General features: G+C 34.4%; 5 protein-coding genes and 1 non-coding gene across 8 annotated transcripts; 3 read left to right on the top strand and 3 right to left on the bottom strand.

Annotated features, from left to right (window-relative positions):
• Window positions 1-2681: 2681 nt before the first annotated feature.
• TRNAV-AAC lies at window positions 2682-2755 on the top strand. The gene has a single exon. It is a non-coding gene; the product is annotated as a tRNA-Val (tRNA).
• Window positions 2731-6378, bottom strand: LOC114417876 (growth-regulating factor 9-like). 3 transcript variants are annotated; one of them, XM_028382940.1, is made up of 5 exons: window positions 6075-6378; window positions 5666-5971; window positions 4954-5250; window positions 4606-4842; window positions 2731-3295 (listed from the first exon to the last, which is right to left on the bottom strand). In XM_028382940.1, the coding sequence occupies exons 1-5, from the start codon at window positions 6121-6123 to the stop codon at window positions 2913-2915; spliced, it is 1272 nt and encodes a 423-aa protein (XP_028238741.1). In that variant the 5' UTR covers window positions 6124-6378; the 3' UTR covers window positions 2731-2912. The 3 variants fall into 3 exon arrangements, with proteins under 3 accessions (XP_028238741.1, XP_028238726.1, XP_028238734.1); XM_028382925.1 differs by having other exon boundaries at window positions 4606-5250; window positions 6075-6374; XM_028382933.1 differs by having other exon boundaries at window positions 4606-5250; window positions 5666-5965; window positions 6075-6373.
• Window positions 6379-19119: 12741 nt separating this feature from the next.
• On the top strand, window positions 19120-28323 carry LOC114417871 (peptidyl-prolyl cis-trans isomerase CYP18-1-like). The gene is made up of 5 exons (XM_028382911.1): window positions 19120-19317; window positions 19427-19501; window positions 20321-20482; window positions 27553-27711; window positions 27936-28323. The coding sequence occupies exons 1-5, from the start codon at window positions 19315-19317 to the stop codon at window positions 28017-28019; spliced, it is 483 nt and encodes a 160-aa protein (XP_028238712.1). The 5' UTR covers window positions 19120-19314; the 3' UTR covers window positions 28020-28323.
• A 14065-nt stretch (window positions 28324-42388) lies between these two features.
• On the top strand, window positions 42389-43752 carry LOC114417865 (protein LITTLE ZIPPER 2-like). Its single transcript, XM_028382897.1, has 2 exons — window positions 42389-42721; window positions 43296-43752. The coding sequence occupies exons 1-2, from the start codon at window positions 42609-42611 to the stop codon at window positions 43519-43521; spliced, it is 339 nt and encodes a 112-aa protein (XP_028238698.1). The 5' UTR covers window positions 42389-42608; the 3' UTR covers window positions 43522-43752.
• A 7147-nt stretch (window positions 43753-50899) lies between these two features.
• LOC114390624 (protein MAIN-LIKE 2-like) lies at window positions 50900-52069 on the bottom strand. The gene is made up of 3 exons (XM_028351467.1): window positions 52049-52069; window positions 51591-51947; window positions 50900-51205 (listed from the first exon to the last, which is right to left on the bottom strand). Exons 1-3 carry the CDS (start codon window positions 52067-52069, stop codon window positions 50900-50902), a joined length of 684 nt encoding a protein of 227 aa, XP_028207268.1.
• Window positions 52070-57062: 4993 nt separating this feature from the next.
• Window positions 57063-57374, bottom strand: LOC114390549. The gene has a single exon (XM_028351345.1). The coding sequence runs from the start codon at window positions 57372-57374 to the stop codon at window positions 57063-57065; it is 312 nt and encodes a 103-aa protein (XP_028207146.1).
• Between the last annotated feature and the right edge of the window lie 14715 nt (window positions 57375-72089).

Below are 72089 nucleotides of genomic sequence, written 5' to 3'. Positions count from 1 at the left end.
ACTTAAGTATTTTGGAATTATATTGAATAAATACATACCTTTTAAGAGAATTTATAATGCATAATTACTTAAATGAGTTTTTTTATCTTAAATTTTGAATCCTATAATATCATAGACTGAAAATTTTTACACAAATATTAAAGTTGGTAGAATAAAAGTGTTTAACTTAAGACACATTAAATTATGTTATTGAAAAATGATTCTCTAACTGAAAAAGGAATTAAGTAATAATTATTTATAGAAAAAATTACTTAACTAACACACTGTCAAATTATATGTTCCAATGATAAAAACTTATAAAACACCTGTACATAAAATGCTCTTTGGGCGTTTAATTCTTATATTTGTCGCGTTCTCCTATGATTATCCATAAAAATTGATAGAGTTGATTCCAGAATTAAGGGACCTATGATTGTCAATTGTCACTGATTTTGTATGGATGCTCATGGAAATAAAAACTAGTGTATTCTAAAAGAGTTTGATGGTTAACGTAAAATATTTCTATTACGGTATACTTCTCGCTTATCGTTGCTGCTATGTTGTACAGTACCTATTTTATTTATCCAAGAAAATGCTAGCATATTATATTAGTCAAAATATTTAAACTACAAAAAGCATATGGTGCTTTTACATCAAATGGTTTTGTGGTGTAGTTGGTTCTATGGTTCGAGTCTGGGCGAAGCCAATATTGAAAGTACTGCAAATCTCTCATTGTGTCTTTTGCATAACTCTACTCAAGAACTAATGTTTAGTTTGCATCTTCTCCCAATCAAACCAGAGAAATTGGCATCAATGGAATTGAATTTTAAAATAATCAAAACAGATGTTCTCAAATAGTATAGGAAAATGCCAAGGGTGCACGCAAAAAACAAGGGTGCATTCTTGTGCAACACTTGGAAGAGTTTTTAAAAGCTTCGTACTAGAAACATGAAGCTTTTTCAAGTAGAGAAGCTCTCAAGAACTCTTTTAGCCTTGTTTTGAAACAGACTTTTAGAAAAATACAATTTTGGTCCCTAGCCAAAAATTTTGTTTCAAGTTGAGTCTTTAGTTTGTTTGAGTAAGTCGGTTGTTCCATCATTTTTCTACACTAATTTGGTTACCATGATAGCTAACTTGATGAGAGCATCATTTTAGTCTCTTTAAAGGACATAAGAGATCAAGCTAAAACAAAACATTCAAATGAGCGACTAAAATTATATTTATCCCTTGATTATTGCAAAAAGACCTGCACCTATGACAATGTGTTATGTGCATGTAAAGTTAGGAGTGAGATTTGGAGAAGTCCATCCAGACTAATTGAGCACACAAATATTAGAGTGCACTTAAAGACCATATCAATGACATATGAGATTCTGAAATTTGAAGTAGGCTCCCACAGAATAAGCATGGCAGCAAACAAGACAGACCATACTTGCTATGATGCTAGTGATTGGCCTTTGTGCTTGTAGGAATTGAAAGGACCATTGGAGACTATGAAAACTCATTTGAGCAACATGAGGCTTCATGATCAAGTGAAACATGACATGACATGCCAGAGTCATGTCTCTGACCCCACTAGGCTGAAGAGTGGATACGAGCTCAACACCAAAAAGAAAGTGAAATAACATAGCAGAGATCATCAGTAATGGTCTTCAAAAGCAAGAATTGTATTCTGTACATTCTGTTAAGGAAAAATAGATTCAAAAAGGAACATGTCAAGGTTCTTTGGAGTGAGAAAAATTGGATGCTTATGAAAGTGTACTTGTTTATTCATACTTCTTGAACTCGTTATGGAAGCGTGGGTCTCTAGACTGTCTATTTAACACACATACTAGTATCTATTTAACTCATAAGTTATATACATGAGATTCTCAGTTATTGGACAGTCTTGCTAAATAATTTTTTTTAAAAAAGAATCATAGTTTATTGTTTAATTTTTTTTATACATGAATAGTTATTAAATGTTTAATGTTATATTCATTAGTCTTAATCATTTTTCAATTTTTAATACTTTTTTTTTATAATTTTTCAGATATTCCAATCATTTTTTTTCATTCGGTATGTGGACTAACTCGCTAACCTATGCATTAAGTGAACATAACACAAACTATATATATTGAAAAAAAGACCCAATTAATTTAATTAGTCAGTCCTTTCTATTTCATTTTTTAAAAAAAAGACCCAATTAATTTAATTAGTCAGCCCTTTCTATTTCATTTTTTTATCCATAAGAATTAAACTTACATATTAAATTTATAACAACTCATGGATACTATTTAATCCATTGAGTTCAACTCCCTTAATGTTTCACTTCATTTAAATACAAGTAATTGCAACTGATCTATTGATTCATACTAAAAATATAGAAGAAAAATATTTCAATATCTAGATATTTGGTTTTGAACCATGCAACCTTACTTGGAAGCTGCAAACTACAACGGGTCTTCGATGGAAAAAGAAGAATGATGGCTAAGGCTTCTACTAAAGGGAAAATTTGATTTTTACCCTAAGTACCCACATGGATGACACAGGACTGGAGCACATAACATATCACGTGACTGACATTTATTAATTTTAGGGACATTTTAATCAATTATTTACTTTTGGAAACCAATTTGCCAATACAATATAATTTCAAAAGCTAAAATTTTTTATTCACTCTATTCAAAACTGCAAAAAGAAATGTAGCAGCAACACCATGTGGTGGCGTGGTGTAGTTGGTTATCATGTCAGTCTAACACACTGAAGGTCTCTGGTTCAAGTCCGGGTGACCCCAATTTGTTATATTTTTTTCCACTTTACTTCACATTGTGAGGATGACATGATTAAAAACAAACACATGGTTAATCTTTTCTTCATGGAGATCATTGTTCAGTCCACACATAACTGAGACCTCAAATGTTACAAGTTAAAACAAAACACATAAGTGCTTCTCAGAAAGAAGCATAGCTACACTCATTCAAGGTGTCACTGATGGTGGTATCAGTGTCACTGGTACTTTGACTTTTCTCATTACATTGTATGAATGGTTCACTTGCTGGGACTGACATGGAAAGATTTGTGTTTGGAATTGCACAATGCGCTTTCTGCATTTTGGTTGTGACTGAAGAGTTAGGCAACCGCGCAATGGTAACTGCCGGTTCATGGCTTGTGAGCCGCTTTTTAGCACCTCTGTGCATGTGTGTGGCACAGTACTTCTGACCCGGAAGAACAGCACTCTTGCATTGCCACTTCTTACCATCTGTTCTCCGGCACCTACCGGATGCAGATTCTATGTTGGTTCTGTCATTCAGGTATGAAGGGTTGCAACCAGAAACTGAAATTGCAGCAAAAAAAAAAAAACAAGAATGTTCTATCAACTTTCTGTTAAAAAGTTTTCCCTTTATAGTTATTAATAACATCAGCACACAAGAGTTGCACAAGCTTAGCATTTTTTTTTCTGAAATGAGAGATGTAATTTCTGAAATAGTCACAGAAAGTACAAGTCCAGGGAAGTACTGAATTATAACATGTATAGGGAGGAAGTTACTAATGATTAATATGAGAAATAAGAACAATAATTATTTACTATTAAATCATATTTGAATGTTTGAGATTGAAAGATAAATGCACAATACCTTTTTAAGTAGTCATGTGACTACTAACTAACTTTTAATCTTGATATGATCGAAATTTATAATGCTCACATTCTTAAAATGAGATTGTTCTAGTTATATATATCCCTCGGATTGGGATGGGAAGGAGTAAAAGCATTTTTCACCACAATCAAGTCTTTTAGCAGGGATAACCTGTCTTTTTCTTTAATATCAATTTAATAATATATGTAAATGCAATCATTCACATGCTTTCTATATTTATGCTGCTGATGAAGTTTCTGACAGAAAATAGTACTCATCCTTATTACTCTAAAAATGGAATGTTAACATCCACAAATCACTTGATGTATCTTTTGCATAACTCTACTCAAGAACTAATGTTTGGTTTGCATCTTCTCCCAACAAGTGATTGAAACTAGAGAAGATAGCTTCTTTGAACTTGTATCTTAACATGATCAAAAGACTAATATTCTCAAACAATATAACAAAATGTCACAGGGGCATGAAAAAAAAATAAGTGTATTCTGAGGAACACTTAATTCTATGCAAAAAGACCAGTATCTATGGGGGTGTGCTATGTGCAGGTAAAGTTAGGAGTGGGATTTGGAGAAGTCCATCTAGACTAATTGAGCACACAACTATTAGAGTGCACTTAAAGACCATAACCATGACATGAGATTCTGAAATTTGAATTAGACCCCACAGAACAAGCAAGATAACAAACAAGACAGAACATACTTGCTATGATGCTATTGATTCTCCTTCGTATTTGTAGGGATTGGTAGGACCATGTGAGACTATTAAGAAACATTTGAGCAACATGAGGCTCCATGATCAAGTGAAATATTATATGACATTGTCATGTCACTGACCCCACTAAAGGAAAAAAAGGTTTGATTGGATTTGGGTTTGTTGTTCTGGCGGTGTGGGGGAAGAAATGGTATCTGTCCGTATTCTGTAATCCTCTAGTCCTACAAAATATATTGAAAAATACAGAAATTGTTGCAAGTTGCAACCCCACCAAAATTACCTTGAAGAACACTCGTTGGGGAGAAGCCTATTCCAGTAGAAATGCCATTAGTGTCACCAACAATTCTTCCTTTCCCACCACTTTTAACACTGATGTTGTTGCTGATACAGCTCTTGGACTTGTTATCTTTCTGGCATATATTTAGGCAACTTCCTCTATCTGAAGCAATGGATGTCACACTGCTGAAGGTGGCCATCTTAGGAGCAACTGGAGTGGCAAGAGTGGATCCAGGGGACACTGCAGACGCAGAAGAAAACGATGTGAGGTAGTCAGCATAACTTGCACTATTTTTCCACCTATTATTAGCAGAAGAGCAATTGGCAACACTGAGACTCCTTGATGGGGTACTTGATGTGTCACTATGTCGAATGGCCATAAGGTTTGGATTTGAAATTTCAAATTGTGTCCTTGAGGCGGGTTTGTTGTGTGACTTGCTAGATGGCTTTGTTGCCAGATGAGAGTTAATTTGAGATGTTTCCACAGGCTTTCTTGAACGATTTCGACCTCTATGCATGTGTCTTTCACAGTACTTCTGGTTAGGCACCACATTCTTACCACACCTCCATTTCTTTCCATCAGTTCTTCTACACCTATGAGGCTCTGGATCCACCATACTCCCATGATCAAAACCCAGGAAACTGTATTCTGTAACCAAAAGAAATGAACAAAAATTAAAAACAAGCTCATCATTACCTCACAATTACATAAACAAACACAACCTTTTAGCATAAAAAAGATTTGAATATAGGCTTACCTTTGAACATTTCAAAATCACAAAATGAATCCTTACACTAAATTAAATCCACTAGCAAGCATTTGCCCAAATCTTGGAAGTTCGAACCAAACAAAACAAAACTTATCCAACAATTAACTCCAAAAGAAACAAGTACTAATTCATTCCAAGATAGAATCAAACATGACACTGACTCATCCTATAATAAAAATTAAACAACACCACAACTTAGTTTTAAACAAAAAAAAAAAAGTAAAACTTTATTATACATAAAAATAAACATAGAAAAGGGTATGATCAGTTGATCAAAGGTTATTTATTACAAACCTGACATGTTGCTCGGGAATTGCACAAGGTGATAAGGAGGAGGAAGATTATATGCCAAATGGTTGAAGATGAAAACTTGATGGTGAAGCTCACGCCTCTGAGCTTCCGTGATCACATGGTTTATTTCTTGTGGAGCAGAATGAGAAGCATCAACCCCGAGATGAAGTTCAACACTGTAGGAAGAAGTGTTCTCTTTCTCTTCCTTGACCACAACAACCCTCTTTCTTTCATCAACAACAACAACACCAACATCACCTACCATCTTGTGTCCCATGTCAATCTTCTTCTGGGGTCCACCTCCTACCCCTCAAAAAAGACACAAACATAAGAACAAGAAAAAAAATAATAAAAAGGTGCTAATGAAGAAGAATGTGATGATGGGCAAAAGGGGAGAGAGTGGAAGAGAAACCAGAAGTGTTGTGTGAAGAGGGAACAGTTCGAAGAGGCTTAGCTTCCATTGTCACATTCACATGAAGGCTTTTTTTTCCTTTTTCTCTAGAGGGTCTGTATCTGATAGTGATGATCAAGGGGGAAAAAAGCTTCTTTTCTTACTTTTTTTCCGTGTGAATAATAAAAAACTGTTAAAAGGGGATTCAGAAAGGGTAAGCTCGGCACGGAAGTGCTTCTGCTGCTGCCTCCATTTACTTCTATTGTAAGATGCAAAATGTGGAGAGAGAGAGAGAGAGAGAGAGAGAGTGGTGTCAGAAGTTTCTGACAAACAGCTTATTACGTTGCAAGACTGTGCAGCAGTCACGTTCAGACAAACAAAATGAACCTTACGTTGTTTGTACACTAGACTGTTCAACATTGTTAGGCGCGTGACCACTCCACTATCCATTCTTTTACCAACAATATATTTATTTTGGTAGAGAACAACGTTTTCTCTAAGAGGTAATCTTATTCTAATAGAGTAAGATGATTATACTCATTATAGATGTAGACAAAGGAATTGTTCTTTTTAGTCAACAAGATCTAACGTATTTGGCCATCATCTCATTTTTTTTTTTGCAAAAAGAATTTACATTTCAAGGAGAGATATCTTATCACTCTTTCTGAATAGTCGCATTTAACCCTTGATAAAAATAGTAACATACTTTAATTTTGGAAATCTCTTATAATTTTTTACCATTTTCAAAATATATTCAAATTTCATCGTTATTTTAAAAATCACGTATAAAAAGTATTTCACAACTTGAACATTTATTTAGTAAGTTATGGGTTTGACTCATCCAAAATTTTTTTTAATCAAATAATCATTAGAACTAACTATTATAACTTACACATACCATTTTGATGTAATTGAATGAATTATAAAAATGACAATTTAATAAGTCTTTGTCAAGTATTCTTTTCATTCACTTTCATATAGGTGGACTTTATAAGTGTCTCATAATAAACACTTCAGCACATATATGTTATAGCCTATAAGTCCATTAAAAACAAATTATTCAACCTTCCACTTTTATTTCCTTTATGGTCCAACTACTTTTAATCCCTAGGGATGTCAAGTACTTGCAACCCTGCTTTTATCATAGAACTCAAAGACTTAATGGTTTTCATTGTTGGTGATTAATTAAGTATATGTTTAAGTCTCATCTCTAATGATGTTTTACACACAATATTACTTGTCAATTCTACATTAAAGGATATGCAAGATTTTTCTATGTTCTTATAAATACTAAGAATATTACTCCATTTGTAATTAGAACTTTTTCACATAGTTATGTGTAAGTTCAATATGTCTAGTGTAACACCTCATTTTTCGTAAAATAAATAATAAGAGTTTTATTTAAAAATTAATAAAGTTTTTAGAAATTAAATAAATGAGAGAGAATGATTTTTGTTAATTAAAATAATATTTTCATAGTATTAAAAAATAAATAAAGTAAATGATGTTTTAGAAAATAAAAGGATGTTTTAATTGATTATTCATTTAATGAAATAGTAAAATAAAGTTAATTTTTATAAAATAATAAAATAAAATAAAAATAGAGTAAATAACAGATTCAGAGTACCCTAGTTATAAATAGAGACATTATGTGAGTTTTCATATCAAATTTGTTTTTCATTCTTCATTTCCCAAAACTCTATCTTTTTCCGCATACACCCAAACCTATCTTAGTAAAATTATGATCCCAAACTTTTTAACCGTTGGATCATCCTGAAATTTTTGCATCACCTTCGGAACTCAATTTTTCATATTCTCACCGTTGGGATTTACGAAATAATTATTGTAGAGATAGAAGTTCCCCTCGCACAGAGATAGTGAAATTGAAACTTCAATCCCTTCTCCTTCTCTTTAACACTTGGAAAACCTAGCAAAACAACTAGAGAAAAAGCTTTAGGAATCTTAAGGAATCACTAGAGATGCCTTTATTTTTTTTGGACTACACATGTGAGCCCACTTATAGATAAATGATGAGTTTATCGCAATTGGGGTTAGAGTAAACATGTGTAGATATCCTTAGAGGATCAAATTATGGTTAATTTTGGGGTGTTTTGTGCGTTTTAATTTTTTATGTACAATGCCTTTATTATGGTTAATTTTTTATCACAAAGCACATTTTGGGGTGTGTTGTGAAGAAGTGTGGGATTAATACGTTCGTTAATGTGATTATACATGTTATTGTGAAGTGTCAAGTAATGACATTAAGTTGTGAGCTATTAATTGTACAATCACACAACTGTAATACTCTTTAAAGATTATGAGTTTTTATGCGACGAGTATTGTAATGGGATCCATTGTGACAAAGCATGAAAAATATTTTGCAGGGGATAAGATAATTAAGGTTATAATATCTATAAATTAAACATAATAATTATGATAATTAATCTCACTTTTTATAGGTAATTTTAAACTTTTGATAATATTTTTCAAACATTAACTATTTTATTAATTAATTATGTTTTCGTTTTGTATCAAGGAAGAGAGAGCACAAAAAATGTGCTTTGTGATATTAAAATATTTTTCATAATTTATTAATATCACTCTTCAATTTTTAGTTTTTTTATGAAATTTATACTTCCATCTATTATTTAATCAAAAAGTTGAAAATTTTATTTGTAATTTTTTTAAAAATATTTACAAGAAACATTAAATTTCTTGTACTTTATTTGTCATCCTCCCTCTTCTCTCCTCCTTCCCTACTCATTATTTTCCAAATCTTTGTTTTATTTTCTCATATCTATAAACCCATATTTGGTTTTGATTTCTTTGTAACATTTTTCCCCATCTTTATCCAATCTACCATGATCTATTGATTTCGTTGGCGGGGGTTTGCATTTCGAAAAAATTAGACTATAACTTAGGCGAGGAAGAGGAAAGGAGCACCTCCATGATATCCCTGACGACAAGAAGGAAGCGGGGTTTTGGTTGTTGGTGAAGAAGGGAAGAAGAAAAAAGAGGGTTATGGTGGTGATGGGTTGGAACTCCGGCTCTGACCGATGGTGCATGGTTGTGATGAAGTGCCTGCATGGTGGTTGTCCTCCACGACATTGTGAAGAAGATGAAGAAATGGCAAATTGTTGTATTTTTTAAAATATAAAAATTGTCATTATTCGTAATCTTAATAGCATCAGCTTAATTGAACAGAAAGGAACACATTGACGTAATTTTTTTTTTAAAAATGAACCAAATTGAACCTTTTAAAATAATTTGGGAACCAAATTAATAATTAAGCTAATAAAAAATATAAGAATTAGGCATAATACCTTAACCACCATCACCATCGCACCTTAAGCAAACAACCACCACCTCTAACCCCTAAATTTGAAGAACAATTAAAACTATAACTATTGAAGTTATGAGTTTTGAGCAATCAACTTTTAATATGAACAATTAAAACTATAACTAAATTCAAATCAAATCTGTCATTCCTTTTGAAACCCTCCACCCACATCTTTTCTTCTTCACAAATGGAACAAAAGAGTATGCTCGTGTTGTACTTGTAGGCCATGTTGATTTGCAAACAAATCTTATTTCAACATCACAAATCTGAGAATGGTCATGCTACTGATAGCACAACCCATGTTGATCCAAGGCAAAACTAGAATCAACATCAATATTCCTCAAAGATGGCCATGTTTCTCTCAACACAACTCGTGCTAACCTCCACGTTGTTGTTTTAATTTTCATTATTATAAATAGAAAAATGGAGGCATTTTAGGTTAACTTTTTATTAATTTTGAACAACAAGGATTTTTTGAGTTTTAGAGCTGCACTAAGAACAATTAGGGTCATAATTTGCAAGTGTATTGTATCTCAACCTTAACCAGACCCAACTGGTTCGGGCATAGTGGGGACCACTATGACTCGTTATTCTCGCCTATAGTCATGTTTCAACTATTATTCGAACTTGGCTCCAAATTCTTCCACGCACTCAAACATGAACACCACCTGTTCAACCTTATTCCCTACACAAACGCTGCCTCAGTTAACTGTTCCATGCTTAACCGTTTGTACCGCAGCCTTTCTAGCTCTTGCCACATTCAAGAACCATTTCCAGTTGCATTCTCTTGAAAATGTCGACGAGGTTACCATTGCAGGCATGTCAGGGAGAGTCAAAACCTAGGGGTCAAATCCACAGATTCGCGGTGTGTAGTGGGTTTGTCTCATTTGTCACGGTGTCGAATTCTCTCATGAAAATATATTGCAAGTCTGGGAATTTTGGGAAGGCTTTGATTGTGTTTGAGAATTTGAGTCATCCCGACATAGTTTCTTGGAATACTATGATTTTGGGGTTTGAGAAGAGTGTGGAAGATAGCAATTAGAACATACCAGATGACTACATACCAGCCCCACCCGAGATTGCTATAGAAGAAGCCAACACACACGAGAATAAGGTCTCAGCGAGCCTTCGAGCATCTAAAAAGGGCCATGACTGAAGCTCCAGTCCTAGCCCTTTCAGAATTTTTCGTCCCATTTGTGTTAGAGACTGCTCTTCTGGGAGTGCCATGGGTGCCGTTTTGATGCTAAAGGGCCATCCTATCGCTTTTTCCAATAAGAAGCTCAGCCCTTGCATGCAATGTGCCTCAACTTATATACAAGAGTTACATGCCATGACCATAGCCATTCGAAAATGGCGGCAATACCTTCTAGGCCACCAGTTCACCACACTTACAAATCACTGGAGTTTAATGGAGTTTATGTCTCAGAATATTCAAACTCTAGAGTAACAATATTACCTCTCGAAGTTGTTGGACTATGATTATTGGATTCAATACAAAAGTGGTCCTTCCAATGTGGCTGTCGACGTTCTCTCCTACCTAAATGCGGACCCTCGAGCCCAATTCTTCATTTTGTCTCTGCCCAACTTCGAATTTATGGACCAATTCAGGCAGGCCCTCCAAGCTAGACCTAATTTTTAGGAGAAGTTGGAGTCTATCCAATCTAATCTGTCAGCTCACTCGAATTTCCAAATTCACCAGGGTCTGATTCTATGCAATGGAAGTATTTGGCTAAATTTCGATAATCCTTTCATTACCCCATTGTTGATGGAATTTCACACCACCCCCATTGGTGGACATCTGGGCATTGCTAAGATGTTGCATCGGGTTCCGTCCCATTTCACTTGGGACCATGTTTGCCGCGACATTTGACTTTTCGTTCGTTAGTGCCGCACCTGTCAACAGATTAAACATGTTAACAAACATCCCATTGGACTTCTCCAACCTTTACCCATTCCTTCTAGGATATAGGAAGACATTTCGCTCGATTTCATCACCCACCTCCCATACTCCCAAGGATTTTCGGTTATCATGGTGCTCGTTGACCGTTTTTCAAAGGGGGTGCATTTTGGGGCCATTCCCTCCTATTACACAACATTTAGGGTCGCAACTCTATTTCTTGATGTTGTCTGCAAACTACATGGCTTTCCTCGGATCATTATATTTGACCGGGATCCTATCTTCCTCAGCTCCTTCTAGAGGGAATTGTTCCAGCTAAGTGGTACCTCTTTGCAGATGAGTATTGCTTACAATTCCTAAATCGATGGTCAGATGTAGATAATGAATTATGTTGTCAAACAGTATTTGGACTCCTTCACCCGTTCTCGACCTTCAAACTAGCACAAGTTCCTGGCCCTAGTTGAATGGTCCTATAATACTTCAATGCATTCGAGCACCAGAGTAACTCCTTATGAGGTCATTTACGGAAAACCTCCCCCATCCATCCCACACTACATTTTTGGCCCCACCACTAATGAGGCTATGGATTCCCTGTTACTCATGTGTGATATAATTCACGCCTTACTCCATCGTCATTTTCTCAAGGCGCAAGAACACATGAAGTTCTACGCGGATGCCAAACGACAAGGTTGGAGAATGGGTATATGTTAAACTCTGCCCCTATCGACAAGTTTCTATCACTGGAATTGCACATAACAAGCTTACCAAGCGCTTCTTTGGCCCATTTGAAATTTTTGAGTGTATTGGCAAGGTTGCCTATCGCTTGCAGTTGTCGGATAACGCCAGAATTCACCCAGTATTCCATTCTTCCTTCTTGCATCCTCATTATGGTCCGATAGTCCCTAATGTAGAACCTTTTCCCCCTCACGTAATTGAAAATAAACCTGTAGTCGAACCTATGGCTATTCTCTACCAAGTGGGATGATACTGTGGTACCCCCTAAGCGAATGGTGTTAGTGCAATGGCATGGTCTTCCTCCTGAAGACACTACTTGGGAAGACTAAATTAAGCTCTGCCAAATTTACCACCTTGAGGACAAGGTGGATTTGTTAGCAGGGGGTATTGATAGCAATTAGAACATACTAGATGACAACATACCAATCCCGCCCGAGATTGCTATAGAAGAAGCCAACACACACAAGAATGAGGCCCATGCAGGACGACCGAAGAGAAATGTCAAGAGGTCGGCATACTTGGAGCACTACGTCTAGCTGATACAGAATTACAAATATAGATAAATAAAAGGAAGATATTTGTAGTAACTAAAATCCAAAAGTTTTTAGAAGTTTTTTAGTTGTTTAGGGAACATTTTTCCTTTTGTCAGTGGTCTCAAATTGGAGGATTCTGTTAGAATTCACTCTACAATTTGTATTTAAACAAACTTGCATCAATGAAAATGGCAGAGAAGAACTTTTAGTAATTACCCTTTAGTGTAATTAGGAGGTTCCTTGTCCTCAAAACAAGGCCCACTAGTCCTTTGTTCCTATCAGTGGATGCTTTGAATTTCACATGTTCTATGCATTTTTGTGGGATAACTTTTGCTTCGGTGACATATACTACTACTCTTGCATTTTGTTAGGGTGATCATGGGTTTTTATTTGGATAGAAATTGCATTCTCTTGTGGTTAAATGTGGATTTGGTTGTGAAGTTTTATAGGGAATGCACTTGTAACTATGTATTCAAGGTGGGGTATGTTAGATGAGGCTAGGAGAGTGTTTGATGAAATGCCTGAAAGAGATTTGGTTTTGTGGAATGCGATGATTTCAGGTTATGCTCAAATGGGGGAATGTTATAGGTTGGAAGCAGTTCTATTGTTTGTCAACATCGTAAGACAATGTATGTTAATTGACCATGTTTTGCTTACAAGTGCAATTTCAGCTTGTGGTCATATGAAAAACTTAGAGCTAGGGAGGCAGATACATGGCTTGACCCAGAAAGTGGGATATGGAACACATGTTTCAATTTGCAATGTTTTGATGTCAACTTATTCAAAATGTGAGGTCCCTAAAGATGCAAAAGTTGTTTTTGACTGCATTAGTAATCGGAACGTAGTGTCTTAGATGACAATGATTTCTATTGACGAAGATGTAGTGTCTCTCTTTAATGCAATGAGAATTGATGGCGTGTATCCAAATGATGTTACATTTATAGGATTAATACATGTTGTAACACTCATGAATTTGGTGACAGAAGGTCTAAAGATTGATGGGTTATGCATAGTTGCTTTTTGTCAGAACAAACTGTCTCTAATAGCTTGATTACCATGTATGCCAAGTTTGAGTGCATTCAAGAATCAAACAAGATTTTTTAGGAGCTTAACTGTCGAGAAACAGTATCATGGAATGCATTAATTTTAGGGTATGCTCAAAATGGCTTGTACAAAGAAGCTTTGCTTGCATTTTTCCTTTGCAGTTAAGGAAATAAAGCCCAATCAATACACATTTGGTAGTGTGTTAAATGTTATTGCTGCTGCTGAGGATATATCATTGAACCATGGGCAACGTTGCCATTCTTACTTGCAAACTTGGTTTAAGCACTAATCCAATTGTTTCAGGGGCTCTGCTTGACATGTATGGCAAGCGGGGAGACATAATTGAATCTCAAAGAGTGTTCAACAAGACACTTGAACGAACCCAGTTTGCTTGGACAACCATAATATTTTCCTATGCCCACCATGGAGACTTTGAGTCAGTGATGAGTTTGCATACAGAAATGGAAAGGTAAGGAATCAATCTAGACTCCATCACTTTCCTTTTTATTTTGGTTGCAAGATGTAGAAAAGGCATGGTTGATGTCTTTGACTCTATGGTAAAAAAACATTCAATTAAGCCAACCTCTGAGCATTATTCTATTATGGTGGACATGTTGGGCTGTGTTGGACAACTAAATGAGGTAGAAGAGTTGGTGCACTAGATTCTAGGAGGCCTTGGATTGTCAGTGTTGCAAAGTTTGCTTGGGTCTTATAGATTACATGAGAATATGGAAATGGCTGAGAAGGTTGTTGGTAGGTTGATAGAAATGGATCCTGCAAGTTCAAGTCCATATGTGCTAATGGCAAACTTGTATGCTGAGAAATGGAACTGGGAGATAGAAATGGATCCTGCAAGTTCTTGTCCATATGTGCTAATGGCAAACTTGTATGCTGAGAAAGGGAAGTGGGAGATAAAAATGGCTAAGAAGGTTGTTGGTAGGTTGATAGAAATGGATCCTGCAAGTTCAGGTCCATATGTGCTAATGGCAAACTTGTATGCTGAGAAAAGGAAGTGGGAGAAAGTTGCTGATGTGCAAAGAGGGATGAGAAGGAGGGGGGAGTAAAGAAGGAAGTAGGATTTAGTTGGGTGGATGTTTCTAATGTTGTTTCCTTATAGTTGCATGGTTTCTCCTCTGGGGAAAGGTCACATCCAGAGTTTGAGAATATTTGTAAAATGACAAAGTTTTTGGGATTGCAAATGAAATTTTTGAAAGAGAGCAGAGAGAGGGAAGGAGAGTGGTATCATGTGTAACAAATCTTAAGATAATTGAGGAATTTGTATTGATGAGCTATGGATTTCTAACTTGATCTTATTCATTAAAGAAAGAAATTTTTTTCATTTATATATTGAATTGTACTCAATTTTCAAGTTAAAAATTTGTGCCCTGGGACTTTAAGTTCGACTTTGATGGTTTGCTATAACTTTTTTTCCTTGTAAGAGAAAAACACAAAGAAAAATGTGTTAAACCTTTTTGTTTAAAAAAACATCATTGGTTGTGTTTTGATCTGGATCATTGTTATTGTGTGAATTCAGGAAAATTAGGGATTTATATTATTGCTTTGCATATGTTTGTTCAAACGTGTCTTAGAAAAATCAGGAATTTTCATTATTGACTTTTAATATGAAGAAGAATGGTGACAATATGAGTAAATAATAGCTGAAGTTGTACAAGTAAATTATTGGATGAAGTTCTTATATGTATTTTTTGTGAGCCATAACATAGCCTTGTTTACACTTTACAGTAACAATTTTGTTTTTGAACAACTTAATATGTTTTTGTGTTCTTACCAAAATCCGGATCCGTGACACATTAGGGTGGACATGGCTGAGTGGGGTCCCGAACTTCACATGCTGGCTTGGAGAAGTGCCTTTGACAGGAGGGGAGCCAACAAAACAAATGACTCAAACGCTCAAGTAAGGATGTGTGTTAGGAAAATAAAGCAAGTATATGCTTGATAAAGCTCGTGTGAGCGAAAGAGAGAAAGGGGGATACCGACTTGTTGCCGTGTGCTAAGTGTGTAAGCAAGTCGTATATGACTGTCGTGTAGAGGTATTCGATGAAACCTGTATTTATAGTAGTTTGAACGTGATTGTTGGTCTTTGTTTGTAAGGGCTGTTATAGCCTTATAGATAATAGCCGAGAGATAATGTGACATTATAAATAATTTAATATCTACCAATAGATAAGATATTTAAATATATTTTAATATTAGTTAGGTTAGAGATAACCTGTTTATTAGGAAGTTTGACTGCTAAAGACCAAGCGTCCGCGTTCCTGTAACAAGGCTGACGTAGAGGATTGACACGTGTCTCTGAGTGCCGCATAAATTTTGTGAGTCTTTGACAGTACAACTTTTAAAAATGAAAGTAATAATTGTGTTTCCCCGTGAATACAGTGTCTCATGAAAACCATGCAGGCAATGCCAATTTTTAGACAGACAGAAAGTACTATTGAAGAATTGAGGATGCAATAAATTTTATCAATAACAGGTTTTCAGTGGGTGATCCTGCGGCTTAAGCAACACCTTTTCTCCCAGCAGCTTCTTTTACTCTGGCTTCTCATGATCTATTGACTGCCAGCACATTGAATCCGTTGGCAAGCACAAGTTGCTGAACGTAACAGTTCAATCTGACCAAAAGTTTGGCGATGCATTTTGGGAAGGCAAGTCAGAGACATCCAGAAGGCATTAATAATGCAAATAGCATTGGTAATGGTTTCTTTTTAAACATAGCTGGTGCAATCATTTTAGATGCAGTGAGCTGTTGTTCGCTGCAAAAAGAAATCTGATAATTGCTCAACTGGTCAAGACAGAGACACTGTCCGCTGTTATTTTGGCTCTAATTACCTCTGGGATTATTCTCTCCTCTTGTCAAATTTTCTTCTGATCTTTCAGCTTATCCTCCCCCACCTTATAATCCTCTAAACTTCAGCTGAATTTTATGCTTATCTATGATAACTTTTTCCATAAAATGCTTAGCATTCCATGTTTCAAACTCTTCCTGAAATTATTTAGAGCCATATTATATGGAGCTATTTAGCCCTCACTATTGACTTGATTGTTTTTCTACTTGTTGCAGAGAACTGGTGTCAAAAGCATGGTAACTATGCACCACACAACATCCTTGTTGAAGCAGCGAAACTTTTAATGCAACGCGATAGAGGCATGCATATTTGCATGGTGTTTCTAGAAAAGTTCCCATTCCCAGCACTACTCTTCAAGGTAGCAACTAAAACCCCATCAGAACATAAAGAAAAAGTATACAGAAAATTAAGTGTAGCACCCACATGCCATTTCATTGATGTTCAATCAATGCCAATAAGGATGAGAATAGATTAGGCAACTTATGGAAGTAACAAGATAGGCAAAAGTTATTTTAAAATCTTATCTACTTCAAAAGAATAAGTTTTGCATCATTTTGAAAAGGTTGATGAATTATTATTATTATTTTACTGTAGTTGACCAAAAACAAAAATTTACTGTCATGTTTTAAATTATATACATGTTGGTTTATTTAAAAAGTTTAAGCCTTTTGCCTTGCATAAAGGTTTAAATCTATTACTCTATTTAGCAATAACTTTATTGACTTATTAGCAAGTATTATGCGCATTAGTGAGTATTTTTATAATTAGCTTAAATAAGTAAAAATATAAATAGCTTAGAGAGAGAAGGGTAAATTTAAAGATCAGTTTAAAAATATTAATTTGAGAGTACAGGTAATTGAGATTTCAGAAGAAAAATGAAATTTTGATTTAAAAAATTAAAAACGGGATTTGTGGGGAAAAAGACGGAAATCTTAACACACTAGAATTTTAAACAATTAAATAAGAGTAAAATAAGAGTAAAATTTATATATAAATTGTTAAATAAGAGTAAAATGATTCGTTATAAGGAAAATAATGTAAAATAGGAGATTTTCTCTCATTTGAAAATAAAATCTCATATTTATAATATAGAAGTCGAATTAAAAATTCGTATTATAAAATAAGTTCTTAAAAAATATTATAGCTAATTCATATTTAAAAAAGTCAAATTAATTCTTAAAAAAATTGTATCAAGTAAAGAAAATCAAAGTAATTTTTTTATTCACTATCACTGAGTCATTTAATAGATAATGAGTTTTTAATTTACTTTTTATAACATATTTTATTTTTCAGTTTTGTTCATTCTTACATATTAGAAAGAGGGATAATTGACATTAATAACTTTAATATTTGTTTATATATATGAATTCTTGCTTTCATTTATTAGTTATTATGCGTTTATTTATTATATTTATAAATTTTATTTTTTGGAAAAGAGATATCATATACAAAGATAAAATAAATGAAATATTTTATTTTTAATTTTTTTATCTTAATCCCAGTCCATTAAAGAAAAAAAAATCTGACTAATTTGGAGTTCAATTTTGAGGTAAGTAAAATATGTCAAAAAATTATTTCTAACAAATATCAAACTTGAGTACTATCCAAATGATTTAATTCTAACTTTAACATATTAATTATCTATGGTTAATCACTTAGTTGTTTTGTTTTCAATTTAATAGATTATGTTAATTAGCAAGGCATTTAACATATAGTGAGTTTTTAATAGTATCACAGACTTAAAAAAAATACTTTACTTTTCAAATTCTAATTATTATAAATTGAGAAAAAGATATTATATTTTAATTATTGATTATTAATTACTATTTGAATTCGTGCATTTATTTGTTTTCTATTCTGAATTTATTTATTATATTTATGAATCATATTTTTTAATAAATATCATATGTAAAATGTAAATAAAAAAACATTTTTTTTACTTTTTTTGGTTTTTAGTTTTGAAAATAATTAAATTTAAAATAAAATAGTGTTTTATATTAAAGAGTTTTAATTCGTGAATAATTTATTATATTTATGACATTTACCATTTTAAAATATCATATTAAAAATAAAAATTATTTTATTTTTAATTTAAAAAATAATTAAAGTTAAAATAAAATCATATTTTTATAATTAAACATTCATTAATTGATTATTATACATTTATTTATTATATTTTTTTAGAATAAAAATATTATATTCAAAAAATAAAACAAATAGAATATTTTAATTTTAAAAAAAGAATACTTTTACAATTAAAAATGTTTGAATACATGCATTATTGTATTTACGATTTTTAATTTTTTAAAATAGCAGTAACATAAAAAGGAATAATTTTATTATTTAAAATGAAATAAATTAAAATATTGTCTGAAGACATTTTTCCAGTTCAAATGTTATTGTTTAATTAGTGATTGAAATGCCTTCTTCTTTTATAATTAATATATTTTACTTTAAGGAAATTTCAACAATTATTTAATATATTTTTCAAATAATTGATATAATTATAGCTGTTTGTGCCCTTAACCTTGTAGTCTAACTTCAAATCATGTTAACCTTTGATTATGAAGTAAATTATGTGGTGTTAGAAGGATAATACTTCTCTATGTACTCGGTTATAAATTATAATCTCCAAACGAAGATATAGCTTTCGGTGGGAGACAGTGTTTTCATTCGTCTATATTTATTGGTTAGCACTGCAAAAGTGCATATTCAAAAGCCGAACCCAAATAACACAACACAAAACGATCTTTTATTTCTCTGTCTAGAGAAGAATCTAGCAAGCCTTGCTCGTCACAAAATCAAAGGTTGCAACTGAGAACTCACTCCTTCGAATCAAAATCAAAAAATGGTTAGTGGCATATCACCGATTCAATCTCATTCACTCACACACTTTGTGTGTGTATGCGTTAATTCTATTAATTTCTTGTAACTGACTCTGCTCTGGTTTTCGTTTTCAGTCGGTGACTCTGCACACAAACCTAGGCGACATCAAGTGTGAAATCTTCTGCGACGAGGTCCCTAAAACCTCCGAGGTACTTCATTTCAATTTTACCGTCTTTATTAATTTTGGCAGAATAATTGCTCTCTTTTTTATTTTTCAAAATTATGAAATATGAATTGCTTTGAGGAAAAAAAAAAAAAAGACTCAAAAGTCTAAGCCGAGTGATGTTTGTGAGAACAAACCACAAAACTTAGACGCGAAATTTCGGAATTTTAATCCTAATTTTATTAGCTGTCTGTAATTTCAATTTTGATGGGAGAAGAAAACTACGGGTGTGTTTGGACGAGCAGTTGCAAAATTGATTTTGGAGTGATATGATTTATGTTATTTTAAAAATGAGTTAATAGAAAAAATCATTATAATTTTTTTTATTCAACTCAAAAGCTACCTGAAGTTAACTCAAAATCAATTCCTAGTACTAAACATGTGATTATTTACCTGAAATTATGTTAGCTACTATTTCAACATGGTTTGGATGTTTTAACTTGAATCCAAACATGCACTGAAAGTACCTAGTAAACTGTTTCTATGTTTTATCCGTGAACAAAGCCATTGCATCAGTTGCCCAATTTTATTGGTGGAAATAGATTGTTTGCATTCATACAGTTATGAATCGAAACCGTGAGATGAAGATTGTAGAGTTTGTATTTTAAGTTGAATTTACCTTAATATCTGATTTTCATCCAATGTTTCTGATTGGCTGATAACATGAATATCTGGTTTAGCTTAATAATGGTTAAACGTTGTCATTCTTGTCCTTTATCTGAGGTTTTACATTTGGTTTTTCTGTATTGAAGGGGGGTGTAACTAACAGTTAAATTATCTTGTGTGTGAATGTGTTTCAATCCAGAATTTTTTAGCGCTATGTGCAAGTGGTTACTATGATGGGACTATATTTCACCGCAACATTAAGGGTTTTATGATTCAAGGTGGAGATCCAACTGGAACTGGCAAAGGGGGAACCAGTATATGGGGCAAGAAATTTAACGATGAGATAAGAGAATCTCTGAAGGTGAGTTCATCCACAATGAATCCATGTCTTTGAGGTCATGTGTTCTGTTAGGCAGCATTCCATAGATATGTTGGAAGAGGCAGAACATAGCATATGATTTCTATTTCATGCTTGATGTATATTAAAAATAAAATATTACAGGACATAGTATAAAAAGTAGTATATTTTGGTTCTTCTGAAAAGGGGCTAATATGATTGTTTTGCTTCTCTATGCCAATATCAGAATTTGAGCATAGAAATGGCACATGGTTTCAATGTGATGAATACCACTTTTGTTAGCATGCCTTAAAATGAAGAGCACAATTGGGATATACTGTTATCAAGATGATGCATTTGAAAAACATATTTGTGTGCTGAAAAATGGCTTTTAAAGTTACTCCAAGATTGTTTTTTGCTCAGCAAATATAATTATATTCATATATATGAGAAAAGTACCAGAGGTAGTTGAGATACAATTAGTTGGATGGCCATAATCTGGTTCCAGATCAGACTAAAATAGAGTCTGATTAGGAACCAAAAAGGCTACACCCTGCCATAATTAAAATGAATTGCTAGTACAAAAAGCCTTTCTCCAGATTAAGATACTAGTACAAAAAGCCCTGTCTGATAATAGTAGACCATTGATTGAAGTGTTCTGCAAAGCCTTTCTCCAGATTTGATAACCATGTCCACAAAAGAAAAGACGCATCATCAATCAGTTTGTTGCTGTCCAAGGACTCATTGTTGAAGATGATCTTATTTCTTTTCTGCCATATTGTCCAAGTTACAGCAAGCCACCAGCACTTCCATCTATTAATCCTTGTGCCACCAACCATTATGGAACCATGTTGGAGAAAATGTTGCTTTGGGTCAATCGGTAGAGCTGCTGAAATATTCAGCCAAGATAGTGTTTCCCACCACAAGGGGAGGATTTTGCTACATTGAAAAAATAAATGCCCTGCATCCTCTTCCATATTTCCACAAAATGGACAGCTCCTATCCGCAACCTCTACTTGTCTCCTGTACAAATTAACTTTAGTAGGCAGTCTATCTCTAAGAAGCCTCCAAGCAAAAACTGCAACTTTGCTTGGCACCTTTAAATTCCACAGCTCCTCATATGCTCGATCCCTTTCCCCCTCAACTGCTTCCCTTGTCAATAATTTATAAGCTGACTGCACTGTGAATTTTCCGCTTTGATCCTCCTTCCACACCCACTCATCCTTTCTGTTTCTCTGAATTGTATCCGTCCCAATGTTCGTTAGGAAATTTGAAGCCATCGTTATCTCATTATCAAACAACGGCCTCCTCCATGACAAGTTCCATTCCCATACATTATCCTTGAATTCTCCCAACTGCTGTATTGTCTGATTCTGTTGTTGGGAGACTACATACAGTCTTGGATACTTTGTGATTAATGAGGCCTCACCTTGTATCCATTCGTCTTCCCAAAATTTAACCCTATCCTCTCTCCCTACCTTCCACATGGTTCCTTTTTGGAGCTGCTCGCCCTGATGTGAGGCTTGAAAGATTAGCTTTAGGTCCCTCCACCACAATGAATCTTTATTGCTGCCAGGTTCTTCTTCTAGACCCCTCCACCCTCCATATTTGGATTGCAAGACTCTTGCCCACAGCTGCCCTTAATGCTGGAATAAGTTCCACCTCCACTTACCAAGTAGGGCAATGTTGAAAGTATTTATGTCCTTGATGCCCAAGCCTCCTTTGTCTTTTGATCTGCATACTATCTCCCATTTAATCCATGATATTTTGTTTTTTGTCTGGGCCTCCCCCCCACAAAAATCTGCGGTGCAAGCTACGTAGCTTATCCTGTACCTTCTTGGGAATCCTGAAAAAAGATAAAAAGTAAATAGGAATAGAATTTAGGACTGATTGGATAAGGGTGACTCTCCCCCCAAAGGATAGGTGTCTTTGTTTCCACTTAGATAATGCCCTTTCACACTTTTTGATGATAGGATCCCACATCTGAACCCGCCTCGGATTTGCCCCAATAGGTATACCTAAATAGACAAAAGGGAAGGACAACAAGCTACAATTCAACCAGCTGGCTGCATCAGACTTCCATCTTTCCGACATTCCAAATGCACCAAAACCACTTTTTGCAAAATTAATCTTGAGACCCGATGCAAGTTCAAATATCCGCAAGATTGATTTAATCGCCCTGACATTCCCCTGAGACGCTTCCCCAAAGAAAATTGTGTCGTCTGCGTATTGGAGGATGCTAACCTCCACTCTGTTTGATCCCACTGAAAAGCCTCGGTACAGATTTCTCTTGACAGCCTCTCTCACGAGTCCATTAAGTGCCTCTGCCACTATATTAAATAGGAAAGGTGCTAGTGGGTCACCTTGCCTTAGGCCTCTCTGTGGAGAGAATTCCGCCGAGGGGCTACCATTTATCAGTATTGATACGGTAGCAGATTTTAAACATCCTTCTATCCACTTGATCCATTTAGCACAGAAACCCAACCTCCTTAACATATAGATCAAGAAATCCCATGAGACCGAATCATAGGCCTTCTCATAGTCTATTTTGAAGACTAAACACGGTTACTGATTTCTCCTTGCCTCATCCACCACTTCGTTAGCTATCATTGCACTTTGTATCAAATGCCTCCCTTCTATAAATGCAGATTGGGTCTCATGTATTATAAATGGCATGACCTTCTTCAATCTGTTGGCTAGCACTTTGGCCACTATCTTGTACATGCAGCCAATTAGGGAGATCGGCCTATACTCATCCAGCGACTGCGGATTAGACATCTTGGGAATTAAAACAATGAAAGATGCGTTACTTCCCCTTGGGAAGGTGCCATTAACGTAAAATTCATCCATGAATCGAAGCACATCTGATTTCACCAAGTTCCAGAATGCCTTGATGAATTTGAAATTTATTCCATCTGGGCCCGGACTCTTCTCACCCCCACAGCCCCATACTGCCTCCCTAATCTCTTCCTCCGTAAATCTCCCACTCAGCAAGTTATTGTGGTACTGATCTAATGACTGAAATTCTACCCCATCTAGGAGGGGTCTATTGTGAACCACTTTTTGGAATCTGCAGATGAAAAATTGTCTTCCTGTCTCCTTTACCCTTGGCGGATCTTCAACCCAAGCTCCATCAATCCATAAACCTTGCAGAGAATTATCTCTTCTTCTTGCATTTACTAGCAAATGAAAATAATGGGAATTAGAATCTCCCTCCTTGACCCATCTTGCTCTCGACTTCTGACGAAGCAAAGATTCATGATGTTGTGCAGCTACCCACAAGTCTTCTTGGAGCTGTCTCCGGAGTGACATCTCCCGGTCACTTAGCTGTCTATGGGATAAGCTTGCTTCCAAACTATTCAATTCGTCCTCAACCTCTTTGTATCTCTTAAAGGTATCCCTAAACTGCTCTCTATTCCACCTTTTTAACCTTGTCTTCAATCTCTTTAATTTTTCTTTTAGCACAAATCCGCCCCATCCAATTTGCTGGTGTGACTGCCAACAATCCTTCACTGTTGACTTAAAAGATTTATCCGACAACCAACAATCAAGGATTCGAAATGGCTTAGGGCCCCAATCAGCGAACTTAGATCGGAGTAACACAGGACAGTGATCCTCTCTTCAGGGGTTGCTGTAAGCTTGCTGGCCATCTTGTGAGCCAATCAGGAGACACAAGGAAACGATCTAACTTGCTCTTTGCTGATCCATTGGCTCAATACCACGTATAATTACTGCCAGTCCAAGGCGCTTCCACCGCCTCCAAGTCATCTATCCACTCATTAAACTCTTTTATGCTACTCTCTCCTATCGACCTTTGGCCAACTCCTATCCTTTCCGAAGGGTCTCTGATATTGTTGAAGTCCCCCGTAATACACCATAAGCCCCCATTGATTGCTGATTTCACTTGTTTAATAGCATTCTAAAGTATTCTTTTGTTTTGTATATCACATGGTGAATATACAACAACAATGTGGATCTGCACTGCTTCCTTAGCCCATTGCCCTGTCAACCTTATGAACCCATTACCACTGACTTTGCTTTCTAACTTGAACTTTTCGTCTGACCACATACATAGTATTCCTCCCGCTGAATTGGCTGCTGGCAGCACCTCCCTCGACACCATTGGATCTCCCCATAATGCTTGACATGCTGTTTTCTCTATAATCTCCTTCTTGGTCTCCTGGATGCAAATCATATCTGCCTTCTCCTTTACAATTAACCTTCTTATAGCTGCCCCTTTTACCCCCTTCCCTAGACCCCTCACATTGTATGTGATGATGTTCATGAGGGGTAATTTATGCACCCCACTCTCTCTGCCTCCTTCTTGTCTCTTTCTTCCATTGACATGAGCCTTTCTACCATCTGCCCGTTTCCTTCCTCTTCATTCACCCCCATTTTTTTTGCTAATTCCCATATGATTTCTGCTTCCTGCCTCTCCTTTTCTCCTATTTCTGTGTACCCCCCATTATTTTGTTTCTCATAACTACCTCTAAAGTCATTCGTGTCTTTGTTCTGTGGTATCATTTGAGTTCTGCCTGTGCTTTGCTGTTCTTTAATCTGATTGCTCTTTTGCTGTCACCTACAGGTATTATTTTCTGGTGATTTCTTTTTAGTTGTGTCTATTGTATTCTCCTTATCTTGCCTTTTGCACCTCCTATTTCGAGAATAAACCAGCCAAGGGGTATTCATGTCTATGTGCTGTTTATGTGTGTTGGCAGATTGTGTTGTTGGGCTTGTGGGGGGGGGGGGGGGGTGTATGTGTTAGGGCCCATTTCATTTGAGATTAAATTAACCCCATGCTGCTCCCGAGACTCACTCTGCCCCCAGCTGTCCTTGATATCCTTATTTCTCTTGCTTCCTTCTTTTTCACCTTCCTTTTCGATGCTTCTGCTGTGGTCCGCTGTTTGCCTCCCTGTCCCGACAACCTCTGATTTGTCTGTGTGCCTTACCTCGTATGGCAATGGCAGTTCACGCTCCTTTGGTATTCCCGCCTCCCGTTTTGCGGCACTGGTCCCAATTCCTTCTGAAGTGCTACTTTTCAGACTCACCCCCTTGATCCTCCATGTATTGTCTTTATCCGTTGGTTCTCTCGATTCGCTGTGACCTTTGGGTAAAGGCGATTTACATCCGGCGTTCTCAACGGCAAGTGCATGCAAGTCCTTCCGATGAGCTTCAAGTCCGTCAACTTCGTCGCCATGTCTGTGCATGTCCACTCGGGGCTTTGCTCGACCTTTGGTACCATCGTCGTGCGCGAATGACGCCGTGGGGTTTGGCTGCTCCTCTTCCTCCCTCGTACCATCCGCGGATGTTGCCGTCGGTCTCTGGATCATGGCATTTGGCTGCTCCTCATCCTCCCTTGTGCCATCCGCCAATGCCAATGGCCGTGCTTTCTCCGGTATCGGGGATTCCATAAAGCTGCACTCCGAAAATATTTCCTCCGACGACATCAGGCCACTCCTCCTCATTCTGTTCCACAGGTCATCAGTTGGGCCACTTTCTTCTAAGATTGAGACTTCATATACTTCGGAGCCTACATGCACTTTGACAGTATGGTGAATAAATGGCTTCCATGGTGTTTTGAGAAGCACCCTAGCCCTGTCCATCCTTCTTCGTTCCTCCACTTCGCCGTCAAACTCCAGTACATCCCCCATTATCCCCAAAATCTTTTTGATTGCCTCCTCATCCCAGATTATGGCCGGGATTCCCCAACATTGAACCTAGGCTAATCTGTTTCCAGGGCGCAGATTCGGTGACCATTTCTACAGGGAATACAACAAAGGGGGCTTTCTTTGGTTTAGTTCCTTCATCAATTGATCAGCTCTTTCATCATTCATTCCAATTATTATTATCATGTCGTCCCCCAGATACGTGATTGAAGTATCCAGTCCATAGTCCCACCTCAACTCGTCTTCCGCCTTATCGAACATAGTTGGGTTCGATAACCTGCCAACCCACGCATCCTTCAACCATTTCAGAGTTCTTTCTGTTGGCTTGATGTGGATCGCTGTTGATCCATCCATATTGCTTCTTCCAGTCACCGCTTCTGCATACGACAATTTCTTTGTCGTGTCCCCTCTGTGCATGAGGTTAAGGTTTATTGGGCGCTTCCCGTGCCATTGTTCCTGTCTTCTCCCTCTTGGTTTCAGTTGTCCACCCCTCAGTCTTTCGTAACGTGGGAGGTTCACATATAGCTTCAGGCCCCCTACGATGATGCTATCCAGTTGTTTCTGAAGCATACGTTCGTCTTCTACCCCCTTGAATCTGGCGAAACCAAATCTCCTGCCATTCCTGTTCCTTTGTTTGGAGATGAATATCTCCCTAACATCTCCTTACTTCTTGAAATATTTCCACAATTCCTGCTCTGTTACTTCGTCAGAGAATCTTGTGAAGTAGTAGGAGGTGATTTCAGTCCGATCCCTCCAGTTGGTTATGGTGTAGTGTTGTCCACATGTGTTCCGTTGCTGGCTCCGATGGGGATCTCCTATCACTCTCTCTATGTTGCGCTCTTTCCTTTCCTTGCTACTCCTAACTCTCTCCCACCCCCTCTCAGGCTCTCTCTCTCTGTTTAGGTCTCTCTCTCTCTCACTCATTCTCTCTCAAAGTTACTCCAAGATATTTCATTATGTTTGAGAGTTATTCGTATATCTGAAAAGAAGAATGCACTAAGCAATCTCTATAACTGAAAGAAGAGTTATTTCTTGCATCTAACGTTTTAATTTTATGGAAATTTTACAATATTTAACTAAGTATCATTTTAATCATAACCTAACTGATTGTCCTTAGCATGCTAAAAACTTCATTTTATTTATTTATGTATGTCTTGATTGGTCAATTCTTTCTCTGGTTGATTAAAGTCAATTTTATTGTTTTGAAATATAATTATCTTTAAGCTGTTACATTTTTGTATCTGATCAAATGTGATTAATTTATCATTTGGTTTATGATGGTAGTGGTGAGCTGTGGGCTGTCATGACATAAGAATAGTGGGAGTTTTCATTTTGATGTGCTTTATGGAGCAATAATTATTGTCATTTTTTATTTTTCTTCATCCGATGATTGTGGTAGTTAATAGGTTTCCCTTTTGTATGTTTCAGCACAATGCAAGAGGAATATTAGCAATGGCCAATAGTGGTCCAAATACTAATGGAAGCCAATTTTTCTTGACTTATGCAAAGCAGCCTCATTTAAATGGGCTATACACCGTGTTTGGCAAAGTAATTCATGGATTTGAAGTTCTTGATCTCATGGAGAAGGTATTTTATTCTTCTGTAATTATCAAAATTGTTTTGTCTCTTTTAAAAAAATTGGGTTGCAGCGCAAGGTGAGCCTCAACTTTTATGGTTCTAGGCTTGGTTTGGCAACTCAACTATGATATGCATTTGATTTTGGTGTCATATTCATGCGGCCCCTTTGGAGAATGTGTGTGTGTGTGTCTAACCATAGAAAATAATAAATAATATAGTACTTTGTTGTGCAGACACAAACAGGGGCAGGGGACCGACCGCTTGCAGAGATAAGGCTCAATCGTGTAACAATACATGCTAATCCACTTGCTGGTTAGCCTTTTGTCTCAACAGTTTTTTATGTAAAATTTAACTTTTTGTTTTCCAAGTGATCTAGCTTAAAGGGGAGGAGAAAGTGAGTTCTTATGTACTAATTTGAGTACTTGTTCGTACCTACTGATTCAAAGAAGCATTTTGATTGATCAAGTAGTAAAGTGTATATTGATTTGTGAGATATGCATGGAATACGATAAACACATCTTTATGGATTAGTTCAAGTGGCTAAATTTTATGGTGTGAGAGATCTTGGTGTTGGCATTGTGAAATTTTTTAATGCCAAGCGTATACCTTTAATTGGTGTCATATGTTGCCATTTACTATATACAATTTTAATTGGTGGTTTGTTATCTTCTTAACCTTTAAGCTTGATAAGGCTGAAAAGCTTTCATGTCAAAAGGTACATGATCGATGGCCTGAAACGAATTGTACCTGGCTTTCTTCATTATTATTTTTTGACTGCTGGTTTTCTTTATATTTATAGCTTTATATGTCCTCTAGATATTCTCCATTATATCCAATTTTCACTATCCGATATTGAATTGTTGATCTCCTTCTATTTTCCGTCTGCTGCAGTAGATCCTCTTATCTCCTTGATGAATGATTATTGTTTCCTTTGTCTTTCCTCTTAATCACTCCCAATTTTTGTGTCAACCTTTTTTGCCACTTGAATGGTGCTATTCTTCTGTCTGTGCCTTATGCTTCAGCCCTTCTTATTTTTTATTGACTGAATTAGCTCTGAACTAGGTAAACATCCTCTTTCTCTTTGACCTTTTTCTATTACACCTTGACCCATTATCTCTCCATCCATGCATCTAGTCATGCCATTCTAGAACTGACATTTTTTACTGGTCCTTTGGTTGGTTTTATCCTCTTAATTTTTGCTCCATCCTTCATCAATTCTTGGATGAGTGTGCCTTTGTTACTGTCATTCCTATGAGTTAGGCCTATACCCACCAGCTCCCTCTTGCCCGGGAAGTGTTCTCTCCCTGTCACTGTTATTGTTAAATATGTTTTATTTTATTTTATAAAAATATGTTTTTTTCTCAGTCAAATGTTAGTAACTAGTATGTTATGTTAGTGGAAAGATTTGAATTCATGATATCTTTATCACTCCAACCCTTATGTCTCTCACCCCAACTACTAGATCATCCTATGACACCCTTATAAAAATATCCTTGATTTGAATATGTTTTCGTTGTGTATTTTGACAAAGAATTTAAGATACACAATGGTAATATCTTTGATAAAAGAAAATTAAAAAAAAAAGGTGAACTTAGTGGTATCGGTTGAGAATAACAGCTCTCCTCTCGCACCAAGGGGTCTAGCTCGGTTGAACGAGGCGTGAGTGTTATAAATCTTCTGGTACCTGTCTTTGATTCCTATGGATAAAAAAAAATCAGCTTCCCCCTTGCCTCTCTTGCCTTTCTTATTGGGTTGCTTGATATGATTGCTGCTTGGTACAAGCTCATTCTTTATTGGGCTTATTCTCCTAGGGCTTAGGTTGTTGTTTACACCTCAAGTTACTTCCTGCACCTTTTTCGGAATGTTTTTCTTACTTTCCAGATTGACCACTCTGGAAGTCAAAATCTGTAATCAATTTGGAATGTAATTTTATATTTTGGATTGGTCATTCTGGTAGCTAAAAAAGGAGTGCAGGAAGCAACTTGGAGGTGCAAGAAACAATAGCCTAATTCTTATTGTTGCTTGATGGGCTATCTCCTTACATGCAAGAAACAATAGCCTAATTTGGAATGTAATCATTATTAGTGAGAAGTTTTTTTCCTTTTGGAGTGTGTTGATCTTAATCCGTTATCTTTCTTGTCTGCCTGACAATCTTGCCCTCTTATGAATAACATTTATTTATATTATCAGCTGTTCCTATGGTTATGCTCACAAGTCACAAAAAATGGATCTATAGCTTTTTGTCTGTTCGTATGGTTAACACTTATCAATATTCTATCTTATCTTTATCATATTCTCTTATACTATATTATATTGTGTGCTAATGGATTTTAAACTTTATCCTCGTCTTACTAAAATAAAATTACTATAATAAAGAGATCAGACTATATAGTACTGAAATAAAGAAAATATGAAATTAACATTATTGTAAATGGAATTACATATCTATAAATTATTGTAAAAATATATGTAATACTCAACTTGTGTGCGACCTTTTTTTAAAATTGTCATGATGATCATGCTGAGATTAATCTTTTCCCTGTACTGCATGAGATTCCTGTCCCAGTATCTTTTGGTAAAAATTCATGCAGAGCTATAATTGCACTTGCTTAAAAATTGTCATGATTATCACGCTGAGATGGAAGGAGATGAAAATATATAGTGAATTACATCAAGGTTCGAATAAAATTTCTACAAATACTCATTTAAAAGATTCACCGTCTTGTTCCTCTAATGTGAACAATCTATATTAAAAAAATAAAGTAAATAATCTTAGTAGTTGATGAAAAAATTAACAATCAATATTACATATCATTAACGCGTTAAAATATCAACTATTGTTAACTTAAATGGTTTTCTTATTAATAACTTAAATGGTTTACTTTGCCTTCAATAAAGTGAATTACTCACTTTAGAGAAATCAAATCTCTTACCTACATGATTTATTATAAGCATACATCAATTTTCTTATTCATTTCATTTTCACCCATTTTCTTATCTTTCTCTTGTTCTCTCAATATATAATACTTATTACATATATTACTATCTTTTCCCCCCTCTCTCCATCCCAATTCACTTTTAAACGGAGTGTAAGTTTAGATTTATCTATCCTACATTGTATGAGGAGTCCACCAAGAGTTTCACTGAAAGTTCTTTTCCCCAAATCGATAGTGTGGATACCAAGTCTTGCTCCAAAATAAAATAAAATCATATCAAATATCATGTGGTCATGTTAATAGACAAAGAAAGTTAAGTCATGATGATGAGGATGATGTGTACCAATTTCGAAAACAATCAATGGCAGTGGATAATTGAGTGGCATAGACAAAGATCATAAATTTCTTATTTGAAATGAAGGGAAAATTGTGTTGTTGAGGTGGACCACAAGATTGATGGTGAGATCGAGGTGCATGAGCTAGCAGTCGATACTTCGATAGTGCATGTGAAACCACTGCAACAATTTAGCTTCAGTCAGATAATAGTTGATTAACATGCATGCATCCCGATCCATGCATGTAATACAATAATTCAAGAAAAAGATTTTAGTGAAGAAAGTTTATCCCTAAAATGAGTGACCACAAATGTATTAATTTTTTTCTTTTGGTGGGTTAAACTCAATATAATACTTTAAATTATATAAAAGAAAAATTAAACTTTCTTACATAAGTTAAAATAAACTTGTACACTTCATTTAATTTCTACAAAGCTAATTGTAACTTATTGGATAAACTTAATTAACTTTAATTACTTATTTTTGGTCCTTATAGTTATATATTACTTTTAGTTTTTAGTTCCTATACTCAAAAATCATCTCTTTTAATGTTTATACATATTTTTATAATCTTTTTTGTCCCAATAATTTAGATGATAGAGACTACAAAAATTAAAAAAAGTATATGTAAAGACTAAAATAGATTAAATATAATATGTGTATGAATTAAAATGAATGATTTTTAAGTATAGAATTAAAAAGTAAAGTTTGTATAACTATATATATAAACTAAATGAGTCATTAAACCATCTTACTTTCTTATTGTCTTATCTTTTAAGGTCTTATTGAGATATTTATCGACACAAGATTTTGTTCAATATATACTTAATTACATAATTAAATTGTTTAATCAAAACACACGTTAAATCTGTACATCTTGTTCACTTCATGCTCAATTTTGTTATGACAGCCAATATAGATGGTTGCTAAGGATGGGCTTAAATATGGTGGACAGTTAAAAAAAAAATCAGTGCTTCATTAATAATTTTAACTTTTTTGTGTACTCAATCTAACATTTTATTTGCAACTCACTTGAACCGTAGTTACTAATTATATGCATGCACACTAGCTAACTAAGAGTATTTCACTAGTGTATAAGATTAGCCACAAATATTAGGGACTTCGGATATAATTTGCAGTGAAAAATTAAACTAATTAAATTAATTAGATTGATTTAATTTGGCTTTTAAAAATATTTTTAACCAACTAAAAGCAAATCAATCCAAAACAAATTAAGTCGAATTAATTCTGGGAGATAAATTAATCATCATCTTTTTTGTTGGTGGAATTCGCTGCCTCCATTTTGTAGAGTTTCATCTCCCTCGGTATATGTTCTGTTAATCATCTTTTTGGGTTTTTGGTTTGGTTACCTCATGTTATAGTTTGTTTTTGTTTTCTCTTTTATTGAAATAGTATTCTGGTATGTTGCATATGATTGGTAAGAGGTAAGATGTCAACATAGTTGAGATTTCTCTCCTTGTTGTACGTGGTGCCTTTGCATATATACATTTCCAACAAAAAAAAAATATTGCAAAATAAAATGTTGGTTCTTATTCATTATTTGAGATTGGACCATCTGGTTGTGGGATCGAGCCTTAATAACTAAATGAATCTCAAACTATGAGTTGTTGTGCCACAACAATTGAGACTAGTAGGTTGTGGATCCTTCGCTAGGACTGGTGTTGTTGTGCCACAACAATTGAGACTAGTAGGTTGTGGATCCTTCGCTAGGACTGGTGTTCAGGATGATATATTAAATAAGACTCTCTTATATTTAAGTATTTAAAAATAGATAGGTAATTTCTTTAAAAAATATATTTTATTTGAAAAAGATATATCATCCTTTGGCTAATGCTTAGAAAATAAATTCCTATTATCAAAAAATGGTTCTACCTGGATTATTCACTACTAAAATAAAGACTTTTTACAACACCTAATCTACGACGGTTGTAGAAGGAATCGTTTTAAAAAGCTGTGCGGTGGCATTTTTGTAATTATTCTGCTGAAAATTCATTTTACAACACACCTTCTAAGGCGGTTATTGAAAACCGCCTTAGAATGTTATATGAAAAAAAATTAACGACGGGTATTAGTAAAAACCCGTCGTAATTGGAGGAAAAAAAGGACAAAAGCGAGAACCCGCGTGTAGGTCGCTCACTTCTGATTTCGCATTGAAGCCCTAGCTATTTGTTATTCGTCTTGTTCGAGCCCTACCCCTGTTCAAGCCCTACCCTGTTCAAGCAACACACTTCTGATTTCACGTAAAAAATTCTGATTTCTCATTTCTAATTTCGCATTGAACCCGTTGTTGAAGCCCTAGCCTTTTCAACCTCTTCTTCCATTGATGTGGACGAAGTCCCAACTCGAACTTCCTAGTTGGAACTGCCAGTTCATGAAGAAAGCAAGTTAGTGAGTTACTTACTTAGTGTTTTTAAGCTTCTTTTAGGCTCATTACTTGGAAGAAAGCAGTTAGTCAACAGAGGTTGTTCATCCTTTTAAGCTTCTTTTAAGGTTCTTTTAATGCTGATGTTTGGTGCTTTAAGCTCTTTATTTAGGCTGTTCATCCTTAAGTTGTAAAATGTCTAATGAGTCTTCTTTAGATCTGATGGTTTTTTCTTTAAGCTTTTACCTTAAACACCTATATATGCAGAAAGCCATACATTGTTGAGTTGGAAATTTTAGTCTAATTGATTTCGAAGGAAACACCATCATGCCAGTACACAAAGGTAGCTATATTCCTTAAAAACTGTCTTAGAAATAATGCGTTTAAAGACTGTTAGTAACAAATAACCGTCCTTAAAAGCTTTGTAGACATGACATTTAAAGACGGTTAATAGCAAATAACCGTCTTTGAAAGTTTGTCAGACATCACATTCAAAGACGGTTAATAACAAATAATCGTCTTTGAAAGTTTGTCAGACATCACATTTAAAGACAGTTAATAGTAAATAACCATCCTTAAAAGCTTTGTTGACATGACATTTAAAGATGATTAATAGTAAATAATCGTCTTTGAAAGTTTGTTAAACATTACATTTAAAGACGGTTAATAGCAAATAACCGTTCTTAAAAATTTTGTAGATATCACATTCAAAAATGGTTAATAGAAAAGAATCGTCCTGAAAAGCCTTATCGAACATCACATTCAAAGACGGTTAATAGAAAAGAATCGTCTTTAAAAGCTTTGTCAGACATGACATTCAAATACTGCTGTTTGTTAACAACCGTCTTTGAATCTACCAACTTTTAAAGATGGTTATTATAATAACCGTCGTAAAAAATAATATCGTTTTAACAACGTTATCTACAAAACGACAGTTAATAATCGTCGTTAAAGACCCTTTTTAACCGTCGTAAAAAACCCTTTTTTTTGTAGTGATTGGAAATGACAACACATAAACTTTTGGAGAGACACTCCATTGCTGATATATTGGACCTGCACTTGCCATATAGACCTTCCTTCAAGCCAAAGTCTTTGATTGTATTCATAATTTTTTTTGGCAAATCCCAAAACTTATAGCCTCTCATTTCTCTCAACTTGTGAATGAGATTCAAGACATTATTATCCCTGTTGAGCCATCTCATGATAGGTTGGTGTGGAGCAACTCTAGCAATGAAACGCTCACTCTGAAGGAAGCTTACACTTATCTATCTCCCTTATTAAGTAACAATCCCACTGGTTTTCTAAAATTTGGAGTAAGGACATTCCTCCCTCAAAGACCTTCCTTCTCTAGTGCCTCCTACATAACAAAGTTCCAACAAATGACAACTTATTAAGAGAGGTTGCACTATTGTTTTTGTCTATAGCCTTTCCCAATCTACAACAGAAACATCTGCTCACTTGTGTTTACAATGCCCTTTTTTCATTTTTCTTGGAACTGGTTATAAAAAATTTTCAATTTCAGCATTGATCTTACGTTAGTTCACTCATTGCTTTCTTCTTGCACTGCTGCCAAAACCCACAGTCAAGAAAGGAAGATTGAAAGGGGTTGGTTTGTGGGTAGTGGTGGTGGTGGTGAACCAAAAGAGTGAAGGAAGAAAAGAAGGAGAGTCATTTTGTCATTCAATGTAAAGTGTGATCTGTTAGTTAACGTTGTTACACTAGGGGAGGCCCAAGTAATGCAAAAATAAAGAGGAATGTCGAGTGTAATAAGTGTTAAACTCAAGGAGGCTAGTGTTATTTGCTCAATAAAACAATATCTTCAATTTATTTATAAAAACAATATAGAATAGTATAAATTTTTTAATTACAAAACTATAATTTTTTTTTAAAAAAAATTGGGTCCCTTATAGTTGTGGATCTAGTGTCGTTGCACCTCCAAACAACGCTCAAGGCCAGTCCTACCCTCCAATTATTATTAGGCCAAGCCCCAATGACTTTGCCAATGGGACTATACTTGTGGAGCCTCTAGTTTAGGGTTTGAGTCGTTGGGTCAAGCATAGTGTAGCGATTAACTTCATCATATTATAAGTCCTTCATGCCACAATGCTTGACTTGGGGATTGTGGAGTGTCTGATCATCTTTGGGTCGAACTCAATGACTTTTTTCGTGGGTTGAATAACGATCTATCCAATCCAAATAGCATGATATGTGTTTTAATGTCTTGATGATCCTATCGATAGTTTGAGGAACTGATTTAATCACATCTTATGTAGATAAGATATGATTAGATCATATTTTATTAAGGTTACTATAAAAACTAGTGTTTGATCTAGAGATAGGATAGAAAATACACACTTGATGCTTTAGAGTCTGGATAGGTAGCCTCCAATCCTATCTTGGGAAGTCCATACCAAAAAAGAGATGATAATCAATTCAATTCTAATTGAAGATATTATATTTCATCAACATTTAGTTTTTTTATTTACCGTTTTACCCATCTAGTTCTTTAATTGCCTAGTATTGTATGACAAAATTGAATGCTAATTAAATATATATAAAATACTCAGTAAGTCAAGGTTGTGTATTAGATGAATGTGTTAGAATAAATGAGAGAAAAGAAAAAAAAATAGAGATCTATTGTTTAAAGTTAAAGTTTTAACAACTTAAAATTATTTTAAAAGAAGTTGAAGGGGGTATTGAGAGCTCAAGTTTGAGTTGAAAAAAGTATGAATTTGAATCAATTATTGAAATATCTAAAAAAAATTAATTGAAATACATTAAATTACTAAGTTTTAACCCGTTAATTTAACCTAAAAGGTTTGGATCGACTTTTTCCTTATTCGTTCCAGCAATTAATGGTCAATATTAGTGCATGTATTCTTAAAGGATAGCTGCTGCCTCTTATAACATGTTAGCATACTATGGGGCTTAATTTATTGATCAACCAATGAATATCATGTGCTTTTAATTTGTTGAAACTGATTTGGATATGCAGCTGAGATGTGATGGACGGCTATGGATGAATGGAATATGTGTGTCGGATGTTAATATTGAACGTTTAGACTCGCATTTTCGTTTATATATATGCAGCTATGTTGTATACATTAAGATGCAAGTGCAATTCGTTTGTAGGGAATATATAGGTAGTGTTTGGAATCGCCGAAAATTCAGAGGTGAAAGTAATACAACTTTAAAATGAACTAAAATCAAAACTAAAAGAACATAAAATGATATGAGACCTGCATGAAAAACTTTCACTTAAAAATATGTTATCTTTTCTATTAATTACTTCATGTCTTTATCATTTTTAAAAATTGATTTTAATATATAAGGTGAAAAATTCACTTTAAAAGAAAACAAATATAAATTTATAATTGTCAATTAAGAAAATCATATAATTCAAAGAAAATACAAGGAACTAAATCTGCTCCTAATATAAGTTTGAAAAAAGATATGGATGAATAGTTGTGGTCTAATTTTGTACACCAAAATATCAAAGGACCTAGATCTGTTCTGAAGTTTAATTTGAGAAAAGAGATATTGATGAATAGTTGATGTCCAATTAATTACACCCAAAAAATAAATATAGACTATTATAAATCCATGCATCTTGAAAATATGGGGGGATTTTGATATCATGGTTGACTATCAACATCTTCATATCTCCCCTTAGTGCTAGATATTTTGGCGGTAGTAATACAAGAAATGAGTGAGGGATAGTGGTCCTTCTCCTCATCAAATGGCTTAACCTTCCATGTTCAAAAGGACATCATGAGGGATTCAAGAACCCATCTTCAATTCGAATATTCTACCTTTTTATTTTTTGCATATGGAATATATAGGTATACGTTTTCTTTATAAGCAAAAACTTTATTAATAAAATATATACTTAGACACAAAAAGTATCTAAACCAGAAAGAAATACACTGTTAAATGAAATATATATATATATATATATATATATATATATATATATATATATATATATATATATATATATATATATATGCATACATACCATAGCATAACATAAAAAAAAATGAACATGTAGTCATAATTAAATAAAATACTTCTGTTCTTTTCCTCTGCTTCGCCTTTGGCTATGTAGCTCTATATAAACTGAAAAGGACACCCTTAATTTAAGCTCAAAAGTAACGCCCTACGCGTTTTGCCCTAATATGACACTTCGCTTTCCAAACTACAATTTCCACATTAGCTATATGCTTGCATCCTTAGCTTATCTAGACAAAAAATCAATTCATGATTTTTCACCATCATGGTTGTTATGAACTTTCAAACATATATAGGACTTCCAATGCAAAATACATTAGAAAAATATTTTACCTCAAGATTCAAATTGATATTGTGAACTTATACCAAGGTATTATTTTATTTTTTATTTCTGCAAACAAGTTGAAGGGAGCATGTGAAGTGGCTATGCCGAAGTTGGACCAATATATATATATACTAGCTCCCACTATACATATACCATCATGATATAAACAAAAACCGCACACCCAGTGGTCATAATGATAAAGAAGAAGATGAAGCCAAAATGGAGGTTCATTTTCTAAATAAATTAGTATGGCTTTGGTACTCAATTACTTAAAGAAAAGGGACAACCAAAGGGACCTAACCACATTGACTACTACCCCTTTCATCTTCATTACCGGTACCCTCTCTTCCTATACTGCAGTCAATTTTATTTTATTTTTGGATAAATATATATATTGCACTCAATCATTTTCAATCCGCCTCATCTTATACCACCAATATGAATCAACTAATATGAAATTATTTCGGTTTAATAAAAAATTTTAGGTTCAAATTCTAAATATGTATTTATGTTTAAATATTTAGAAGAAAAAAACTTTACTGTCTATATTCATCTTACCAACATGATATTGCCTCCAATGAGAAATACATATTGTCTATGATAAAAAATGGCTTCATGTTATACTTTCACGAGGAAGTCCATGTGACTCTGCTTTCGAAGTTGGACTAAACAGGGGTTCTAACACAACATACACAAATTTGGTTGTTATTATATATATGATATAATAATTTAGTGCAAAATGGAAATATATAATTGGTAGCAGTTTGAAACTCCGAAATTTAATTAATACTGATTACATCTCTAATAAGCAATGATTAATGTGTGCTAATCCAGTCGGTCAAGTATATATAAATAAGTCACTTTGGGTTACGTTTTCAAATTAAGCAAGGATTAATCTTTAATGACAGTATTTTGAATCTTCATATATATTAGTGGCACTTAGAGAAACCTACATAACATATAAAGGCATTTGCATAATATGAAAAGGGAGAAAAGTTGCACTTCTTTTCAAACAAATTATTTGTCCTGCGTAGTTAGAGCACTGAATTATATTTTTTAACTTAACGATAAGGAAATATCCAGTGAGAGGAATGTTTTAAGTGAACTCAATTTTAACAATCTTATATAACTGATTAAAATTAAGTATAACATAAATGCAAAATAATTTTACATAATTACGTAACATTTAATTAAGTAAAATATAATTTAGACTGCTTATATAAAGTTCATTAGTCAAAGTTTATTGTTTCTCCGTATAAAATTTCTTTCACGAGATATGATTGCTTTGACCATATAATGCTATTTTTTTCATTAATTACAATAAACAATTCATCCCTATATTTTGTTTCACCCACTTTGGACGACTATATATGGTTCATATAGTTATTCAAAATTTGGTCATTATAATTCACTCATTTAGATATTAGTCCGGCCGTCAGAAACTTATGTTTTAATAATTGAAACTATAAGGATGAATGTTTATCAAAAAAAAAATAAAAAATAGAACCAATATCATAATAATAGATAAGGAAGAGTAAAACCAAAATGAATAAAAAAAATTATAATTAATATCTTAAAGTAGGGGCCAAAATCTAAACAAGTGAAAAATATAAAAGTTGTTATAAAAAATTAATTATAAAAACCAAATTCAGATAGAATTAAACCGCGGGGAATCAATATTTTTTAATCTTTATTTTATTTCTAGTTTCAATATTATTTCTACGATCACTTATCCAAAAGATAAGATGCTTAACAAGACACGTCTCTTCTATTATATAAAAAAAAGACACATCTCTTTTAAAAAAATGAGACATATATTCAGTGTAATATATATGAACTAATGCTCAGTTGCTCACTAATATGATTGTGTGAACATAATTCATCTATTTTGATATATACTTATCTACTTAAGACAATGCAGAACAAAGACTTGTACTATACACAAATTTGCATCATTGAGATGCTGGGGTATACAATCTAGCAGCCACACGTACACCGAATCAAGATAATAGAAAAATATTAATTAGTTTACTTTGTACTTCAAAATATTTTAATTTCTATGTTTCTCATAATTAAGTCTTGTGTGTTTTATATAGGCTCATTATCATATTTTGTTACGTTAATCATAAGATAGAATATGTATGGTTTTAGATATAATAGAATATGATAAAAGATATTTATAAAATATAATTGGATGACATAATTAGATAAGATCTTAATCTCTTGAAGTATGACATTAGTTTCTTGATAGGAAGGTATTGGTCGGTTCGTTTTTGACTGAGCATGAGGTATTGAGCCGATTAGGCACAATACAGACCGGAGTACAGATTGGTAACTTAAATTTCCGAGGAATCTGAAAGGGCCCTGAGAGAATAAATGTAGTAGAAGACCAGAATCTACTAATTAATATCAACAAAAAGTTTATCCAACATAAAGAGCAAATTATAATCGTTCTCCTTGATGTTAGTTTTTATTATACTTACACTCATTTTCTAAAATCGTATTTTTTTTATCTTTCTTAAACGGTTACCATTATTAACGATGTTAATTTCTTGTGAAATATCTTAAGAATTTTTATTATTCTCGTACAAGTTTGTGCCTAAACTAAGTTCACGTCGAGTTTTACATATGAAAATACTGTCAACTCGCTCCTCATTGATAAATCTCATATTTGCCATAAATGAATGAATGTAAATGAAAGAGAGAGAAATAGAGAAAGTGGAAAAGTGAAAGAGAGAAAGATGGAGAAAGGAAAAACTGATTAATATTGGGGTAATGCCCAAATGAGCAAAACTCTCACTTTACATTGTGTCTTATATAACATAATTGGTTACAAGAGTAACTAACTTATAACTAACTAAATTAATTTATAACTAACTAAACTAACATGTAATTAACTCAACTAATAACTAACTTGTAACTAACTAAGGCTAGCCGTCTATATCTCTAATACTTGCCTCCCTCAGCAACTTCGTCGCCTTCGCCAACCACAACAACTTCATCGTTCCCGTCTCCTCCGACGCCGTCTACAACCTGTTCTAGTGTCGTGGCGATCTTGCCAACGACCAATGCTCTCATTGCGTGTTGCATGCGATCACCTAGATCCGTGCTCTCTGCAAATCATATGCCTAAAGATCCGTGCCCTCTACAAATCATATGCCTAATTCTAGTGAACGTTGACAATATTAATACGTCAAAGGATCATATTATAATGGATGACAAAAAAACAAAAGAGTCTTATATATGATAAAAAAAAGGGGTGAGATTAAGTCTAATAATGATAGTATAATTTGCTCATATATAAAACATATTTCATTTCAAAAAGGCAAAAATGGCTCATAAAAAAAATGAATTAGCTTTTTCTACCCACAATGTTTGAAGATATATTTACATGAACTATGAAAGAAAAGCATCTTTAATTCCCTATGTTTACGTAATTGTGTGTGTGGCACTTGTAGTACTGTTTGGGACTGCCTGAAAACAGTAGGCATGCAGACAGTGGTGTGTAGCATGCAATTGCCCATTCTAAATGAACAGAACTAAATGCAGGTTGGCACGTTGAATATCATGCCAAAATTGTCTTCTACCATAATTATCACAGCAATTTGATAACACCCCACGTGACTTTATGACTATTTACTCTTTCAAGTTTGAAGATCCCACGGTAACAGTCAGGACCTAACCGGTCTATGTTTTTAAACCGAAGGGGAAAGTTCTAAAATTCGAAAAAAGTAGTATAGGAGGTGAACTTTATTAGTTTAGCGTGGTATCAACAAAATCCACAGTTAGATAAATAGTTTAATTTTTTGAAAGGTTAAATTTTTTTCACTATATCAATCAATTCAAAATTATATTAAATATAATTTTAAAATAATTATTTTATATATACTTTAGATGGAAGTAATCTTTGACTATATTTTGACAAATATATCTTTGTTAGAGTTGAATTTTGATACATTGTTGTAAAAAAATTTACATATTGCTAACCAATGTTTTAAAAATAATCCACAACTGTAATTTTAGTTACACTGTCAAGGATTTTTAAGTGTACAAATGCAACTATGATCACATCAATGTAATTTTAATGGTATGCAATTTTCTGCAACATTAAGAAATTAAGCATGGTCAACTTGTAATTATGATTCCAATGTAAAATCCTTTTGTTAAGCAATTAAATGTTAGATGTTATAAAATTGATTTGATGATAAAAAAAAAGGAGAGAGATGGTGAGTTTGAATTTCTTACTAACAAACTTACAACTAACATTGACTTATCAATAAAAGGCTTATTTTATATATAACTTTTTAAAAATTATTAAAAATCAATAATTATCAATTATATGATTATCTCTAGTTAAACAACAATATAAAAAGTATATTCAAATTAAATGATCTCTTTAAAATATATATTAAAAAAGGTTGGGTGGAGTAGTGTAGTACTATAGTTTTGTGTCCATTCCTCATCTCTACGTTACCCACTACCCAAGTTTGAGCCTGATAGACTAATTAGGCAATCAAAGAGGCCAAGAAATTAAACAAAGAGAAGAAGCGTTTTTCTTCTTCACCATCCCATTCTCAGCCCCCCTTTTCTTTTCTTCCTTCCTCTCATCTATCGCTGCCCTTTGTAATCATGACTCCAATGTCATCATTGCTATCAAAAGTCTCTCTCTCTCTCTCTCTCTCATGACGACATACAAACACAAATTAAAATCACAGCTATATTACTTTTCTTTCCCTTCTAGTTTCTTATACCAATTAGTTTTTCTAACTTATGTGCCTATATAAACCCTTTCAAGCCCAATGGTTGCGCCTCACTTTCACAACTTGGTTCTTATTTAATTTCAACTATTATAACAAGCCTTAATCTAATATCTCTCACAGCCCTTCTTTGAGAGACCTCAAGAGAGAAAATAAGGTATGTGTTCTTTCTCTTCAGAACAGTCACCTTATCTTTTTCTTGGTTTTGCCCTTCACCCTCCATGGCCATCCAAGAGACAGCACCAGCACCTTCGGTTGAACATCCATAAAAGGTATTTGTTTTGTTTCAATCATACCTTTTTTTGTTTTTCTTTCTTGTCTCTTCCAGATTTGGATGTGCATGTTTTCTTTTGCGGGGAATTAATGAATCCCTCTCTCACTTTAAAATTTCACGTGGCAGTTTTGCATTTTTCTCTTTCATTATAAATATTCACAAATTTTAATAAGATGCACCTATCTATCTATATGTATATTAATATCTATGAAAAAGAGAAAAAAGTAATAAATACAAGAATATCAATATTGACATATCATTTTAAAGGATTACACATTCTTCTAAGTATTGTGATAGTTAATTTTTTTTAATAATTTGGTATAATACATGATAAGAAAAAATCATGATATTTAATAATAAATTTATTAATTTTTATAATAATTATTCTAAAAATCATATCAACAGTGATTTATGATTGAATAACAGGATAAAAATCGTTTTACACTAGTCATGCATGACCATCAAACTCATACATGATAAATGATATTATATAATGCAAAAAGTTGTATCAGCAAAATTAAATTCTTACTTTTGTGTGTGTGATTGATCCTTGATTGATGATATTGGTACAGAAGGAGAGCACAATTGCAAGAAGCAAGACGGAGGAAGAGGATGATCATCTTGAAGCTTACAGAAATAAAGATGAGAAACTTGAAGTTGTACATGGAGAACCAAAGCATCATAGAGGAGAATCAGAAGTTGAGGAAGCAAGCAATGCTTCTTCACAAAGAGAATGATGTCCTCTTATTTCAGCTTCAAAAGAAGCTTTCCGAACAAAACAACAGCAAAACCAATTAAATGGCTACTATTAGCTAGCTATAATACAGTTTATATGGTAAGGCCCAAAAGTAGGCAAATTTGAAGGGTCTCTCATTGATCCTTCTTTATGAGGATGAATCTTAAATTAATATATATGTCTTTCTTTTATATCATTTGTTTCTTAGTGTATGAAGTTAAATTAATTAATTCCTTGCAAGAGTTTAACTGTAAACCATTACAAGGAATGTAGTATTGAGCAATGTTACCAGAGACGGAGGTACATGGAAGCTCCCCAGCCCGGCCCCCCTGACTTTTTTAATTTAAAAATTATTCTTATGTTAATTATGAAAAAAAATGTTACCATGTATAATATTTAAATATTAGAGTAATTATTTATACGTAAAAGAGCTTAATTATACAAATAATGACATTAAAGTGTTATTTGTGTAGTAGTAGTAGTATTTTTTTAATGTTTTTGACGAAATATTCTATTTCTATTTGATAGTATTCATTGTAAAGATAATGAGATCTTTTCTCTTTTTAGACTAATTATAATTCTCTTAGTATAAAAAGATTACATAGATAATTACATTTAGTTTTCCTCTTTTAGACAAAATATTTGAACATTATTTATTTTCATTTTAATAGTTTTCCTTGTTCGTTAGTTATTGGTTGGTTATTGCATTAAAATATAATATAATGAATAACATAACTATGATTTAGTTTTTTTGATTCATAACCCATTATGATTTTAGTAACATTTAGAACATAATTAATAGATATGTTTTCATAAAAAACTATAGTCAACATATATACCGTATAAAACTATAAAGGTTCTTTTGACATGTGAAAATAACGATTAACATTTGTTATCTTGAGTCCAAAAAAAAGATGTTTAGTTTTTTCTATTATGTAAATATGTTTTTTATTATATATTTTTGAACAATTTTAAAAAAATACATAATTATAATTATTTTATATAGAATTTAATGTTTATGTATTTGTTGGATTTGGTTTTTGTAGTTGGCCCTCCTGACTTCTTAGTCTGCCTCCATCCCTGAAAGGGGACATGCTAGGTGCACCTCGTAACATTGTTGGTGCACCCAACAAATTTTTGAATGGGCCAAGACTCGAATCCAAGATTTTGGGGTTATTATGATAATGCTCTAACCAACTAAGCTAATGAATCAATTACGTTATAAAATAAATAATATTAGTATACATAAATTATTACTATCGTAGTTGCTCTTCTTATTCCCTCGGAGATACGCATTTTATGGTTTTTTTTTTGTTTTTTTTTTTGTGTTCATATGTTACAGAAGCAGTAAAATGTTGAGGAAGGTTATCCAGTAAAAAATTCTTCCGGAAGAAGTTCCTTCTTTCGGAAGAAGTTCTTCCGGAAGTTGATGCTACTTATTCCGGAAGAAGTTCTTCTATAATAAGGTGTGTCAGCTTCCGAAATAACTTCTTCCGGTAGTACACACTGCTTCTTCCAGAAGAAGTTCTTCCGGAAACTGTATTTTTTTAATTTTTTTGGAATTGTGTTTTTAAATTTGTGAAAAAATAAATATATATGAATATTATAATATATAATATTTGTATTTGATATTTTTTAAATTGTGAATAATTGGTTTAATTAGGTATAATAATTTAGGTATATTATTAAATGATTTAGATAAAATAATTGTATTTTGTTGTAGTAGTAAAATGTTTTATTAGTTGTTAGTTATAGTGTTAACTTTAGTTTAAGTAAATAATTTAGTTTTAACTGTTGTATTACTTGTGTATGATGCATAATTTAATAATATGTCGTTAAGATGGACGAAGATCAATAGACGTATGACTATACGATGTCACAAGAAGTTCATATGGATTATGATAATGAAGAAGAATGTGGTGTAAATGAACCACATGTTGATTGTTCGAATACTTTTAATACCTGTCAGGTAATCATGTTCATTAGAGATTGAACGTATGTTTCATATAAAAATTAATATGTCGGAGTTGCGTTGTAGGTCTTTGGTACTTGAGATGATGTTTTACAGTGGGCTCGAACAATTGCCCATGAAAACGGATTTGTTGCAGTGATTATGAGGTCTGACACAGATACTGGTAGCAGAGGAAGAAGTTCATTTGTGTTAATTGGGTGTGAAAGGAGTGATCTGTACAAGTGTAGGAATAAAGAATTCGTTAGAAGAGACACTGGGAGTAGGAAATGTGGTTGTTCCTTCAGGCTTCGTGGGAAACCAGTGCATGGAGGGGAAGGTTGGATGGTGAAGTTGATCTGTGCAATTCACAATCATGAATTGACCAAGTCCTTAGTTGGACATCCATACGCTGGGCGATTGACTAAGGATGAAAAGAAAATTATTGCTGATACGACAAAGTCGATGGTGAAACCAAAAACATCTTGCTAACGTTGAAGGAGCACAATGCCAACAGTTGCACCACAATTAAGTAAATTTACAATGCAAGAAGTGCATATCGTTCTTCAATAAGAGGAGCTGATACTGAAATGCAACATCTGATGAAGCTTCTCGAACGTGATCAATACATTCATTGGCATAGATTGAAGGATGAAGTTGTGGTGCGTGATCTGTTTTGGTGTCACCCAGATGCAGTAAAGTTATGCAATGCATGTCATCTGATGTTTTTTTATAGATAGTACCTACAAAACAAACAGGTACAGACTCTCACTACTTGACTTTGTTGGGGTGACACCAACGACGATGACATTCTCTGCTGGGTTTGCATATCTGGAGGGTGAGCGTGTTAGTAATATTGTATTGGCTTTGGAACGGTTTCGATGTCTATTTTTAAGAAACGATCGTCTCCCTGTTGTTATTGTCACTGACAGAGACCTAGCACTGATGAATGCAGTGAAAACTGTGTTCCCAGAGTGTACAAACTTGTTGTGCAGGTTTCACATCGATAAGAATGTCAAGTCGAAGTGCAAATCTTTAATCGGTCAAAAAAATGCTTTGGACTATGTGATGGATAATTAGGGTACTTTGGTTGATTTTCCGTCCGAACAACAATTCGTTGAGTCCCTTCAGAAGTTTCAAATTGCTTGTTCACCTTGGCCAATGTTCATTTACTATGTTAACGACACATGGATTATCCCCCACAAGGAAAAATTTATTACAACCTGGACGAATAAGGTCATGCACCTAGGCAACACAACAACAAACATGTATTAAAATCTTATTTTTTTCTAGTAAGGATTATTAATAAATGGTATTTAATTGTTGTATATTTTTCATGTTTGTTGTGTATTTTAAGTGTAGGGTTGAATTAGCTCATTGGGCTCTAAAAAGAGTATTACAAAATAGCCTTGGAGACTTGTGTAGTGTTTGGGATGCCATGAACAACATGATCACGCTGCAACACGTTGAAATTAAAGCATCCTTTGAAACCAGTACGCATGTGGTTGGACATGTATTTAAGAAAACCTTATACAAGAGGCTTGTTGGAATGGTTTCAAGGAACGCTTTAAATGAGATTGCTGGCGAGGTTGAGCGTCTACATTATCTCGGCAATGATCCCTCTTCTTGTGGTTGTGTGATGAGAAGCACGCTCAGTCTTCCTTGTGCATGTGAGCTTTCTAGGTATACTACTGGCAGCATCCCAGTGGATTCAGTCCATATGTTCTGGAGGAGACTTTGCTTTTCAGACAAAGGGTTATGTGAGGCCGAAGTCAGCATCAAGGAAGAGATTGAAACCATATCTAAAAGATTTGAGGAACTTGATGTGTGTGGCAAACTAACTCTCAAGAGTGAACTTCGAGATATTGCATACCCTGATCATAACTCTATGTGCCCTCCTCCGTCAAAGGTAAACACTGAAGGTGCATCGAAGAAACCGTTGAAAAGAAGTCAAAGATCCACAAAGCGTGATCCGTCTTACTAGGAGTATGTTGATGCTTTTCACTCTGTTCAAAGCAACAACTCTTTAGTGAAACGTAGTGCATCATCTTCTGAACCGCTGAAGCCAACAAGAATTATCCCGATGTTGGATCAATTTGCACCATTTATACAGGATTTCATTCACAACGTTGTGGATGTGATAGCGGATGGTAACTGTGGATATCGGTCCATTGCCGATTTATTAGGTATGGGGGAAGATTCTTGGTCGTTGGTGCGCAACGAATTGATTAAAGAACTTGGCAGATGGTCGCATGACTACACCAACCTCTTCGGTGGCACAAAGAGATTTGAACAATTAAGGTTGTCCCTACATGTTGATGGGTTTTCCAAGGTATGTTTTTAGGTTATTTTTTTTAAGAACAAACTTTAAATAACTTAGATGTGTATGTTTGCTTGATTCAGGTTAGTGTGGACAAGTGGATGGATATAACGGAGATGAGATATGTCATTGCATCACGGTATAATGTAATCCTTGTGTCATTGTCCCGAAAACAAAGCATGACATTTTTTCCTCTTAGAAGTCAACCACCACCCGATTCTTTTGTGCACCACATGATATGTGTCGGTCACGTGTTTGGAAATCATTTTGTTCAGGTACATTGAAGGTAGTTAGTATAAGAATTATGCAATCACTTCCCTGGTTCATTTGAGTTAATAATGTTTGTTCACGCACAACAGGTTTATTTGAAATATCGTTGTCCTTTACCGCCTCTAGCATTGTTGTGGTCAACCAATTTTTATTCTCAGGCAAAGTAGTGGCCAACTCCATATATTAGTATAATGCAGCAGTACACAAGCTTGATGTCATTCAAAAGAGACTATGTCGACCTAAATGAAGACTGAACATGCATTGTTTATCTAATTGTATTCATTATGCGATATAATTTGTTGTAAGTCATTAAAGGATAATTATTAAGTACTTGTTGCATTAAGAAAAAAATTAGTTGATGCAACCAAAAGCAATTACGCATGTACGATACATCGTTGTCATAATTGACAACACATAATGATATGCATGCGTATTAAAGTTTAAGCATGACACGACATTGACTTAGTAGGAAACATTAACACGAAGCATGTTCACGCGTGTTCTTTTGTAAAAAAAGTGAAGCAATCTGTCGGTGAGAACCATGTATATATATGAGACACAGCAAATGCTAATAAATCACACGTTATCTTGCTTTCACATACTCTCCCAATTGATACACAAAGTATGACATTTTTAGGAGAAACTAGCAGTCAGACGATTGTCAACTCAAGGTTGGGTTTCATTTTTCCAAATGGATCGATTATTCACAATGACAGTGGGGTTTACTTCCTAACTTCCACTCCGGTGCCCATTCGAGTACCAAACAATTGTGATTTTGCAAGCTTAAAAACCAGAATACACAATACCCTTCAGCTAACCGACAGACAATTTTTGGATGAATTTCACTACCGCCATCCATTTACCTATACAGGTAACCAAATTCGCTTTCAATGTATGCAATTGATAAATGATGACGATGTCAACACAATGTTAATGTGTCATGATCAATTTTCTTGTGTTGGTCCGATTGAGTTATTATGCACCATTGGAAGAACACCAGATGAAGTAATAAACTTACTTAAACGCACTACGACCCCTACTCATGGCGCGTTGTTGTATTACAACGGGAGATGGAACATGCCACCCCAGAAAAATTTGTAGGATGCGCGTTCACAGGAAAAAATCCAAAGAAATTTGAAATTCCTTCAGGATGTATCCTCGATGAACTGAAGGATTTGATAAAGCAAGTTGCACCTAAAGGGATTCTCCCTCATGGAATTCACGAATCACAAGCGGTAAGACAATTGTTTTTTCAACAACCAGGACGTTTTGAGTATTCAAATAAATTTATAAAATATGAAATTAATGAGCTGAAAACCAACGATGAAGTGCTGAAGGTGTTAGTACAGTCTAACTACTGAAAAAAATATGGGCCAATAGAAATTTTAGCTTTTTTACTAAACATGGTATGGAATTCGAAGACGATGTGGATGCCACGTCGCTAAACGACTGAATACAACATTTCTTTTTTTGTTTTTAATGTAACTTTTATTTGTTTGTTTACAGCGTGTTTGAATTCCATAATAAAATTGAAGGGTGGAAATCCTATTTTTTATTAATTTCGTGCTTGTTTTTTGAGGTGTTATTCGGTGGAGTCGACTGACGATATTATTTTTTTTTTGGCTTCTTTGACGTCCAAACATGAGAAATAGCGCCCCTCGAATGTCTTAGGCGACTCGCGCATAATTTTAAAAAACCCCCGAACATGGGTACTTGAACATGTTTGAAGGCTCCAAATCCTATTTTTTTTAATTTCGTGCTTGTTTTTTGAGGTGTTATTAGGTGGAACCGGCTGACGGTATTATTTTTTTTTTGCTTCTTTGACGTCCAAACATGAGAAATAGCGCCCCTTGAATGTCTTAGGCAACTCGTGCTTAATTTTAAAAAACCCCTGAACATGGGTACTTAAACATGTTTGAAGGCTCCAAATCCTATTTTTTTAAATTTCGTGCTTGTTTTTTGAGGTATTATTCGGTGGAACCGGCTGACGATATTATTTTTTTTGGCTTCTTTGACGTCCAAACATGAGAAAGAGTGCCCCTCGAATGTCTTAGGCGACTCGCCCATGATTTTTAAAAAACCCCGAACATGGGTACTTGAACATGTGTGAAGGCTCCAAATCATATTTTTAAAAAAATTTAGCTATCTTACTTTAAAACATAAACATTTAGCTATCTTATTTTTAAAAATTAATAATTTTAATCTCATTCTTATGAAGGAAAGTCATCATTTTCGGAATCGGAATCGGAATCGGTGTGTCATATAGAGTGCACAAAAAGTAAAGTAAACTATATTAAATAAAAAAGTGTAACAAATACAAAAAATGATGTCAACTACAAAACATAAAAAACATCATAAATGCTTTGTGCGCCGTCTTTGTCGAGCCCTAACACTTCCATCTACGCTAGCACCCCCCTAGCAATCCTCAGAAAATCTTGCATGATATCATGTAACTCTGTTCCTGTAGTGACCATCCTAAGGTTGAGCACACGCTCCAACCTTTCTGCGATTGCCTCATAGCCTTCGTAATCATCCTGTGACAATCATAAAAAACATTTATTACAAAATTTAAAATAAATAACAATTCATCAAGCATTAAACGCACAAACAATCTTACCACTGCATGTCGAGGGGGGTCAAATGCCACTGGAACCTGTGGGGTGTTCGGCTGCATGTAGTCCTCATGGTCTGGGGCAGGTGCATGTCTGGGCTGGTCACCTGCCTAGATTGGTATCATGAATGGGTGAGATATCTGGAAAAATCACTCCATGTAATCCGCAGATACCTGCCCAGGCACTACACAAAGGTCATCCACAGCTACTACGTGGTTCAAGAAATGCATCCACCTGTCATATATATCATCATATGACAACGAAGCGTTAACAGGCGGCGAAGGGATGCTCTAAATGTACCCAAACTGGCGTAGCACCCTCTCCGGTCGAACTGTGACCACCGTAGGACCCCATCTCAGTTGACCCTGGAACGATGAAATTGGCTCAAACCCCTTAACCCCTCGATGGTCACTGTAAGGCAACCAACACACGTCTGTGACCGTCAAAGCATCACAACATGCCCGGTACAGTGCTCCTGTAATTCCCTTCATATGAGCCTTCATCGTCAGCCACCGGGAGGCACGAGGGGACGTCTCCTCATACGCATCATCGGTGACGCACTGATGCACACTCGGAAAATGCTTATAGATCCAGCACTACAAAAAAAATTAGGTTAACATAACATAAAAACATGTTTACATCATAATCAAATGTAACATATTACGAACACAAAATTTACCTATAATAAAGTAAGGTACCCCCCAATCTACCGTGTCGTGGTCCTAGAAGCTTCATCTAACTGGTCATACATATGAACCAGGATCGCAGCTCCCCAAGCATAGCCCCCACTCTAACCTAGGTCGCGAAAAGCCTCTAGATGCACCACATGAACATTTGTTGCACTCTTGTTAGAAAAAAGAGTGCAACCGACCAGGTGCAGGAGATAAGCACGAGCTGCTACAATCCATCGTCGTGTCTGGCATCTCATCTCATAGATCTCCCGACCCATGAGAGGTGTACATATGCCCCGCGCGCTCGTACTGTCTCGGCTCTAGCCTCCTCACCGGATACCTCGAGCAACTCCATCAACAAAAATATCGCCTCGTCCACGGAAAGAGCCTCAAAGTTGTGGAAGGCACCACTGATAGGGAGATGGAGGAGTGGCGACACATCATCTAGTGTGATCATCAACTCTCCTACTGGAAGGTGGAAGGTGTTGGTCTCCCTGTGCCACCTCTCCACAAATGCGGATATAAGTCCAAGATCGCCGGTTACAACTGAACACTCGATCAATGGACTTAATCCTGTGGTAACAATCAGCCCTTTAATCACAGGCACTGGCCTCCCAATTAACGCCACCTTCCTCCCATGTGACACCAAGTTCAGCTCAGGACGCTCCTGAATTGAAGTACAAATCATTTGAAATACACAAATATCAAAAAAATTTAATGACAAACAAATCAAGAAGAAAAAAGTAAGAAATTATAATACCTGTTCACTCCAAATGGCATGTGCGACATGCTCCGCAAATGAAGTCAGAACTCATGGGTCACGGGGCCCACCAAGGAATCCCTCATCAGCATGTGACCCCTTAGCACCATCACGACCTAAGTCCTCTGCAACAGTCGCATCTACGTCCGCAGTCATCTGAGGCGCATCTTCACTCATCTGAGCAACATCGTCAGCCATATGAAGGACATCCTCAGTCACCTGAGGAACATCCTCCTCCATATGAGGAACATCCTCAGTCACCTGAGGAACACCCTCACCAACTATAATATGTACTCATCGCCTACGGGCTGATGCAATAGGCCTATGCCTATGGGGAACATCGGTTGCATCATGCTCATCCTGTCTACCTCTGCCTATAACTCTAGCTAAAGCATGACCTAAACCTTGTGTTCTAACCATGATATGCAAATCATGAAGAACACACATTTTTTTGGGTCAAATAAACTATTCATATAATTAAAAACCTACATATATTTACATAAATCTTCAGCCTTACGTTATAAACCATAATCACACTACCCTAAGCATTGTTGACTACCCTAAACTAAATCCTACACACTCAACCACTAAACATATATCTTACACTCAACTAGGTCCTAACCCTAATACCAAATTTTTTATGCAAATACAAACAAACAAAAATTTAACCTAATATATAATATTTAATTAATTTTTTTTACTTACCACCATGAAAGCATAAATATTTGAATTATTATAAAGCAAAATTTATAAAAAAAAATAACTTCATTTATATAAAAAAAACAAAACTAATTTTGGAAAAAATAATTTCTTCTTTCGGAAGAAGGTTCTTTCAGAAGAACAACTTTCTTTCGGAAGAACTAATTGTTCTACCGGAAGAAGGTTCTTCCGGAGAAGCTACCGGAAGAAGTTATTTCGGAGAAACTACCGGAAGAACAATTTGTTCTATCGGAAGAACCTTCTTCCGGAGAAGCTACCGGAAGAACTTCTTCCGGGAGTATCGGAATGGTTGTTCTTCGCCATTTTCAGGCGATTTCCATGTCTTCTACCCTAAAGTCATCATCTCCTAAACTAACTAAACAGTTAACCTACAAGAGGAGGGGAGATAGGGGTTACTAACCTCGACGGCAGAAACACAGCAACGGCACAACGGAAGCTTCACAGCAACGCAACAATGGCAGCTTCAGGCGTGGAGGAAGGAACGAAGAAAAGAAGAAAGAAGCCAGAAAGGTGGGGAAGAAAACAAAGACAACGCGTTTTGTTTTTAAATTTTAAATTAAGGATAATTTTGTTATTTCAAAAAATTGTTGGGTGCACCTAGCATATCCCATCCTTGAATGTTACTATATATGTTAGTTTTATTTTGTCAATATGATTCCTGTTGGATTTCCTGATGAGATGTTCACAGATAAAAATATGATTTATAAAATATAATAACACTTAATATTTTGCGCTGCTAACACGTCTCTATACACCTATAAATTTTTTCCTTCTTTTCTTTTGTCTGTATACAGCAAGTTTGAAAAGAAGAAGTCAAAATTTTCAGCAGCAACCACATGATGATCAAATCTGCACAAATTCATTGACCATATTATGCATTCCAACATCGTTTTAGAAATTTTACAGCTAGGAGAATATTATATTAAAAAAATTAATTTAATATAACTCAACAATTGTTATTTTATTTTTTTCATATCAATAATAAAATTATTTATCAGAAATTTATAATCAAATATTTTTAACATTTTCTTCTTAATATATAATATGGTAAAGTATTATTCTATCTATCTTTTAATATAGTTAATGCAAATAAGTTTGAGTAATTTTAATATTGGAAAAACTAGTTTCAGCAATAGAAATAGTTAGAAATATTGTCAATAATATATGTTTATTTAGAACCTATGTGTGTATTTGAAAATGAATGTAATCTTTTAATAATTTCAGTGGAGTATGAATTTCTTTTTGTTTACATTTCTTACAGTGTCTTTATTTTTAAAAATAATTAAATCAATATTTTCAATATGATAATACTCACTAAAACTTAAAATATTTTTAATATTAATATAATATTGTTTTCAATTCATCATTATCGTACAAAGTTTTTGATTTTTAAGAATCAAATAAAAAACTAATGTGATTTTATATTTTGAAATATGTTCAAATCCACTTTCAATAGAAGAAATAAGTTTATATAATATGTATACAAAATAATCAATACAAAAATAATCTTCAATTGAATGTGTGATTTTATCACTAAATCAAAATATCTTTTTTATAGATCATACAATTTTCATGAAATTTAAGCTCTGTACTAATTTCAATAGTCTTTTAAGGAGGAAGTAAAATGTAAAATAGATGCAAAACTATTTTTCTTAATTTGTTTAAAATAAACAATAGTATTACACTTAAATGGTTTATAACAACATATATACATATATTGAAATTACTTAATCTTATTAACAAAAATAATAACAAATAACATGTCATTTCATAATAATAATTTTTAAAATGTATGAATCTTTTAAAGTCCTAAACAATTCAATACCTATACCAATTGTTTCATTGGCCTTATAACTACCACGGCCTGAAAACTGGCTTAGATAAAAATAAAAAATAAAAATAAAAAGTACTCGTTTATTAAAGTTAGAATAAGAAACAAAAAGAAAAGAAAAAACATTATCCACCGGGTTTGTAATAAGCTAGGGACTAGTTAGTTAACATAGTTATACAAATAAGTGTACGGATAATCACAAGTTTTAACTTTTTATTAAGATCCAATGACGGCATGAGTAGGTTTAGTAATTGACTAATAGTCAAAACCTGTGATATATTAGTGAGAAATGTCAATACATTCTTGTATCCTATTCAACAATTTAAGTTTACTATTTATTATTTAATAAAATATATATGAAATTTATCTGATAATAAAATTTAGTGAGAAATGTCAATACATTCTGTATCCTATTCAACAATTTAAGTTTACTATTTACTATTTAATAAAATATATATGAAATTTATCTAATAATAAAATGTGTTTGTTTCATTGACAAATAAACATTTCCAAATTGAAAAAGCGGTTATGTTAATTTAGAACATCTCCAATGTGAGTCCTTAACTTAGTTGATTAATTGATTATTATAATAAAAATAAATAAAATTTTCAATCCAAAATTCAATTAGGCTCTAGTTAAGTATTTATTCTATACTACTAGAAAAGTGCTTATTTCCGGTGGAATTTGCTTGCAAAAAAAAAATTCGCATGGATTTTCTCTCTTTAGTCCCTTTCTATCTCATTTCACTCTCTCTCTACTTCGCAACCAAATAGATGCTACAGAAAAAGCAATATAATATGTTTTATTTATACTCAATTTTGAGAAATAAACTAGCTATCTTACATAGTTTAGGCACACGATAGTTCATTTGACATAGTTTGGAATTACTTTCTGTATTAATTTTTCTATCATCTTTGTAAATTGTGGAATTTACAAGGAACCTCCAGCATGCAAAGAGAAGAAGAATGTAGTGTATCTTATTCATGCCCTTAATTGATTATTACATGATATTTATAAGAAGCTTTTAGATACACTCTAACTGAAACTAACAAAAGCTTTAACAAGAAGATTCCCCTTGCTCCCTAACTCTAGTGGCGCTAACCAACCCTACCCTCTACGAGCTACGCGCCCCATTCTGCATGGCTTCTTTCATAATCCTCCAAATATGCTGGCATGGTCTTCTTCCTATTGGGCCTTGCTCTAGTTTCTTCCTGCACCTCCCTTGTTAATTGCAACCCCTCAGTTCCCTCCGTAACACTCCCGTGCCCATCAAGCAACGCCTTGTCCTCAAGGTGATGAAGGCTCTTCAAAGTAGACCATTCTTTCCATGAGGTCTCCTTCGGTGGCAGCCCCTACCACTGAACCAGTACCATGTGTTTAGGGCCTGCCTCAAACGGAATGAGTTTAGACGCCACAATGGCTAGAGGTGTGACAATAGGGTGATTGTTGAAAGTTAAAGGGGGAAGGTCAACGGTGACTGGGGCGGTGTCGGATGCGATATAAGGCTTAAGAAGGGAAACGTGAAAAACTGGATGGATGCGCGAGTGTTCAGGTAGTTGCAGTTTGTAGGCAACCTTACCCATGCACGCAGTGATTTGAAAAAGGCCATAGTATCGCTTACCCAGCTTCGAATAAGTGGCTCCAGTCGTTGATACTTGTCTATGAGGCTTAAGTTTGACCATAACCCAATCCCCCACCTTGAATTCCTAGTCACGGTGGTGACGATCAGCACTAGTTTTCATACGCGACTGAGCCTTGAGCAGTTTACGACGCAGCATTTCAAAAACAGCTTCTCATTGACTAAGCATCTCATCAACTACTTCTATGTTAGAAGTGTCGGTAATGTACTGAGGGAAGATGAGAGGTTTATGGCCAAAAGTAACCTCGAATGGTGTCATGCCCGTGGTGGAGTGGCACGATGTGTTATAGGACCACTCGACCCAAAGCAAATAACGCCCCCAAGTCGATGGTTTCTCATGCACGAAGGCCCGTAAGTATTGTTCAACGATGCGGTTTGCCACTTTGGTTTGTCCGTCAGACTGCAGATGGTAGGAAGAACTTAAACGGAGCTTCGTGCCACTCAAAGCAAAAAGCTCTCTCCAAAACTTGTTGATAAACAACAGATCCCGGTCTGAAACAATGCTCTTGGGCATGCCATGGAGTCGTCCCACCATGTTTATAAAGAGAAGAGCTACAGTGTGTGCAGTGTGTTGAGTGGGCAGCATACCTAAGTGCAACCCTTTAAAAAATCAATCAACTACAACAAAAATACATGTATTACCGCGATAAGCTGGTAGACCAGTTATGAAATCCATTGACAGATCCTCCCACGGTCGCACTGGAATTGGAAGCGGATAGAGCAGCCCTACCGGTTTTCGATTATCATATTTGGTGTGTTGGCATGTCACGCAGCTTGCAATAAAGTTTCGAGTATCTTCCCTGATCGAAGCCCATGTGAAGTTGTCCTGTAGTCAATGTAAGGTCTTTTGTATTCCTATGTGACCACCTGTAGGAGATTGGTGGAACTCTTCGAGTAAAAGCTTAATGAATGAAGAGTTGGAGGGGAGCCAAATACGCCCTCTATGCAAGATGAGCCCCTCTGTAAGTGTGTAATCTAGGTATGCTGCAGAATCCTCTTGAATCCTATAACTAAGGTCTATGAATGTCGATAGAGAGTCTAGTTCCTTACGAAGGTCATCAAGGAAGACAAACCGATGCATGGACAAGAGGTAAAGCGAAGCAGATTGTCCTTCCATGGCCCGAGATAATGCATTAGCCACCATGTTGGACCTCCCCGTGCGATACTGGATTGTGTAATCAAATCCGAGCAGGCGAGCCAAATATCGATGTTGCTCCGGTGTCTAAATAGCTTGGTTTATGAGTTCACGTAGGCTTCTATGATCCGTTAAAATTATGAAGTGGTACCCCAACAAGTACTGGCGTCACTTCTTGACGGTTGCCATGATTGCTGCTAACTCACGAACGTACGTGGAAGAGTTCAGTAATTTAGGGCAGAATTGCTTACTGAAGTAAGTAAGGGGATGGCCTCTCTGCATCAATACCGCTCCCATACCCGTACCAGATGTGTCCATTTCAATCACAAATGGAGCATTGAAATCAGGTAGCTCATGGACTAGTGCTGTCGTGACTGCATTCTTGAGATTTTGGAATGCATCATCAGCCTTGTTGGTCCAGCTGAACTGTGCATGGCACAAAATTTTCGTGAGTGGTGCTGCCAAAGTTGCGTATCCCCTAATGAACCATCGATAGAATCCCGCAAGGCCGAGGAACCCTCTCAGAGCTCGTGGAGTTCGAGGTGTTGGCCACTACTGTATAGCCTGCACTTTTTCCGGCACTGGTTCGACGCTGTTACCAGAGACCACATGCCCTAGATATTCTAATTGTTGTTGTGCGAATGTGCATTTGGAGAGCTTAAGAGAGAATTGACCCGCCAACAGAACTTGGAAAGTTGTTTCCAAATGAAGAAGATGATCTTGAAAGGTCCTTCTATATATTAGAATGTCATCAAAGAAGACAATGATATATTTCCTTAAGTATGGGTGAAACAACTGATTCATCGTAGCTTAAAAGGAAGATGGAGCATTGCACAGCCCAAAGGACATCACTCAAAACTCGTAGTGCCCTTGGTGAGTGCGAAATGTTGTTTTACTGATATCAGTTGTGTTCATCAATATCTGATGATATCCCTGCATCAAATCCAGTTTAGAGAACCACTGTGCACCTCCAAGTTCGTCTAGCAATTCATCCACCGTGGGAATGGGAAAACGATCGCACACCATTATGGCATTAAGAGCCTGATAATCTACACAAAATCACCATGATCCATCCTTATTCTTCACCAATAAAACTGGTGAAGAAAATGGGCTTGAACTTGGTTGGATAAAGCCTTTCGCAAGCATAGCAGCCACCTGGTCTTTTATTTCTTGCTTTTGAAAATAGGGGTACCTGTAAGGTTTGACGTTCACTGGAGCTGCATTTGGTAAGAGGTTGATGGTATGGTCTGTCGATCGTGAAGGTGGAAGGTTCCCAAGAGGTTGGAATAAGGAAGCGTATTTGGCGATTAAGGTAGTGATTTCAGGTGAGGAATGAGCTGGTTGAGGAGTATTATTGGATGTTGATTCAACACGAATGTGGAAAAAAGTACTAGCAGCATTTGTATGTACGAACCGGCGTAACTATGAGGGTGACACTTGCTCCACTTCTTTCTCGCGATCCCCGTACAACTCAATTAATTTGCCATTAGCAATGAACTTCATCGTTAACGCGCCATAGTCCGTTAAAACTGGCCCGAGGGTTTTAAGCCACTGTACCCCTAACACCATGTTGGCACCACACAGAGGCAATACGTGGAAATCAATGGTGAAGGAGTGTTGTTGAATGTGGACCTTAACGGCCGTGCATAACTGATGGTAGCGAATCTCATCGCCGTTCCCCACCGTGACGCGAAGCGGTGTTGTTTCAGTTGGCTTCAACCCCAAGTTTAATACTACAAGATTATGGAGGAAATTATGCGTACTACCCCCATCTATCAAAATACTGATAGGGCGATCATTGATAAAGCCTTTCAGGCATAAGGTTTCAGGTGCCAAATGGTCGGATAAAGCATGCAGGCTCAGCTACGCCGATGGAGATTCCGGTAACAACTCTGGAGTTGGTGAAGGAGTTCGCCGTTGTTCAGTTTCCATCGCGGATTCATCTTCCTCCATGACCAATAAAAACAAGGAGGACGCACATTTGTGACCTCGAGAAAATTTCTCGGCACAGTGGAAGCATAGTCCCTTTTCCCGGCGAATTGCCAACTCTTCCGGTGTCAATCGTTTGAAGGGAATAGATGTTGATGCATGTACTGGTGTTGGTAAAAGAGGTGGTGTAGGCTTGGATGATGAAGAACGTGTGGTGGTGGCTCCCGCAGTAGGTGTTGGTGTGTGATATGACGAAAGCCGGTGAGCGTCGAGGATCTTTTCTTCCTGTAGTCGCACATACGAAATTGCCTGAGCCAATGAGGTTGGCTGTAATACCTGCACTTCCCTGCGAATAGACGGGCTCAACCCGGAAATGAAACAACTCAATACTAGGATTTTGAACCAAATTTTGAACCACACTTAGAGGAATATCTTGATTAGTCCTTGTTGGTATGCTGTACATGATGATGGGGCCTATGGAAAGAACACTATTGTAGTGAGCAACCAAAACATCCAATGAGGTTTTGCCATAGTAAGGATTTATGTGAATTGCAGCATTCATTCCAACAGCAAAACCCCTCTCTGTGGCCTTGATTGCTTCTTATGTGCAGTTGCTTCCCGTGTTACCGACAACCTTAACTTTGTCACCAAAACAGTTAACTGTTTGTGCAATAAGCATTATTTGTTCATCCCAGGTCATTAGTTGGCCTTCACCAGTTGTGCAAATACAGTACATGTAAATTTATTTCCATGAACAAGTTTCCACAGAGCTTAGTTTGTATATCTTGTGATGCTTGTGAATATAATTGTAAAAATTTGGTTAACAAGTTTATATTTGTCAACAAAAACCAGCCAAACCATGAAGCTAAAAATGTATGATGTATATACATCCAGATTTTTAAGCACATCCGTTATAAATCAAAATATGGCTAAATTATGATTTTAGCCCTTGTATTTACGATAAAAAATTGTTATTAGTTTTGGTTCTTTAACTTTCATCAATTTGGTTCCTGAACTGTATAAAAATAGTGATTTTTGTCTCTCTTCATAGATAGTTTTCAAGGTGAAGAAAGATGAAAACTACTGTCTTTGTAAAATTCAGAAACAAAATTTACCAAAGTTCAAAGACTAAAACCAAGTTTCACAAAAAAGTACAGAGGCTGAAAATATATTTTACTCTTAAATTATATATATGCATATCCAGCTGCAGACATGTAATATATAACTTGTTATAAAACTGCATTGCAGATCAAAGATACAGATCTAGATGAAATATAAGCCTTGTATATCCAAACTAAATCTCAAAGTGAACATACAGGAATTACTAATGCAAAAATTAAGTTCAAAGTGAAGACTAGAGATATTGTGTAAAGCTTCAGATGCTTGGGTCACAAGGTAGATTAGAAAATCAGTTCCGAAGACTCTTTAAGAAATTCTACCCAGAGAAGAGAGATTACAAATGTTCCAACCTAGTAGACACAAATACATAATACACAAACTAACTTATTGGAATGATAACAAATGGAATGTATAGAATTTAACAGGAGAAAGAATTCACATGGAACAGAACATTAATTCATTATTCAAATCAACCTATTGTTTACCGCGGAGCTGGTCACTGGGAGGCGAAAATCGTTTCTTACAGATGCTTGTGGAGGCTTCCAGCATGTGTTCCTGGGATCAATGCAAAGAAAAAACAAAGTGATTAAACTAACCAAAAATTGGTATTTTTTCTTTCAGCTGCAGCTGCACAGTTGGCACCAAAACCACTGATCATAGTACATGTCTGTGATTTATTTTTTAAAACCAATATAAATGATTATTTCTCCAAAATATACTGAACACAATATGCACTAATAACTTCTAATTAAAGATAACTCCCACCAGTTTATGGTAATCGTCTTCTAAATGTTAATTTCATCAAAACCCTGCAAATTATTATATCATGAATAAAGACTGCTGAAAGTGAACATCATACTTATGTATATTATTTTAGTAACCTCTTTTTTTACCCATGAGACACAAATGAAACAACATATATGTATGCACAACATAAACCAAAGTCAGAATAAGATATGGTTCAGAAACACAAGAAAATCACATTACGAAAAAGAAAATTGAAATAAAGTGATGATTTATTTAAATTAAATTAAACTTCCTGACACTGCAACTCCTACGGATAAAAAAAATTATTTATCTCTTGTTGCAAGTGGTGGCAATGGAGCGGTAAAAGGCTAAACCTTGTCCTCTGAACAATATGCTATACTACTACAATTGTTGTTCAACATTTCCATGCAATCCGAACAACGGTTTCGCTTGGAATTAGTTGGGAAAAAGGTAAAAAACAGAGAAATCAGTGTAATAAATATTTTGTTTTCTATTTTGGTATCGTAAATATTTAAATACTACTAACTTTATCCCATTGATTGTTCCAGATGGCAAAATAACTCACAGAAAGAGGCCCGAAATTTTTTAAGATTGGAATGATGAATTAAAGTTTAGAAAAATTTGTTTATAGAGCCTTTTTATGTACAGTAACTAAAGAGTTTTAATATTTTCATATACTATTATTAGTTATTCGCTTTATTATAATTATTTTAAAAATCATATAACTATATCTTTTAAATACAGCCTTTTAATTGCTTTCAATGTTATTTTTCAGTCAGAATTAAAATTTTATCTTATTAATTTGTGTAATAAATATTTACATTAAAAGTGAATACATATTCTCAAGATGAAACTTATTTTTGATTCAAGAATAATATTTCGTTAGTCTCAAATAATGATCGAACTAGTTTGTTTTACATAAACCAAGAAATTAAAAAATAATAAATAAATAAAAGAGAATAATAATTTTGTTGTCCACCATTAATAAGTGAAAAAAATAATTAATATTATATTGAAAAACTAAAATGATAATTATTTTAATATATACCTTTTAATCAATTTTAATTTCTGACCGTTTTATAATTAAAACCTTTTAATAGTCATTTATTTTCTTGATTCTTTTACCCTTTTTTTACTCCTTGTTGTCCTGTGCATCAACTTTCACACACCAACAAACTCTCTCCTTTCTTCTCTCTAGGTTCTCTTTCTTTTATAAGTTTGCTTGTCAAATTTTGTTTTCCGTCCTAGGGAAGGGTGTGTTCCCTGCCTAACACACCTCTTTGGTCGTTCAACGCTCATTGCTTCAACATCATTTAGTTGTCACGGACAACAAGAGGCACATATTGAGCAAGAGTTGTGTTCAAAGAAATTGAGTTTGCTCAAGGCAAAGCCAAGCAAACAATGGCATGAGCTTTGAATTCAGTGTATCATTCTTGCCCTCAAACATGAGTTCTCTCATTAAGCCAGGAACCAAGTTGCTGACAACAGATTGAACTCCAACAACACCAAAATCCCATCTAGCACCATTTGCAGACCACACAACTATTCCTTTGCTATCTTGAGCGGTTCGTGACGGTATGTAGTACATGATGCAGGGGCCTATAGAAAGTAGGGGTGGGCATGGATTGGATTTTTAAGAATCCAATACATATCTACTTAAAATGATTGGATCTTAAATCTACATCCATATTTTTAAAAAAATAATTTGGATGCAAGATCCAATCCATTTAAGTGGATATGGATTTGGTCATATCTAATCTAGATCCACTTAAATATTATAAGGATTTTATTGACAAATTTTAGTAATTAAACACTAAAAAGTGAAAACTTAGCACTTATCCATTTAAGAGTTATTTCAACTGACTTTGATCAAGACTACTTTCGATCGATCTTGGTCAGGGTATTTTCAGCCTACCTCAACTAGGGCAATTTCAACTAACTGTTGTCTCCTTCGCAAGCGTATCAAGTTGCACAAGTAGTATAAAATGGTAAGACCGAATATTGTATTTCGTAGAGATTGTGCTTATACTCAGAGTTATGTGTGTGTGTGTGTGTGTGATGCTTAAGCAATTAGTGACTCAAATCGAATATTGTTCATTGATTAACTACAAGTATAAACTAAAAAGAATTAACTACAAAGCAAGGAACATGAAGGTTGAGAAAACAAACGCTCAAAACTGTGAGATGGTGTTATGGTGATTTAAGGAACGTGTTGGGGGCTCTGCTTGCCCGAACTTCTCTTGATATAATTTTAATGGATTTTTCTCTTCTTAACATTAATATATGGTTATTACCCGCATTTACTAGTTTGTTCTAACCAAGATCCCTCATGTGAAAGAACCTAAACCACTTAATATCGCTCTCAATCTCTTGACGATTGATTGCTAAATGATTTGCATTAAGAGCAGGGATGTATGAACAGGCTAAAGAAACTCATTATATTCTTAGATATGACTCACTTTAGATATCTTTCCCAAGTTCTTAGCATACAAACATTTTCCAATATATATATTCTAAAACAATACATAAAGATGGATGATCAAACCATAAGTATGTAAATAAGCACAATAATGAATAATAATAACAATATTATATTAACATATATTTTAGAATCATTACATCAAAGAGAGTTTGGTTTGCAAAACTCCCAACATCAGGTGGTTCTAGCCTCTAATTGTTATGAGAGACTTACAAATATAAAAGTGGGATGAAAGATAAGAAAATGGATGAGAAATGGATTAAAATGGATCGGCTAGAGCTTTGGAAACAGAATTTTCCTTCCACTGGCTTATTTCTTTCCTTTACTTCCTTGTTTCTTTGCTTCCTTGATTTCCTCGTGCCTTAGATAATAAAATATGTTTCCTTTCCTTTTATATGCTTCACCAACTAATTGGCCAATTAGAACTCTCTTGTGCACTTAGTGCGACTCTCACGCTGAGCACACATGTCTAGCTGGGTCAAGTGGTCATGCGTTAAGCGCAGGATGCACGTTTAGTGTGTTTGCTCGTGACAACTATCTTCTAATGTGACTCCTTGCACTAAGCGGCTAGCTTGGGTTGAGCGGTTTTGATTCGCTGAGCAAGGAGGTCGCGTTGAGCGAGACACTTCTGTTCATTCATCCTCTTCCATGTCTTTGCTACAACTCAATTCTACATAAAGTACAACAAAAATTACTCTAAAATCATTAACTTTAATATCTTTTGAATAAAAACTCTTTAGAAGCTAAGTCTTATTGTTTTAACACAAAATAAGCAATAAAAGATAAGAAAATGAGATAATTGTTATGTGATTTCAATCTAAAAATAGTGTATGCATAGCACTTATCACTAACATCGGCTCGAGTATTTTTAGACCAACGTCAACCAAAACTATTTTTCAACTAACGTCGGTCAATGCATTTTCGGTCAACATCGTTCAATAATGTTTTTGATCGATCTTAGGTGGGGTTATTTTTTTGTTGAGGTTGGCTAGGGTTTTTAGTCAATGTTCATCGGTGGTATTTTTTGACCGACATCAACTAGGGGCTTTCGATCAGCGTTGACCGTGACTATTTTTTGGTTGACGTTGGTTAGGGTTTTTGTGGTCGATATCGGTAAGGTTTTTTTTTGCCGATGCCTGCCGTTGATATTTTTTGGCCAACATCAGTCATAATTATTTTTTGGTTGACGTTGTCTATAGGTTATTTTGTTGACGCTGATTGAAACTATTTTTGTGTCAACGTTAGCTAGGGTTTGTTGGCCAACATCAGTCATGACTATTTCTTTTGGTCGGTGTTGGCTACGAATATTTTTGTTGACACCAAGTAGGGTTTTTTCTATCAATGTTAATTGGGGGAATATTTTGGACAATGTCAGCTAGATTTTTTTGTTGATGTCGGTCGATGATATTTTTAGGTTGATGTTGGCCAAAAAAATCCTAATCGACGTCGACATAAAATAGTCTCATTTGATGTCGACCAAAAAAATCCTAGCCGATGTCGATGGAAAAACCTACGCGACGTCGTCCAAAAAATAATCTCAACAGACATTGGCAAAAAAAAAAACCTTAGTTGGCGTCGACAAAAAAATAGCCTCGAATGATGTCGGCCAAAAAAATTTGGACAACTTTGGCCAAAAAATAGTCTTGGCCAATGTTGGCAGAAAAAACCCTTACTAACATTAATCGAAAAACAGGCTCAACCAATGACGGCTTAAAAACATCATTAGTTGACATCGGCACAAATAGCTCTAGATGACATCAACTAAAAATTAACTCTACCAAAATTGGCCAAAAAAAACCTAGTTGCTATCGTCCAAAAAATTATATTGGATTTAAAAATTGAAACAAATATCTAATCCATATCCAATTAATTGGATTGGATTTAAAATCCAAAAAATTAGATTTAGATATGAAATCAAACCATTTAAATGAATTTAAAGTAGATTAGATTGAATTAAATATAGATTGGTTTTATATATTTGAAATTTTTGCACAGCCCTAATGAAAAGCACAGTGTTGTAGTGAGCAACCAGACCATCCAAGGAGGTTTTGCCATAGTAAGGGTTTATATGCATTGCAGCATTCATTCCAAAACAGCGACTGTATGTGCAATGAGCATGATTTGTTCTAACCAAAATTTGGTATCCTTCTACTGCGCAGTTAGCATCATTCACTGGTCTAACAAAAAACAAAATGGAGCTTTAAAATTTGAATAGAGTTCGATGAACAAATTCACCAAGCAGTTAGTTTTATTAAAATCCTACAAATAATAATCAACCTTACTAGCAAGTAGCAACCATCACAGTCAATATTAATTAGTATATTGACATGAACCATTAAAAGAAGAGATGATTAAATAAACAAAGGATTATTTATTTAATTAAAACAAAAAAGCAGAAGAGAATTGACCTGTTGTTGTTGACATTGGGCGGAAGGGTGCGAAAAAACCGGCAAGCGAGATGTCTCAGCAAGACCTTATTAGTGTAGCTCTTCATGGTCATCGCGGTTCCGAATCAAGTTCAAAACCAAGGCTCGAGGCAAAACTCGATCCTAGTAGAGTTTAGAAAACTTTCCCTCTAAATATTTAACAGACTAAAAACTTAAATCTAATATCTTTAATTAAATTGAAATAACTTTAGGTCAGTTATAATGTAAATCAATTTAGTTACTAACTTCCTATGGGTGAAAATTTATTAAATTATGTGTAGACAATAGACATTATCATGATGGTCCTTGTTATTAACATGTGATAAAGATTTAATCATACAATTGATTTTTTTAATAATAATTAAAAAATTAAATCAAATTCTTTAATTATTAAAAAAATTTACAATTGTATTCTTTCTATCAACTTTGTTAGTTTGAGAACACAAATAGACATTTTTACATCATTAATCAATTTAACCAATGTAAAGATAACATTTTTATTGAAATTTATGACCGATGTAAATAAATATTTTTACATTGATTATCAATACAATTGATATAAATATGTTTATTTACAAAACTTACTTTCGTTAATCAAAGTAATGAAGCCAACGAAAATGACATAATTTTAATGTTTTAAAAAATTAAAATATTTGATTAAACTTTTTTAATAACTGAAGAACTCAATTATACTTTTAATTTAATTATAATTAATAAACTAATTATATAATTAAATCCATGATAAATGACGAACTTTAATGGTCAGGTTGGGAGGGGGAAAGCAAGGTGGCGGAGTGTTTTTTTTTTAGGTGGACAACAACATGCAAAACTAGGCTTTTGATTTTAAAAAATTAGTTTATGGACTGTATAAATACATTTTAGAAACTAAGTTTTGGAACATACATCTATCAATTTGCAGAATATTTTCCTATTTTAAAAATATGTTGTAGAAAATTAGTATTTAAAAGGGGATACAAGTAGAATTGCTTGCAAAAGAATTAGAAAGAGAAACGGGCTTGGACTATGTACATTGTATACAGTATTTTGCAATTATTTAAAGCATTCCATTTTTGTTTGGTGTACCTCCAAATTTCCTACAATTCCCTTCTTAGCTTTCCCCTCCTTCCTATCCCAAGCAAACCTCTTTGACCACCTCTCCCTAAACTTTCTCTACCACTGCATCACACCACATCAAACTCACCACCATGTTGCCACCTAACCATCCACCACCACCATGTGCATCAGCAGTGCCATAGCCATTAGAAAGTCGTCATCGGTGATCCTTATGGCACCATCTACATCGTCGGCACCACTTTCCCAATTGAGAGGATCCACACAAGTGTTGCCTGCGGTGAAGAGCAAGATGGAGAGAACAAGAGAGTGAGTTAAATGAAAAGATATGATGAAGACTTTACAAATTTAGGGGTACGTCATGCAAAAAATTGGATACATTAAGTAACTTCTATAAGACTACTGGGACACAGGCCCAGTTTTACCGTCCAAAGAAGGGTAATGGGTAAATGGGCTTACAGGGTGCAGGGGAACATTTTTCAAATGGAACCAAATACTAGTAAACTTAATACTAATCATAATACTATTTATAAAAGAAAGGGTTTATTTCTCATTAATTGTAGAAATCATTTTGAAGATTTTTTAAAATAATTATTATAAATATTAATAATAGGCTAAAATGTAATTTTTGTTCTCCTATTTTTTCAAATCCTTTGGTTTAGTCCTCCTTTTTTTTTAATTAAGATATCTTATCTTCTACTTTTAAAAAATTCATAATTTTAGTCACTTATTTTTTAATTGAAATATTTTTATCTTTTATTTTTAAAAAAATCATGATTTTAACCCACGACTAATTTCAAACATTAATCTATGTGTTTCGTTAATGTTGACTGACATGTGTATTTTTATATGTCATGTCATAGTTTTTTTAATTATTTAATTGCTAATAAGCTTAATTTAAAAAATTAAAAAGTGCATATATTCAATCGTCCATAGGGACTAAAATTGCAAAATTTTTAAAAATGGAAACTAAATATCTCAATTAAAAATGAGAGATTAAAATTACATATTTTTTTTTAAAAGTGAAAGATGAAATGTCTCAATTAAAAAATAAGAAAACTAAAATTAGGGATATAAAAAAAATAGAGAGGCAAAATGTCTCAATTAATATTAAAATAAAAGAACTAAAATCATAGATTTAAAAAATAAGAAGACAAACTACATTTTTATCCTTAATAATATTGTTATACATCTTATGCTAATATGTAATTGAATGAGTAACCCTTACACTGTTAATGTACATATTTATATTTTGTGCAGGAGAGGTTTATTTAATTTGGTGAAGACTGAGCTTTGTTTCCCAGGGGAGGAGATTATTTTGAAACCAACCCATTATATATAGGTAGGACTAACGAATTAAGTGATTCATATAGCAATCACTTTTATTTGTATTTTATACATATATAGCAAGCATTTGCATTAGAAACAAATGCAAAAAACAAAGGTTTAAGGACACATTTTTGCACGAGACAAAATGATGCTTGACTCCTCTCATTAGGTTCAACTGTGAGCTATATTTGTCTTTTGCTCTCTTGATCGAGTTTTCTTTTTATCTCTTCGATGTATATCCCCTAATTTCTTCTGAAGCATTTTCTATCTCCTTCTGTTTTCGTCTATATTTATTCTTTTACGTAGGATTTGTAACCCAGTAGCAGTTTATCCATGCATATTCTGTGTCACTCACATAGTCACATGCAGACTGAGACATTGGCATTGGGGACAGCCTCAAGGGCTTGTAGTGGGAACAAACTATATGAATCCATGGTAATTGGTAAAGACAATGGTGGAGACAAAGCGGTGTTGTCTAGAACGAAAATGAGAGAAAGGAGATTTGGATGCATACAAATATAGCACTTGAATTTAAATGTTTTATTTATCACATACTTTGTACTTTTATGTTTTTTTATGTACTTTTTGTATTTGCATTTTTTTTGTTAATGTTCTTTTTAGTTTTTCATTCATCTGCTTTGTAATTTTTCATATTATACATTTTTTGTATTTTTTTTAATATTTTGTTATGGGTTGTACCTTAATTTTTTCATATTTCATTTTTTATGAGTTGTTTATTGCTCTAAATTCATTTATGATGGAGAATAAGTTTCATATTAATGAATTAAAAATAAATAAAATAAAATATGAGTATGAAAGTTATCATTTTCATGTCCTTGTTATAATAAAGTGAAAGGATTTTTTTAGAGACCTTGAGTATTCTTCATTGCAGGCAATTTTGATTGAGCTAAGTATGATTATTATGGATGATAAATTTTTTCTTTCGAATATTTAACATAGTTACATATTTAGTACTCCAATTCGACATGTTTGATTAAACTGGAATAACCTTACACCAACAAATCTATGTGCTAAATGGTAATAAAGTTAATGGCTATTCAAGTAAGAACATCATCTCCAATGCAAGTGTTTAAATGAGTTGCTTAAAATTAAGCCACTTTACTTAACAAATTTTTTCATTGGAGCTTATGACTTGACAATGTGTTGTTTAAGAAGATTGTTTATATAAGAGCATCTTCAACACTCATTACTTATCAAGTTGTTTATTTTAGACACCATTTTTTTTTTTACTATTGGAGGTAATCTTCATGTCATATTTGGTTGTTTATTTAAAATTAAACATCGTTGCTTATATGGGCAATAGTTGCTAATGAGTAAAAAATACTTTCTTACTGTTTAAGAATCATTTAAAGGAGTAATTTAAGAGTTGTTTAAAACTATACCATTCGGGTAAAATATATGAGTTGTTTAATTATGATATGACATTGTAGGGACTAATTATCATAAAGGTAAAGAACTCAAAATAGATTTCTTAAGAGCATCTCCAATGATGTTGATATAAGTAACCCAATTAATGTCACATCAATCTTAAGCAACTCAACTAATTTTCTCTCCAATGGATATTTTTATTAACAAGTTGCTTAACTCTCAAATATTCTATTTCTCTCTTCTATATTTAATAGAAAGTTAAACAACTCATGACCAATAGTTGTTTATATAAGTAGTTCTCTCTAATTTGAAACAACTCAAAATCACATGTGACATATCAAAATGATATTATTTTGTTCAAATAATCCATTAAACAATTCCCATTGTAGTTAAATTGCACCAATTGAAAATGCTCTAAAAAGAGATGAATATAAATATTTTTATCACTCAAGTTGAAAACGCATAATCCTACTTTTTCCACATTTTTAGATAATGAGTCACAAATTCTCATATGATATTTAAATGAAGACTTAAATCTTGCGTGATGAATTGTTATAAAAATTTTGGTAAAACATGTGTTGAGATGCTATAAAATTTGAAAAATATTAACTATATTTTCATAAAAAATTGTATTAATTTGGTTCTTGTAAAAATAAAATATATTTTTACAATGATAATTTTGTTACACGATGATCTAATGTGACTAACAAACTTATAAATGTAATTTGATTACAAATGAATTAAACAATTTGTAACAACTAAAACCTCCAAAAATGAATTAAACAATTTTTGCGGCTAAATACCCCCAAAAATTATAATATTTTTCCTGTTTTTAAGAGAAACTCCAATGTTTGTTTGTATTATTGAAATGAAAATGCCAATTAGTTTGTTTGTCTCAATTTTCCTTTCTTTTTAACTCCTTTCCCAGGAAGATAAGGGGCATGAGTAATTTTAATTTATTCCTAACATTTTTATATTGCAGATGTCAAATGGTGACATGTTCCAGAACAACCATGACGAGATATACTTTGAGTTTTTGGGGAACATTAGAGGCAAAGACCGGAGGATTCAGACCAATGTTTATGGCAATGGAAGCACCAGCATTGGTAGAGAGGAAAGATATGGCTTATGGTTTGATCTTGTTGAGGATTTCCATCAGTACAATATTCTTTGGACAAATTCTAAGATCATGTATGTATGATGCAATCTATTTGAATCCCACATGCCATATTTAGTTATTACCACACTCTTAATCACACGGGGAGAATCTCCAAAATATTGGACACTTGGCTAATGCAACCACAGGTAGGTTGGATGGATAAGACTAAAGACAAATGTTAGCAGAGATATGATTAGAAACTCCCAAATCCAAGGACAGAGCGACAGAGGCATTGGTAATTGACAATACAGTTGATAGGCAACATAAAATGCTCATATGCAATGGCAAAGATAGAAATAGTAGCCAATTTTGGAGTTTGAAAAAAGCAGTGAATCTATTTGAATAATATTGGCAATGCATTGTGGTTTTCCATTGAATTCACAGGGTAAATGGCAAAAGACTTCTTTGGGAAAGCATGCAAAGAATAGAACCAATCCTGAGTATGTCATGTGCATTAGCAGACTTGTTTGAAGGATTTAGAGACACCATTTTTCTTTGAGAACTTAGTGGTGGCAGAGGATGAATCTAATCTAGTGATGACATTTGACTAGAAAATGAAAAATATAATTTGACAAACATGTTGATAATCAGATTTGATGCATCAATGACAATGAGCACAAACAACATAATGCATGATTAAACAATGAAGCCTTGACTTTCTGACCCCTCAAATCGAAAACCAACAAACACAATGTCACAGGCATCAAATTGAAATGGTTGTTATCAATGCCAATTTTTACTTTTAATTCTAAATCTTGAATTTCCCAAATGCATCTAAAAGCATGTGTGAGTGACTGAAAAACAAAAATGTAAGTCATAAATTCAACTAAAGTTATCGTGTTCAAAATGAGACAAAATAATATAGGGCAATGCAACACAAAAACATTTCGACAGTCAGTCTTCGATATTGCATATAGTAGAAAGTGACTCACAACGGATAAGGTAAATCAATTAAGACATGCAAAATTTGATAAAAACTAGTTATTGTGTCTATCAATTTGGACCGCTTCAGAGTTGAGTTTACCAATAGGAGAAGGAGTAAACTCTCAGCAATA

Source organism: Glycine soja, chromosome 1, assembly GCF_004193775.1.
Source record: "Glycine soja cultivar W05 chromosome 1, ASM419377v2, whole genome shotgun sequence".
NCBI classification, from domain to species: domain Eukaryota; kingdom Viridiplantae; phylum Streptophyta; class Magnoliopsida; order Fabales; family Fabaceae; genus Glycine; species Glycine soja.
Note: the sequence above shows the minus strand (reverse complement) of the source record. Positions and strands in the feature narration are given on the sequence as shown.

What these genes read in the sequence shown, in the direction of transcription:
- LOC114417871 (XM_028382911.1), top strand. An exon ending in AGGTCCCTAAAACCTCCGAG is followed by an intron (nt 19,502 to 20,320) that starts GTACTTCATTTC and finishes GTTTCAATCCAG; the next exon opens with AATTTTTTAGCGCTATGTGC. An exon ending in TTCTTGATCTCATGGAGAAG is followed by an intron (nt 27,712 to 27,935) that starts GTATTTTATTCT and finishes TTTGTTGTGCAG; the next exon opens with ACACAAACAGGGGCAGGGGA.
- LOC114390624 (XM_028351467.1), bottom strand. Translation starts at nt 52,069, where the DNA reads ATGTCGCACATGCCATTTGGA. An exon ending in TGTCGCACATGCCATTTGGA is followed by an intron (nt 51,948 to 52,048) that starts GTGAACAGGTAT and finishes ACTTCAATTCAG; the next exon opens with GAGCGTCCTGAGCTGAACTT. An exon ending in AGGAGGCTAGAGCCGAGACA is followed by an intron (nt 51,206 to 51,590) that starts GTACGAGCGCGC and finishes TTTTTTTTGTAG; the next exon opens with TGCTGGATCTATAAGCATTT.
- LOC114390549 (XM_028351345.1), bottom strand. Translation starts at nt 57,374, where the DNA reads ATGGTGGCTAATGCATTATCTCGGGCCATGGAAGGACAATCTGCTTCG.
- LOC114417865 (XM_028382897.1), top strand. Translation starts at nt 42,609, where the DNA reads ATGTGTTCTTTCTCTTCAGAACAGTCACCTTATCTTTTTCTTGGTTTT. An exon ending in CGGTTGAACATCCATAAAAG is followed by an intron (nt 42,722 to 43,295) that starts GTATTTGTTTTG and finishes ATATTGGTACAG; the next exon opens with AAGGAGAGCACAATTGCAAG.
- LOC114417876 (XM_028382925.1), bottom strand. Translation starts at nt 6,123, where the DNA reads ATGGAAGCTAAGCCTCTTCGAACTGTTCCCTCTTCACACAACACTTCT. An exon ending in CTCTTCACACAACACTTCTG is followed by an intron (nt 5,972 to 6,074) that starts GTTTCTCTTCCA and finishes GTCTTTTTTGAG; the next exon opens with GGGTAGGAGGTGGACCCCAG. An exon ending in CCCAACGAGTGTTCTTCAAG is followed by an intron (nt 3,296 to 4,605) that starts GTAATTTTGGTG and finishes CTGCAATTTCAG; the next exon opens with TTTCTGGTTGCAACCCTTCA.